Raw genomic sequence first — 61,457 nt, forward strand, 5'->3', positions numbered from 1 at the left:
ACTAGTTAAGAAAAAAATTCCAATGCAGTCCAGCTACTTTAATGAACAGTCAAGCGACATTTAATAAAAAACTCTATATTTTTATCAACTTTTGCTCCGCGACATTTAAATTGATAAAGTTCGAAATAAACTAATCCTTGACACATATTTTAAGGACCAAATTTTGCAGTCCCTAAAATAAAGTTGGCTCTTACATCATAATCATAATTGGTGCCTTTTAAATGTAACAAGAAAAACTTGATGTCAAGAAGGATCCCAGTAGATTCAACTTTTATTTAAAATAAAATACAATTAAACTTCCATAAATCCACATAACGAAAGCAGCAATTAAACTGCACAACTGTATGTTGTCCAGAAAATAGTGGTTACATCAAGCTACACATACATTTTCGTAGAAAACAGAGGAAACAGAATAACGAAATGAAAATGCAATTTTTTTTTTTTCATGAGAATCAATGAAACTGCAGTTATGTAGTACTATCAAGAGTTAACTTTCCTACAGTTCTTCCTAATCTCTCCCCTTGAACCTGTCAATGGAGAAATATTTCCCATCTTAACCATGGACTTGGCGAATTGCTCAAAGAAAAGTTCGCTGTTCTCTGCGTATTGCTTTACCAATTCCCTTGATCCTTCATTCTTGGTTAAAAGAACTTGATCAGAGTTCAGAAGGCCCTTTGAAGCCAATATGTTCTTGTAGTAGTAGTTATCAAACTTTGTTGGGCTGACATAGTCCAAGAAAAACAGGTTCTGAACACCACCAGATTTTGGGCATTGGGTTTTCAATTGGGCCGCATAAGATTGATCAAGCGTGTAGTCAGGCTGTCCATTTCCTGACTGGTTGTACAGTCTTTGCCTGAAGCTGGTGCACCGGGCATTTCCAATTGTATGGCTCCCTGCATGACAAAATAAAGTTCACACAAAAACATTAAGGTTATAATATTGGAGAATGTGTGAGTTTGAAGTAGTACACAATAAAGTAGTATGTATTAGACAAATATTAAAGTCAATAATAATTTGTCATCTTGGTACCTTAGTAGTTTATGAAAATATCATGTCGGTAACAATTTTTGTTCTAATTTTGTCCAATAAATGTTTAGAGCAATCTCATTTGATGACACAAAAGAGAGTGCCTTAAAATTTAGCTATTTGACACCATAAAAAGTTATTTTATTTATTTTAACTACTCACTTTATAAAACATCTAACATCAGTGAATCTATTTTAACTTTCAACACAATAAAATAATATAAACATCACAATAAAATAATATATCCATTACAATAAAATAATATATCTACTATAATAAACAACAATCACAATCACCATAACCGTTACTGCTACTGCTACCACCATCGACTCTTCCACCGCCCTCACCACTACAATGATATTTTTTTACCACTTCAATTTTTTTTTTTTTTGGTAGAGAAAATTAGCACTTCAATTAAATATCCCTTCTTTATTTTTTTCTTTATTATTTTTTATTCTCTCTTTCACTACTCTTCCTCTCTATCTCTTTCTCTTTCTCTGAACCAAGATGAACCATCAAACTTTCACTCTTTCTTCTCAACTCAGATACCCACTGCCCAGCCACCATGATCACAACCCATCATCGCAAGATCGGCTCACTGAAACTCACCAAACTCATAGCCCAGCCACTGTGATCACAACCCAAACCCCCACCACTGTTACCAAACCCATCAAGAAAAAACCCAACAACCCAAAATTGCAAACAAATCGGCAACCCACCACCACAACTCGATCAACAAACCATCAGAGGCTCTCGCCTTCCTCATCGACGCGGGTTTGTGGGTTGTGCCATGGGTTTGAGATCTTTCTCTCTACTCTAACCAATCTGCCATGGGTTTGTGATTTGTGATGTGGGTTTGTGTTTTATGGTGGTTGTTTGGAATTTGGGCCGGCGTTGCTTCGATCTTTCTCTCTACTCTATCTCTGTAGGTTTGTGTTCTGTGTTTTGTGGTGTTTTGTGATGTGGGTTTGGTGGATCAGCTTTGCTTCAGTGGCAGTGGTCTGATCCGGTGTTTTTTCTGGTGGCTGGGTTTCTAATTCGGTGGGTTTTATTTGGATTTTATAAGCACCACCACTGGCGAGCTGGCCGGCGAAGAAGAGAAGAGATGAGGGATGCCGGAGAGAAAGAAAGAAAGAAAAAGAAAAGGAAAAAATATTATTTTAATAAGAAAAGAAAGAGAAGCTTAATAAATTTCTTTTTTTTAGCTTCTTGTTAGAATGTACAGCCATAAAGAGCTGTGTACGGTAACAAAAAGCTAAAAAATTTTAACTGCATTTTTGTGTTTTGATGAAACTAAAATAAATATAGAGTTATTTATTTTCACTACTGCTGCTATAAAGGATGTAAAATTATATGTTGTATGTCTAGTCTCTCACACATAGACGGTCCCACACACTAGTGTGTGAGTAACCCGACATATATGCCAGGAACAGCATATACCTGCTCCTAAAGGACCTATCTGTGTGGCACAAGCAAGTGCATTAGATTCAGCAAAAAAAAAAAAAGCAAGTGCATTAGAGTCTTTACCAGATAGGGCAACAAGATCAACAATATCAAGCCCTTGTCGCTTGAACTTAGTGAGGATGGTCTGGAATGTGTTGTTTGGAGCAGGAATATTGTTGTTAGAACCACTCAAGCTTGCACTTCTGGAGTCTCTTCTGCCTAATGGTACCTCCCAGCTAGGCCCACCACTCTGTGTGCATCCAAAACATGATCAGAATTGAGTATTGCCCATGTAAGAATAATTTGGTCGTGCCCAATTAATACAATGTACTAAAAATGTTAGTAATACTTACCAGAACAGTGGATTCTCTTGCAGCTATGGCCAAAAGGTCAGCACAAGATACTGTACAAGGGCACTCTTTCTCCAGTGCAGATTTGATCTCATCGAGGACTTCAAAACCTCGAACTGAATTCCTGTTAGGATTTGACCCCTTCTCACTGACTACGCTTCCACTGCTGTCTAACAGTAATGAAGAGTCACAGCCCTGCAATATAGACAACTTGTGTCAACCACACTAATAGAGTTCTGCTTATGAAATTTACAAGCACGGGTAATAATATATAGTCCTTGTAATTAGCATGTTGCAATATGATTGAATTGAATTTATAAAGTTAATGAGAGCTAGTCATTGAAGTGACAAGTTATAGCAAGCTAGTAGCAAGACCTGGACAAAACAATCATGGAAATGGAGCCTGAGAATTGAAGCTGCCATACGGGCTTCTTTGGCCACAGCCTTCGCCAGTACGGACCTTACAATCTCTTGAGCTTTTGGGCAAGAGTGGTCATAAAACTGTGGGTAAAGGTAACCACCTTTGGTCTTGCTAGAGAAGCAAAGAGGAGAAAAAGCACAAAGAGAAAGAACCAAGAGAAAACTAGTGAGCTGAGACATTATTGTCTCTCTTTTTTGTCTCACACAAGATTCTAGACCAAGACTTCTATAAAACACTCGCAGAGAAATTTCAAAACTTGATATGATGAGAGGTGGATGGCTTTTTAGTATTTATATGGAAAACTCTGTACACAATATTAGACGAAGTCTTAAGAAGAGAGAGAAAAAAAAAATAGGGAAGGGAACAAAAAGGTTGGAGTTGGTAATAAGTGTGACTTTGGATAGCACGTTCTGCGCACTATCCATGCAACTACATTTTGTTGTGTGAGTCTTGTATACTGTTTATGAGACCTGTAAATACGAATTTCAGTATTTTTTTTTTAAACTAGGTCCTACGGCACTATTCACACATTTAAAAATTATTTTGTTACAATATTTTTAGTTTTCAATTTTCAGTAATAAGCGGTATCCAAACAGACCCTTAACTACGTAAAAAAAAAAACACTAGACCGCCTGGACACCAGAGTAGGTAGCTTTACATACTTTGGCTTATTAGGGTCTGTTTAGATACTGCTTATTTTGCTGAAACTAAAAATTTATTGCTGAAAATACTATAGATAAAGGTAAAAGTTAGTTGAAATAGTACAGTGGTACCTATAAATAGTATCAAAAAGTACAGTGAGGTCCATGAATAGTAGTAAAAATAAGCTGAATAGTAATATAATTTTAATTTTTCATTCTTATCCAAACACATGCTTACTAAAAGCTCTTAGCTAATTACAATGAAGCAACCTTTTGAATAATCATTGCAATAAATCTAGAATTACATCCAATTTCATGACGTACAAAAGTTTTAATTGGTTTTTTTTTTTTTTTATGAGGGTGGAAAGTGTTAATTGGTTGATTCTATGTGATCGACACTTTTCCCCACTATTTTATACGTAAATCTACTACTAACCATCCACTACTTCAACATACTGTGAAATTGTATGTGTCCGTTGTATTGTTATTAAGGGTTTGTTTGTTATCGTTGTTTAAACAACAGTTTTCAGTATTTAAACAACATTACACGTATTTTCATATACTTTTTTACCCACACGTATTTACAAAAAATACAAATAGCGTTACTAGAAATTTTTTACCAAACGGGCCCTAAGAGACTAAAGTTATAAAATGATTTGAAACTATTAAGCTCGGTTGATAACTAAATTGATAAAGAGCTTTTTAGATTTGTGAATTGAGAAATGATAAAGAAAAACGTTGCAAAAGTGTTGTTATTTTATCTTATAAATATTTAATTTCACACTTGAATTCAAATAATTCAAAACCGAGGCTAATATGATTAAAATAATGTTAGGGACATAACATCCTTAATAATTGCTAATATGACATGTTGTGATTCGAATAACAAATTATGTTAGCCCACTTGAAAAATATTATGCTCCAAAGGATATTGATAGGATTAATGCAACAGTCTCTGTTGCCAAGGCAAATGTAAGATGCCTTTTCCGGCGGTCTTCGGTGGATCTCTCTCTCAATTGCTTTAGTTATACTTTTGTATCAACATCTTTGGAGCAACTACTGCTCTTGTGTTGAAGATTCATTGATCAAGTTGTTTTATATCAGTAGAAGTGTAGAACCACGACACAAATAATCATATAGCTTTTCTTTCTTTCTTTTTTCCTTTTTTTGAAGCATGTTTAATCTTCAGTTAGAAATTCCTTCTGTTCAATATTTAAAGAAATTAAAGACTTAAATAATTGCAATGTGAAATTCCTTCTGTTAGATTCATTTGCATGAGAACCAGCTTTAGCCCATTTGGCCACAATTTTGCTCATACTCTCTCTATATGTATTTTGTTATATTTGTTTTTGCTCAATTCTAAGAGCTATTCACAGTTGAAAAAGAAAAGTCTCACTATGATGGATGAGTGTAAAATTAAGTTCTTTATTAACCATCTATATTAAGCATTTACGCAATGATGTCAGTATTTATATTTTATGGATAGTGAGCATGGAAGTTGACTGGCTCAATCATAGGTTACGATGTTTGAGGGAGCAGGTCATAAGGTAACCTTTTACGTTGAAGGAGGCCAATAATAAAATTGTTCAGGCCAACAAGGAGACAGAGGAAGAGTTGGAAGCTATGACACTGAGTTGGTGGCACTTGAAGAAATAAGTCTGTTTGATATAAGACAAGTTCAATTTTGACTTGGGACACTTGCTTAAAAATTTTGATCAGTTTGACTGAGGACACTTGCTTAAAAAATTAGATCAGCTTGACCCAGGATAAGGTGGCTGTAGCAAATGCTGAGGCTAATATGATTAAACTAATATTAGGGATATATATAACACCTTTCAAAATTGTTGGTATGATATATTGTGATTCAAGCAATATATCATGTTAATAGTGAAAAAAAATATTATGATCCTAAAGATATTGATAATTTGATAGGATTACTGCAACAGTCTCTGTTACTAAGGCCAAAATAAGATGCTCACTCTCTCTCTCTCTCTCTCTCTCTCTCTCTCATATTTTCTAAATTTCTTTAGTCATACTATTTTATTAACAATTTTGGGGCAACTAATGTTCTTGTCGTCTAGAAGATTCATTGATCAGGTTATTTTATTAATATCAATAGAAGTGTGGAACCACAGCACAAATAGTCATATAGTTTTTTTTTTTTTTTTTAATATGAAGCATATTTACGTTTAAAGAAATTAGAGACTTAATTTATGTTTGGTAATAGTTTTTATTTTTTATTTTCAAAAACTTGTTTTGGGGAATATAAGGGGCTGTTTGGTAAGAATATTTAAATATAGTATTTTGTTTTGCAATCCATAAAATGGTGGGTCACACACTTGAATTTATTATTTGGCTAATATTTTCTAAATAAAATTTTCAAAAAATTGTATTCTATTTTCCTGATTTAAAATAGGATTTTGAAAATGGCTTAAGGGGAATTTTTAGGATACATAAAATGTTTTTAATGACATAGTTGTAAATAAATTGAAAACAATGGATCCCACATATTTGTCTAAACTCTTTTATCTCTTAAATTTAGGAGTTTATTTTTATCACAAAAATAATTCTCACATTTCAAATTTGAAACTTATCATTACAAATAAAATAAAATAAAAAAACATGATGAGCTCTATTCCTTTATCATTATCCACAAAAAAAAAAAAAAAAAAAAAAAAGTAATCTATAGATTACACATTACTTTTCGTAAATATATACTGTATTTTTTAAATCTCAAAAATAGAAATAGTCTCCCAAACAATTATTTTTGTTTTTAGTATTTTGAAAATTATTCTTAAAAGTGGGAGCCAAACACGTAAAATATAAAAATTATTATTTGAAAACTAGTTTCAAGTTCAATTTTTTGAAAATTGTTTTTATACTGTTTTGAAAATAAAAACAAAAATCCTCCTACCAATCAGGCTCTAAAGAAAAAACAGTTTTCTTGTATTTTTGAAATCAAAAACATGTTTGGTTAATTGAAATTAAAAAAAAAAATAGTTTTTTGAAGAAAAAAATAGAAAATACTAAAATATGTTGTTACTAGGATTTAAACTCTAATACTAACTCATTAAATGAGACAGATTCATTAAATTAACTGTGTATTTTCAATGACTGAAAATTAGAAATTGAAAACCTTTTTTTGCATATTTTCAGTTTCCTTCACAAATTGAGTTTTGAGAACAGTTTTTGTTTTCTGTTTATTTTAGGTTGCCAAATAAGTTTTTTAGTCTAAAAAACAGAAAATTGTTTTTGGAAACAGAAAATAAAGGGAAAAAACAATTACCAAACATACCCTTAACTATCTGTAGTGTGATTTCGCTTTCTAGTTTTTTTTTTTTTTTTTTTTTTTTTTTTTTAGAATTTCGCTTTCTAGTTGATATATCATATTTGGCACTTTCAAAGTTTTCCACTAGAGACAACTTCAAAGTTACTCTGATAAAATATTTATATATTGGAGCCAATGGGCTAAGCATGATGTCGCGGAAGCTACAAGAAAATAAACACGTTGTTTTCTGAATAATAATAAAATAAAAATAAAAAAACCAAACACATTAATTTCTGAATGAAAGCCTCAAATCCACAAGGTGATAAGGTTATGGAATCTACCAAAGATAAATTGAAAAAGACTATATTTTTTTTATTATGAAAAATTGAACTGCCCTAGAGGTTACAATATATTTAAATAGTATAAAGAACCCTATGGCAGCTAAGAAAATGCTCAAAAACCCTAATTCGCGCTAATCACATAATTAGGTGGCAAAATAGTAATTTTTGCCTAAAATAGCAAAATTCATACTCTGATAAAATATTTATATATTGGAGCCAATGGGCTAAGCATGATGTCACAGAAGCTACAAGAAAATAAACATGTTGTTTTCTGAATAATAATAAAATAAAAATAAAAAAAGCCAAACACATTAATTTCTGAATGAAAACCTCAAATCCACAAGGTGATAAGGTTATGGAATCTACCAGAGATAAATTGAAAAAGTCTATATTTTTTTAATATGAAAAATTGAACTGCCCTAGAGGCTACAATATATTTAAATAGTATAAAGAACCCTATGGCGGCTAAGAAAATGCTCAAAAAACCCTAATTCGCGCTAATCACGTAATTAGGTGGCAAAATAGTAATTTTTGCCACAAATAGCAAAATTCTTTTTCTTTTTTCTTTTTTTTTTTTTGAGAAGCAAAATTCAAATAATTGAGGGAATTGAAATATTGTCTCTAAGAGATATCCCAAAACAAATGGGACCTTTTCTGACTTTTAAACTAAAAACTATTAAGGAAAAACAAATATTACTAAAAATAGCAAAAACACTGTTTTTGAAGCCTTAACAAAGGAATTTGCCTAAATTTGGGCAACGCTCGAGGCAAGCATCACAAGTCTGGATCAGAATGTTATTTCCCTTCAACCCGCCAAATTTCGTACAATTCTAAGATTATCGCCTCGATGGCCTCTACTGGCATCCCCCTAATCATATTGCATTGTGACTTTTGACGCCCTAACTTGCTGCTCCAAGAAGGCCTGTGCTGTCTGTTCTACATCAAAGTGGCACATCCAACCCCATTAGTATGGGATGGTGGGCAAGTATAGCATTCCAAAATTCTCTCAAGTCTCAACCTTGTAATTTGTAAAATCATTCTACATGAAATCCAAGGCTGGCAAAGCTAACCACAAAATGGCTTGAAAGGTAGGTGTATTAGCATCAAAATTTAAAATTCACTTTTTCAAAATACAAGTATATTTTAGCACATTTTCAACAAAATGTTTTCATTAAGAAGTTAAATAAGATATTCGCAAACAGACACTAATATTTTCTCTTGAATATTCATTGATCAAGCTATTATATTAATATCAATAAATGTGTGAAACCACAGCACAAATAATCATATAGTTTTTTTTTTTTTTTTCATTTTTTGAAGCATATTTAATCTTTTGATAGAAATACCCTCTACTAAATGTTTAAAGAAATTAGTGTTTGAACTTGGTAAGAAAGTGTAATTAAGGGTGTATATGTATGTTTAGCAATTAGTTTGTTTCTCCAAAAAAAAAAAAAAAAAAAAAAAAAAAAAAAAAAAGAAACTTAGATATGAGAAATGTGATTTCGCTTTCCAGTTGATATTCGGCACCATTACTGGAGTCAATGGCCCATGGGCCAAGTGGCACATCCAACCCCTTTAGTATGGGATTGGTGGGCAACTCCCATATAGGGTTCCAATTCTCTCTTAAGTCTCAAGCTTGTCATTTGTAAAATCACTCTACATGAAAGCCAAGGCTAGCAGAGCTAACCATAACATGGCTGGAAAGGTTGGCCCGTAAGCATCAAAATTTAAATCATGCACCTCTTCTATTCTTGACTTTTTATCCAAAAAAACAAAATGTCGCGTCGATTGGATTGCTGGCTTACACTGCTCTGAAGTGAAGTAAAAAGATCCATGGACCATTTCTCAATTACTTTGAAAATAGATATAACTGCCACCCAATAAATTGGGAATTCAGGGTTGTTGAGCCTCATTGAGTTTTCATCCATTCAGTTTCGTTGAGTTTCATTTAGTGTTAGACAATGACCGAGTTAGTGGGTCAAAAGTATAAACAAGAAATATAGGTTGATGATTGGTTGTCAATTATTTTATATTATTTTTTTAATAAGTCTTTGTTAATTTTTTTTTTTGGATTAGAATGATTTGTGGTCCGTAGTTGTTTAGGTTAATATACGGTTATTTTGGTTGATTTGTGATATTGTTTGAATTAAAATGTGAAAGAAGAAATGTTATATGCACAACATATTCACAACACTTTCATAATAAATCTTAAGTAGTAAGTTGTTACTAGTTGTTATTAATGAGTAAAAAAGTAATTTAAATCGTGAGTTCAAATTAAAATTAGTAACAATTTATCACTCATAATTTGCTGTAAAAGCATTATAAAAATGTTGTGTTCATGGCAAATAAAAGCTAAGATTTTGGACCACCAAGAGGGGTGACTTGGTGGTCAAGGTGTGTGATCACTGTCTTAAGGTCCCACGTTCGAACCCTAGAGAGGAGTGGGATTGCCTCTTGCAGTAAATTCCTAATTTACTAGCTTCCTCGTGGGGCTAGGATGAGCTCTATGGTCACCCCGACCACAATAATCATGACTCAATCCAACATTCTCTAACGGAGGTGCCGTATGATCATATCCAAGAGGTGAGTAACACTTGCCGCCTCCACCTCCCTTTTTATTCCCAAAAAATAAAAATAAAAACCATAGATTTTGGAGAGAGGTGGGCCAATTAAGGTTAGGCCCTAATAGGTATAGCTAGTGGTGACGGTGCAGGGGAAGCACCATTTTCCATGGTACAGCTAGTGGAGATAATAACTTCAGGAGAAGTTTTAGCCAACCATGGTGATAAGAATAAGATGTCTGGATTGGTGTAGAGTGGTTCTGGCCAAGTTGATATCATTCTAAAAGCAATAAGTCTAGCTCACAACAAAATTTCACCAACTGTGGAGGTTGCAAGTCGGCCGTTGTTATTGATAAAATATTGCAAGAATTTTCAGCGTGTAACATTACTTATCTAGAAAAATTCATGAAAGACACCATTTTTGACAAGTGGTGACAAGGAATTGTTAACCATGAACTAATTTTTGAAAGGGTCCGATTAGGGCATTTGTTAAGAAGAAAATTCCAATGCAGTCCAGCTACTTTAATGAACAGTCGAGCGACATTTAATCAAAAAATCTATATTTTCATCAACTTTTGCTCCGTGACACTAAATTGATGACGTTCGAAATAAACTAATCCTTGACACATATTTTATGGACCAAATAAACTAATCATAATTGGTGCCTTTTAAATGTAACAAGAAAAACTTGATGTCAAGAAGGATCCCAGTAGCTTCAACTTTTATTTAAAACAAAATACAATTAAACTTCCATAAATCCACATAACGAAAGCAGCAATTAAACTGCACAACTGTATGTTGTCCAGAAAATAGTGGCTACATCAAGCTACACATACATTTTCGTAGAAAACAGAGGAAACAGAACAACGAAATGGAAATGCAATTTTTCTTTTTCATGAGAATCAATGAAACTGCAGTTATGTAATACTATCAAGAGTTAACTCTCCTGCAGATCTTTCTAATCTCTCCCCTTGAACCTGTCAATGGAGAAATATTTCCCATCTTCACCATGGACTTGGGGAATTGTTCAAAGAAAAGTTGGCTGTTCTCTGCGTATTTCTTTACCAATTCCCTTGATCCTTCATTCTTGGTTAAAAGAACTTGATCAGAGTTCAGAAGGCCCTTTGAAGCCAATATGTTCTTGTAGTAGTAGTTATCAAACTTCGTTGGGCTGACATAGTCCAAGAAAAACAGGTTCTGATCACCACCGGATCTTGGGCATCGGGTTTTCAATTGGGCCGCATATGATTGATCAAGTGTGTAGTCGGGCTGTCCATTTCCTGACTGGTTGTACAGTCTTTGCCTGAAGCTGGTGCACCGGGAATTTCCAATTGTATGGCTCCCTGCATAACAAAATTAAGTTCACACACAGACATTCAAATTATGATATTAGAGAATGTACGAGTTTTAGTACTTAGTATGTCTTTCACTATTTCTCTTTACAAATAAAAATGGTACACAATAAAGTAGTATGTAGTAGACGTATATTAAAGTAAAAAATAATTTGTCAACTTCGTACCTCAGTTGATTATGAAAAATATCATGTCGGTAACATTATTGTTCTAATTTTGTCCAATCAATGTTTAGAGCAATCTCATTTGATGACAAAAAAGAGAGCCTGTCTTAAAGTTAAAGGACCCTAGCTGTATGGCATAAGCAAGTGCATTAGAGTCTTTACCGGATAGGGCAACAAGATCAACAATATCAAGCCCTTGTCGCTTGAACTTAGTGAGGATGGTCTGGAATGTGTTGTTTGGAGCAGGAATATTGTTGTTAGAACCACTCAAGCTTGCACTTCTGGAGTCTCTTCTGCCTAATAGTACCTCCCAGCTGGGCCCACCTCTCTGTGTGCATCCAAAACATGATCAGAATTGAGTAATGGCCATGTAAGAGTAATTTGGTTGTGCCCGATTAATACAATGCACTAAAAATGTTAGTAATACTTACCAGAACAGTGGCATCTCTTGCAGCTATGGCCAAAAGGTCAGCACAAGATACTGTACGAGGACACTCTTTCTCCAGTGCAGATTTAATCTCATCAAGGACTTCAAAACCTCGAGCTGAATTCCTGTTAGGATTTGACCTCTTCTCACTGACTATGGTTCCACTGCTGTCTAACAGTACTGAAGCATCACAGCCCTGCAATATAGACAACTTGTGTCAACCACACTAAGCCATCGTGATACATAATAGAGTTCTGCTTATGAAATTTACAAGCACGGGTAATAATATATAGTCCTTGTAATTAGCATGTTGCAATATGATTGAATTGAATTTATGAAGTTAATGAGAGCTAGTCATTGAAGTGACAAGTTATAGCAAGCTAGTAGCAAGACCTGGACAAAACAATCATGGAAATGGAGCCTGAGAATTGAAGCTGCCATACGGGCTTCTTTGGCCACAGCCTTCGCCAGTACGGACCTTACAATCTCTTGAGCTTTTGGGCAAGAGTGGTCATAAAACTGTGGGTAAAGGCAACCATCTTTGGTCTTGCTAGAGAAGCAAAGAGGAGCAAAAGCACAAAGAGAAAGAACCAAGAGAAAACTAATGAGCTGAGACATTATTGTCTCTTTTTTTTGTCTCAGACAAGGTTCTAGACCAAGACTTCTATAAAACACTTGCAGAGAATTTCAAAACTTGATATGATGAGAGGTGGATGGCTTTTGAGTATTTATAGGGAAAACTTTGTAGACAATATTAGACGAAGTCTTAAGAAGAGAGAAAAAAAAAATTAGGGAAGGGAATAAAAAAGTTGGAGTTGGTACTAACTAGGTAAGAAAAGAATCGCTGGACCGCCTGGACGCCAGAGTAGGTAGCTTTGCATACTTTGGCTTATTACTAGAAGCTCTTAGCTGATTACAGTGAAGCAACCTTTTGAATTATCATAGCAATAAATCTAGAATTACATCCAATTTTATGACATACTAAAGTTTTAATTGGTTGACTCACGACATACAAAAGTTTTATTTTTTTTTTTATTTTTTTTTTTATTTTTTTTTTTTTTAGGGGGAAAAGTTTTAATTAGTTTTTTTTTTTTTTTTTTGATTGTAAACATTCATCTAACTTCATTGAAACGGACTAAAGTCCAAATTGATTACATCTTGCAAGATCTGAAATTCAATAAGGGGAGGCGTATCCTCAACCCATATTACACAGTCTGTTACTTGTTTTGCATTCCTAGCTAGTAAGTGAGCAGCTGTATTTGCGTCTCTTCTAGTATGCAAAGCCTTCCAGCAGCTGAAATGGGCCAACATTCTCTTCACGCCTTCAACAATCTTCAGGATTGGGAGAGCAGGGGGGGAGGTACCATTTACTGCTTGTATGACTAATTGGGAGTCACTCTCCACCACTATATCTTTCAGCCCCAAATCCCAAGCCAAAAAGAGGCCGGCTTCTAACGCTTTTGCTTCTGCTTCTAAAGCTCTCAGTGGAAAGCCTACGCTTTTGCACATTGCACCCATCATTTGCCCTTTGTCATTCCTTATAACTACCCCGACACCACAGCAGCCCAAGTCTTGAAACACTGCAGCATCCGAATTGATCTTGTACTGCCCACGGGGAGGAGGGGTCCAATGCTTTATCCTAGGAGCAGAAGGTTTTCCATTTTTTTGAGCAGGCACTGAGGCACGCACTTCTTCCTCATATTTTTGAGCTTCCCTAGCTATGGTTTTCCCCTTTTTGCAAACTCCCCCATGCCGAGCTGAATTTCTGTTGTTCCACAAGCTCCATGCCGTGACTGCAAAGCCTTCCCAATTCTTCTCCCCCGATGCTTCCATCAGCATCCAAACCACATCCAGAAAGTCTTTTGGGGGCTGCCTAAGGTTGGGGAGCCTGAGTTTTGATTCCTTCCAGGTTTCCCTTGCAATCACACAGCCCCATAAAATATGCCCCGCTGATTCACTCTCTCCACAGAAGTCGCAACAATCTTCCAACACCACCTTTCGGTTTAGCAGACATTGTTTTGTGGGGAGCACATTCTTACACGCTCTCCACATGAAGTGCTTCACTTTGTTTGGGCATTGTAGCTTCCACACAACCTTCCATATTGCAGTCAATTTGGAGTTATCAGAGCAGCCTGGACCTTCCTCACCTCCCTTTGTGTCAGCGAGGTGTTTAACGGCCACTTTATAAGCACTCTTCACCGTAAACATACCATTTGGGGACTTTGCCCAGACCTGGGAGTCCAATAATTTCATGGGGCTGAGCGGGATACTTAGAATAGCCTCTGCTTCATGGGGGAGGAAGGTACTTCTTATCAAGTTGACATCCCATACAGCATGTTCCTGCATAATGAGGTTTGCTACACACATTCCCCTACCCATTGAGGTTCTTGGTGATATTATTTTGCTTGACCCCGCAGAAGGGAGCCAATGCTCATCCCAAACTTTTATGCTTCTCCCATCACCCACAACCCACTTTGCTCCCTCTTTCAGCACTGGTTTGGCCACATGAATTAGTTGATTCTATGTGATCGACACTTTTCCCCACTATTTTATACATAAATCTACTACTAACTATCCACTACTTCAACATATTGTAAAATTGTATATGTCAGTTGTGTTGTTATTAAAAGACTAAAGTTATAAAATGATTTGTAACTATTAAGCTTGGTTGATAACTAAATTGATAAAGAGCTTTTTAGATTTGTGAATTGAGAAATGATAAAGAAAGACATTGTAAAAGTGTTATTATTTTATCTTATAAATATTTAATTTCACACTTGAATTCAAATAATTCAATACTAATGATCAGCGACATTGATTTACTATTGTTATTATTATTGGCATCAACTTTGAATGTCTTTTTGATAATTAAAAAAAAAATGGGCATTTTCATGTTTTCACTTTTTTTGGGGGAAAAAATTGAATAGAATTTAAAAGAAATAAAATTTTCAAAAACTTATAGATTTCCAAAATCAACCATAGAGTGATTTCTAAAAACCCCAAGAATTTGGTCTGATAGTTCCTAAAGTTCATGAGATTCATGACATCTTAAATCCAAACTCTTAGCTAGTAAGGCCAACTAAGGGCAAAGCCAGAAATTTTTGTTTGAGAGGCCGAGTTACGACACTAATATATATATTAGTCAAGAACCCCCCCCCCCCCACCCACATATATATATATATATATATAGTTATACACACACACACTTTTTTTATATTATAAGTTATATATATACACACACCCCAAAAAAAAAAGTTTAGTATTTTTTATCAAAATTATGTTTGATGATGATCTTTCATAAAATAAAATTCATCTTTTATCATTTTCACTGTGAAATTCTTAAAAAGTTCCATTTTCAATTCAAATTATCAAATTGTATACCAAAGTGAGTAAAAAATATCTCAATTGAACTAATAAAATTTTCAAAAATATGAATAATCCAAAACTTGAAAGAACAAGTTTGGCTCCAAACATATTTGAAGGTATCTTGCTCTAACTCATTATGTGACAACTAAAGAGACATTTCATATATAGTTTTAGTCACAAATTTTTTTAATGAGTTAATGAATTGTTTAATTGCCACATAATATGGATTGAAAAAGATAGATCCAAACATATTTGATACCAAATTTTATAATAATAAAAAATTAACAAATATAAGAGCACATTTTACAATAAAAATAAAATGGAGAAAAATAAAGTATTGTCTTTAAAACTATTAGACTAATTATTTTTTAAGAGCATTATTAGACTAACTCAAATATTTTGGGGGGTGGGGGGCAACTCCTATCTTTATAGGCTAAACTTTCAAAATGTTAAAATAATTACCCATGTGTGTAGCTCTAACCCTAGGGCCAACCCTAAGGTTTCCTCTTTATAATTACTTGGCATGTATAAGACGGAAAGACTAAACACACATGGGGATAGTCAAATACTCAAAGAGTTTTAGTCACTCAAATTGAGAAAGAAACTCTCTATCAAGGTCTTTTCAAAATTTGCTAATCAAGGTTAAATAATAAAAAAATAAAAAATAAAAAATAAAAATAAAAACTTGAAAAACTTGCTTGAACTATTTAGCTACCTTAGGTCTTTTCAAAATTTGCTAATCAAGGTAAAAAAAAAAAAAAAAAAAAAAAAAAAAAAAAAAAAAAAAAAAAAATTGAAAAACTAGTTTGAACTATTTAGCTACCTTAGAGCTCTTATATAAGGCCTTCCTAACGCAATGTCAAACGAGCAAGATAAGAAAGAACAATTCCATGGGGTATCTTAGAAGAAAGTATAATTACACTGGATATCTTAGATTGTAGTCATAACATTTCGGTGGAAAGGAAGGTCTAATTAAGTCAGGGCCCTTGCTCCTTAGAACTACATTTTACGAAATTTCTTGCTTAAAACCATTATTGGATATCGACTTTAAATTCTTGTTATACAAATTACAGCATTGTAAATTAACCATGGCTATGAAACCACCTCATTGAAATCAAGTTCTAGGCTTCTAGCTTGTTCAATTGTGTTCATTTTTACTCATTGACATGATTATTATTATTATTTTTTTTTTTTTTTGAGAAATTTTTTGACATGATTATGAAGGAAGTGTACAGTGAATCCATGTGAGCTAGACAAGGTTCTCAGTTGATAATTTAATTGAACGTACAACTAGAATTGGTCAACATGATATTATTTTTTGTTGTTTTTTTAAGTTACATGGTGAACACATAAATGAGAGGAGGTCCCAAGGTGGAGGGAGACTCACCTGCTCTGTTGACCAAATGAACTCACTAGAATTATTGATCAAGGTTCTTTCTAAACACCTTCTCAAAAAAAAAGGTTCTCTCTAAACATGGTGCCCTTTTAATTTTTAAATTGTGACTATAATGACTAAAGGGAAAGTGAACCCGTGGCTAACTAACACTCATTAACACTCACTAACATGTTGACTCTTCTTTTGCTTTGGTTCCTTTATTTTATTTTTCTAGCGTTGCCAAAGTTTACTCTGTAGTATTACAATAGAGTAAGCAATAATTGACACAATTCTTCAACAAAATAAATGTAAAGGAACATTTTTTTGGCTGTTGTACAGTCTTATTTTTAATTTTACATTCCCACCCCCTCTTTCTTTTTTTTGGGGTACTTAGTTGTTTTCTTCTGCTAATGTGTTGACATTTGATACGACCCATATTAAAGAAAATTTGGCTTTACGCGTTCTTAAAGGGTACGGCCCTGAAATCAATCAAAATTAATAAATAGAAATAGTAGGTGATTGTATTCTTGTTATATATGTATTCAGAATAATGTAATAGTCTGAAACAAGATAAATAGGAATATTAGGTTAATCTGATCCATCCAGTAATGTGATAAAGAAAAACATATAGGTGGGGTAGGAAAACTACTACTACTTTTTAGCCTATTATTCTTCAATTGTAAGCGACTTTTTTTTTTATTAATTAAGTCCAATTTAATTAAAGCCATCAAAGAGCATATTATTAGCATATGCAGTACACATTCATCAAAAAGCATATGCAGTACACTGTACACTCCTATGATTTGATTCTAGAAAAAAATTTTAGAACAAATAAAATTATACAACTTGTACTACAACTGTTCATATAACAGATTGTGAATAGTAGAGAAAAAGTTGTAGATTTATGTAAATATGACAGCCAACTAATACTAGTATGATACCTAAGGTAATGTGACAAAAATTTAACTATTTATGTTGTAATAAAACTACTCTCCATTCTATCACCCTTTCCCAATTGATATGGCTGTGTGATGACTGATGACCACATGGCATGATCTAATCCATTGAACCATGCACCGTCCTTTCCAAACAGACAATGCAGGCCGTACACGTGGCAAATAATTACTTAATCAATCAGCATCTGCCTTTTTTTTTTCACGTCACGTCCATGCAAAAAAATTGTAAATTTTTTTTCTAAAATTTGAAAATGATGCATGAACTAATAGAAATTAATAAGACCCTGTTTCACTTTCTCGTGACATTATAACCTATCGGATCAGATTTACTTGCTTTAACGTCTTCCTTTACCCATTTTTATTAATTACTCGGGATTCCTTATTTTGATAGAGACCTTAGCACCACACACAGTGTGTAGAGTAATTCCATTGTACCTATGGCTATGGCTATGGCTATGGCAGTGACATTTGCTTGTGTGATTTCTACGACTCCTTACCTTATGTACACCCCCACAGGGACTTTCAGTACTACTTCAAGTAGTCTACTTGTACTGAAAGTGAAAGATAATTGAATGCTATTTCCAGGGTTTGAAAAAGGAACCACGCAATGATGGATTCCTACAAAAATAGCTTCTTCTTTTTTTTTTTCTTTTTTTTTTTTTTGCTCAGGAACAAGAGAATAATTAGGAGAGTATTATACCTAACTCAATCTATTTGTCTAATCTTGTGAAAAGCTTGTAACAAATAGTTATATTATTGGTCACATGGCAGATCCATAGGTAAGGTCATTTTCTGTCTCAGGAATCATTACATGCATGAACCACATTAACAGTTCTGTGATTCTCAACTTCCAGCATATAACTGTGTAGTTCTTTCTAAACTGCGATATTTCAGGGTTGCCACATCCTGACCATTATGATTATAGTTACCTATATTTAGGATTAGAGTCCCCGGTTTTTATTTATTTATTTTAAAAAAAAAAAAAATGGGGAGGGATCAAGACCAGAAATTGAAACTATCAGAAATCCTGCAACAACCTACTAAAATGGATGGTGTTATTTTCAATAACTCCCTAATCAAACAATTTCACAAAATATTTCCTAATTGTCGAAGTAATAGCTAATAAAGTAGTAGTGGATCGAGATAAAAATTAGTTAAAACTTATTAATTCAACTATTGTAAAAAAAAAAAAAAAAAAAACACTTATCATTATTGTACACATTGAGTTATACACTGTTGCATATATTTCAGTTGAAATCTGGCTTTCAGAAGTTGATTTTAAATACCATTTTAGTTACAATTGTATGTGATGATTTTACAAATATAACTTGTGGGGCCCAATAATTTACGGGCCAGGCCCATTTACCCATGGGGAGCCCGAAGGCCCAAGCCGAGGAGGGTTATGGCCCAAGCTCAATAAATATAAAGTACAAGATAGCCTTGGAATACAGCCGATGACAATTCAGTCCTCGGCATAACTAAGATCCCACCTGAAAGAGGGGCAAAAACGGTAGAGGACTGAGCTTGAAAGAAAATCTCAAAATATCCAGGGAAAGTTGCCCTCACTGCCATTCAATGCTCTGCACCTGACAGAGCTGTATTCTTCGGCTTTCACAACCACCCCCAACGACTTTGGGTATAGGTTGATGGGACAAGTATCAGTCTTGGAAAGGTTGACCCTACACGTGGACGAAGGACAACGAACGCAGGTTAGTATAAAGGGAAAAGTAAGTAATCTAGAGAAGGGGCTGGGAAAATGGCTAAAAACCAGAGCCTCCCAGCCCACCTCCAGGAGAAAGACTCCAAGGGGTGAAGGAAACTTAACCATGCATGAACATCACGAAAAACCCACCGCCTGGGGACCAAGGCCTAGCCTTTCAAACCCACGCTCTACAAATGATATTATTTGGGCATTTTTACGTGCGAACCCAGCACCGCTACGGTTCGTTACGAATCTTGCCCCTACAATTGGCGCCGTCTGTGGGAAGGCTTGTGTGTTGGTATAGGCGGTAGGTTGAGAGAGTTCCTTCGTCATTTCTAACAACTGGTTATAGAGTTTTAGTGTAAAGTTCCGCTAGGGGCTACGTTTCTTGACTAGGGGCTACGCCAGGTAGCGTTAGTCGCATGGATAACTCTAGGGGCTCGGTCGAGGAGCTAACTCCCCTAAAGCCAAGGTCCCACGCAATGAGAAAACTGAGTTTTAGACAGAACCAAGGCATTGCATGGTCCTCGGACTCAAGCCTATGGGGAAACCAACTACTTGGATGAGAAAACTAGGTTTGGACAGAACCAAGGCATTGCATGGTCCTCGGACTCAAGCCTATGGGGAAACCAACTACTTGGATGAGGAAAACTAGGTTTTGGACAGAATCAAGGCATTGCATGTTCCTCGGACTCAAGCCTATGGGGAAACCAACTACTTGGATGAGGAAAACTAGGTTTTAGACAGAACCAAGGCATTGCATGGTCCTCGGACTCAAGCCTATAGGGAAACCAACTACTTGGATGAGAAAACTAGGTTTTGGACAGAACCAAGGCATTGCATGGTCCTCGGACTCAAGCCTGTGGGGAAACCAACTACTTAAAGGAGAAAAAGATTGAGTTTCGTAAGGTTGGCTACTTAATAAAAATTCTGAGCTATTTCATCCTTGGCTCAAATACCGTAAAAGGTTAAGGCCAATAAAAGGGTTAGGAAGATGGTGAAACGACCCAATATTCTGTAGCCTAAGGGGACTGTTTATTTTGCGGGTGATATGTCTTCAGATGGTTACTTCCTACACGGCATCGAGCCTTCGGTTCTCACCTTGGCTAGTTTTGGGGTAAGTATCGTTTTTCACCGGCCGGCATTGTTATGCCAAACAACTCTATTAAAGTTATGGCGATATCTTTTTCTTAGTAACTATTTCGGCCATAGTTGTCCTTGATTCAAAGGCTATATTATTGTGCCGAACAGCACTTGCAAATTCGTAAAGGCGCCTTTTTCTTTGATAAGGGGTTAGGACCCCAAGTATTGTACTCTAAGGTCGGCGGTATTGTGCCCGGCCGACTCATTAAGCTTATTATAATGCCCTTTCTTTTCCTGCCTAAGGGGAGTTTCAGCCCTAAATATCATTTGTTCGTTTCAGTATTGTTAAGCCGGATTATTTTTATAAACACAAAGCAAGATATTATTTAAACTGGAACTTTGGTCCTAGGCGTCGATCATGGTTTAAATATAAGAGGAATTCACAGGATTGTGTGCCTATGCATTGCGTTATCATTTCGGAAATGAAGAGATAGAACATGCGAAGTAAAGTAATAACCATTTTCATTAATATAACGATGTATTACAACATACAAAGAGGGGCTCGAACAAGCCTATACAAAAGGTGAACTGTCGAGACAATAAAAAATAAATAAATAAATAAATAAAATAAATAAATAAATAAATAAATAAAAATAAAAATAAAAAAAAAAACCTCAACAATACAGATAAATAAACAACCAGGTGTCTTTTTAAACTCGTCTCCGAAGTCCTTCCAAACTTTGCCTCAGTATCGCCCATATTGAAAGAGGGACCTTCTTCAGAAGAAGATGGAAGAGATGGAGGAAAAAGATGGAGGAGATGAATGAAGAAGATGGAGGACATGAGTAAAGAAGATGGAGGAGATGAATGATAAGAAGGAGGAGAAGAAGAAAGAAGAGATGAAAAGGAAGAAAGAGGAGTAAAAGAGGGAGAAGGAAAAGCACCAGGATGAATCTGGTGGTGGAAAGAAGAAGAAAGAGAGGCAAAAGGAGGTACCAGTGAACAAAGAGAGGAAGAAGCAGGGGCATTTAGTCCCTGCCTCAGTCCTGACTCCTAACACACTGGTGCCATGTTAGATATGATCGTGAGAGGCCGGTTGGTACTGATAATGGGTGTCCTCGGCTCAATCACGCCGAAAGGTTGACGTGACAAGCCCCTGCTTCGGATTTTGGCTGAAAGAAAAGTGAGACAAATCTTGAGTCTCCGCCATCCTTGCCCTGACCGAGCCATTTCGAACTTTATTAAAGCATGGTGTTTTTGAGAGGGGTACGGTTCCTTCATTGCTTACTACTATGGTGAAGGTATTACAACTCAAGGAATAACCAAAGGGTAAAATTAAAATTCTGAGAAGAGTCTAAGGGTTTCAGATTTTGGGGAGACTAAGGTGGTTCGGGTATGAATGAAACAACTCTTGCCTCTTCTTTTTTATATGAGGGGCTAAACAGAGGGTACTTAATACGTTCAGATCTCCAAGGAAATCTGCAAACAATAATGCGCCCGTTCCGTTTCCCTACGCCATCAATAACCGTTAAAATCTGGAAGATCTCGTAAAGGGAAACTATTAAAGACACGCTTTGGATAGTCAAACGGCATGAGCGCGTCCTGAATGAATTAGGAGGAACGTCTCGTAGACCGGTTCGTCTCCTGGGTAGGTGGAGAACCGCCAACATCAATGAAAAGCAGAATTAATTGAGCCATAATAAAGGCTCGGTATTACCAAAACCCTCCTTTCCAACTAGGAGGTCAGATAGCAGGGTTTTGAGGGGTTATTGTGGGGCCCAATAATTTACGGGCCAGGCCCATTTACCCATGGGGAGCTCGAAGACCCAAGCCGAGGAGGGTTATGACCCAAACTCAATAAATATAAAGCACAAGATAGCCTTGGAATACAGCCGAGGACAGTTCAGTCCTCGGCATAACTAAGATCCCACCTGAAAGAGGGGCAAAAACGGTAGAGGACTGAGCTTGAAAGAAAATCTCAAAATATCCAGGGAAAGCTGCCCTCGCTGCTATTCAATGCTCTGCACCTGACAGAGCCGTATTTTTCGCTTTCACAACCACCCCCAACGACTTTGAGTATGGGTTAATGGGACAAGTATCAGTCTTGGAAAGGTTGACCCTACACGTGGACGAAGGACAACGAACGCAGGTTAGTATAAAGGGAAAAGTAAGTAATCTAGAGAAGGGGCTGGGGAAAATGGCCAAAAACCAGAGCCTCCCAGCCCACCTCCAGGAGAAAGACTCCAAGGGGTGAAGGAAACTTAACCATGCATGAACATCACGAAAAACCCACCGGTTGGGGACCAAGGCCTAACCTTTCAAACCCACGCTCTACAAATGATATTATTTGGGCCTTTTTACGTGCAAATCCAGCACCGCTACGGTTCGTTACGAATCTTGCCCCTACATAACTGAAATCATGTTTTTAAAACACGATTTTAACTATATGTCTCATGCATACATATAAGGTGTAACTATCACAATATCACCACCACTCAAAAAACAAATTTGTGAAAAAGTATTGCTGGTTATGTTTTTTTTTTTTTTTTTTTTTTTTTTACAAGATATAAATTTTACTTTAGCCTAATTTAATCTAAGTGTATATGTGTATAAAATTCCCTTTTGGAAACTTAAACCCCGACTTTTACCTCCACACCCTACAAACATTAAATACTTGTAAAATTACCATCATGCTAAGGGTGCGCAATGGTTGGTTACGTCATTTCTTATATTATGATTATGTTTTGTTTTTTTTTGAGAAAGATGATTATGTTTTGTTAGATGAGCAATAACGTTATTTCTTATATTATGATTATGTTTTGTTGGATGAGCAATAACTATCAGTCACCTCCAAGTCTCCAACGCAGATTTAGCAACTTCTACAATTTTTTATTTTACTAAAAAATAAGTTATAGTATTAACCACATGGCTTCAAAGGGCAAAGGCCGCCGGGACGAGAAGCGTGCGGTGATTTTGAAAGCCAAACTTCTTCTTACTATTGACTAGTGGCTTCACAGTTACTCCCACATCCTACAAATATTTAATACTTGTAAAGTTACCATCGTGCTAAGTGTGCGCAATGATTGATTACGTTATTTCTTATATTATGATTACGTTTTGTTGGATGAGCAATAACGTTATTTCTTATATTATGATTATGTTTTGTTGGATGAGCAATAACTATCAGTCACCTCCAAGTCTCCAACGCAGATTTAGCAACTTCTACAATTTTTTATTTTACTAAAAAATAAGTTATAGTATTAACCACATGGCTTCAAAGGACAAAGGCCGCTGGGACGAGAAGCGTGCGGTGATTTTGAAAGCCAAACTTCTTTTTCTTCTTACGTTACTATTGACCAGTGGCTTCACAGTTCACTCAAAGGATAGAAGCTGGGCACCATAAAAAAAATAAAATAAAAAAATAAAAAAGGATAGAAGCTGGACCCCATCTTTCAACTAACTAGTTTGTTTACATATATGCATTTGCATTGCAAGAGTACTTAAGAATTTTTATTATAAATTATGTAATATATATGGCTTAGATTAAATCATACATAATATAACTTTAAATAATAATCCATCACTAATAACTATATATTAATTTCATATTTTGAAAATTCTAATGTTGAATAATATTTTTTTATGTTATTAATACGCATGTTAAATTCATCTTTTATTTATAATTCTAAAAATTTAAACATGAAATTTAAACATTCTATAGATGAAATCGTTATATATCTCTTAATATCTTGAAATTTTGTAAGGATGGAGGGTTTAAAAGAAAATATAATCTAATGATGTATTTGTCAAAATTTGAACAAAAAAAAAAAAGGTTATTGAGTGGTGTAATATTACTATGTAACTTGAATCTAACTCGTTATATATATATATATATGTATATTAGACTCATTACACGCGTTTTGCAAGTGCAATTAGACTCCTTTTTATTTTTTATTTTGGATTTAGTGAAATAATGTTTAAAAGTAAGATAGAGATATTGTCCAAATTTTTAGGATCTTTCTCTAAGTGAGAATTGATAAAAGTTTGAAAGTCTAAAACTTAGGAAATTTTTTTAAAATATTAATCTTTTAACTAGTTTGTGTTTTTAAATTTGAAATTATTTAGGATAAATTACAAAGTACACCCCTGAAATTTGGGGTTACTTGGATTTTACACCATAAAGTTTGAGAAACTTGATTTTACGCCCCAAAGTATAGTTCCCTAAGTAAAATCACAGCTTCAGACCTTCAGTTAGTTTTGGCTGTTAAGTGAAAACCTCGTCATGCTGACCAGACATTTTTTTTTTTTTTTGGGCCAAATTAGCTCGGAGCCCTTTTGCCCAAAACTCACAACATAGCCCAAATTTTAATGATACTGTTTCACAGCTATTCCCAAACTCAAAACCCCACAAACACTTCATTCCCAAATTTGTTTTTTACAAATTTTGGCAATGCAGTATTTTTTTTCACCAAGCGCCCCTTTAAATCACAGATAAGTACTATGTTCTCAACTTTACTTATCTTTCCTCCGATTTTTGTTTTCATTCACAATATCATCTTTTTAATCTATAACCCCATCCCAATCTCCACATCTTACTTCTTCTTTTTTTCCCCTATATTCCTCCTATTCATGCTGTCCTTTTCTTCTTTCTTCCTAGTTCAATTTTTTTTTTTTTTTTTCCTTTGAATTCTATTGATTTATCGTTTGTTATTTTAATTTCCTTTTGATTATGGGGTTTTTTTTTTTTTTTAAATCCTAGGTATCTGCTGGTTGTGTTGAAGATCTTAACTTTTTGAGTTGATGAATGCTCCAAACTAGGCTGAGTGAGCCATGCCAACTATTTGGCTAATCTGCCTATCTTTTGTCTTTCTAAGAAAAGAATTTGTTTAATCTATTTTTATCTTGAAAATTTAAAGACAGTCACTTGATTAACAAAATTATTATTAAAAAAATAAAAAATAAATAAAAAGATTTGGGAATGAGGTGTTCATGGAGTTTGGAGTTTGGGAATTGCTGTAAAACGGTGTCATATAGACTCTGCAGTTAATTTGTGTTATGAGTTTTGGGCAAAATGACTCTATTTAAGGGCTGATTTAGCACCCAAGAAAATATATATATATATATATATATATATATATATATCAACATGATGAGAAGTCACTTAACAGCCAAAACTAACAGATTGTGTGATTTTGCTAACAAAACCAAACTTTAAAGTGCAAAATGAAGTTTCTCAAACTTTAGGGTTTAAAATCCAAGCAACCCCAAATTTCAAGAGTGTACTTTGTAATTTATCCAATTATTTAACTAAAAGATAGGGATATTTTAGGAAAAATTATAGAGTCTTCTGGTGGACCACGTCACTTGTCCACTAGGGATGGCAATTTTTCCCCGCCCCGCTTAACCCGCCCCTCCCCGCTTCACCCCGCGCGGGTTTTCCCCGCCCCGCAAAGGTGATGGGGCGGGGATGGGGCAAGATTTTAGCCCCGCACCACGGGGCGGGGCGGGGATGGGTTTAGACTTTTTAGACCCGCCTCGCCCCTCCCCGTCCCCGCCCCACCCGCCCCGCGTTACTAAAAGTTATAATTATAAAATTTTCATACTCTAAAACTCTACTATTTAAACAAACATATTAATATTAGCATATTTTATTCTATCTAATGTGATTTTCTGCCTTTATTTTGTTGTGTTATAGTATGAGATTTTTATTTATTTATTTATTTTAATGATTGTCTTGTTAAACACTTGGATATATTATTCAATTGTTTCTAAAAATTGATTTGATTTGATGGGATAAATTTAGTTGTAATTTCAAGTATATTTTTATTAATGAAATAGGTTTCATTAAAAAAATTGTACTAGTTGTAGGGCAAATTAACAAAAAGTTGAGTTTTACGGGGTGGGGCGGGGCTTCGTGGGGCCTCAAAGGGCGGGGATGGGGTGAGAAAGTATTCTCCGTCATGCGGAGCGGGTTGGGGATGGGGCAAGACAAAACCATACGGGGCGGAGACGAAGACCGCATCCTTCGGCCCCGCCCCGCCCCATTGCCATCCCTATTGTCCACCATTCTACCAAAAAACTTTCATTTATTTAAAATTGCTGAATCAGTAATTAATTTATGTTTAAAAAAAATTTCTAACTAACAATTTTAACAAATGGAAGTTTTTTAGTGAAATGGTGAACCACATCACTTATCCACCATGTGTATCTTATAATTTCTTGTATTTTAGAGAGTTTAAGAATTTATGTGAGGATATTTTAGTACGCAAAATGATGAAATTCAAATAGGAAATCATGTTATTAATAGTATAGATATATGAGATGGGTTACACTTGGCGTAATTTTCTAAATCATTGGATTCAAGTAATCCAATGGTCAAAAAAAGGCATTCATTAATGTCGATATTCTAATTGATCCCATTTATTATCCCTTATTTATGACATTACATACTTATCTCTTAACCCCAAAAAAAAAGGTATACATATCTCTCTCTCTCTCTCTCTCCATGGCCAAGTCGTAGGCAGCAAAAAAAAAAGACAAATTACACTTTACTACTCTAAACTATACACTAATTAAATTACACTTTGCACCATAAACTATTCGAATGCACATTTGGCACGTTAACTATTACACTTATTACATTTTGCACCCCGATATTAGTTTTACCATTAAGTTAGACAAAAATTAATAGTACATGACTTGAACATGATTTTTACTTAAGTGTCACACTACTTAAAGACAAAAACACCCTCTTCACAAACAATTAAAAGCTTATTTCATTACAGTACAGGTACAAATCCAATGATTTCCGCTGAACAAAATACCCATAGCAATAGCATATTTAGCATGTGATTTTTCATTTTAAAAGGAGCAAATGAGCAATAGCAGGATCTCATATGTATCTAGATTGGTTCATATTGTCCCTGATATCCAAATGCTCATGCAGGATCTGCAATGGAGGTCCTTGATTTCCATCAATGATGCGTGCGGGAGAGAGAACTGGAAAAAATAAGGAAAAGTTTTTGTTTTAATTGATTGTGAAGGTAGGTATTTTTGTCTTTTAAATTTGTTCTACCTAAGCAAAAATCACGTGCAAGTCATGTGCTATTAATTTTCGTCTAACTTAATAGAGAAATTAACGTCAGGGTGCCAAGTGTCATAAGTGTAATAGTTTAAGGTGTAAAGTATGCATTCGAATAACTTAAGGTACAAAGTATAATCTAGTATATAATTTAGAGTGGTAAAATGTAATTTTCCAAAAATAAAAAGTCACAATCGAACGATTTTTTTTTCAACAAAATAGCTGTTTCTTAATAAACTAGTCGCTAACCTGTGCAATGCACGGGATAGTTAAATAAAAAAATAATTAATCAACTTCACGGTAAAAGAAAAGGCTAAAGGAATTGATAAGAGGTTGATTTTTCCATCCAAAAAAAAAAAAACTATCTACAAAGAATTACAACTGTTTGTACGTTTACTTAGCTTGGCTCAAAGCCATAATCCAAATTTAATTTTACAACAATAAAAACATACAACTTCATATTAATTGTAAATCAACCTCATTACAGGAATCTAATTTTCGCTCTATTATATTTTTGGAGATCGTGCTCCTAAACATTCAATGTGTCAAGAATTTCAACACTATTGCCACATCTATCGTTTTTCTAGACATTTAATTTACACATAAGCCAATAGCAACTGCAATTAGACAATTTTGACCCAAGCTTTCTCCTTCTAAAATCTCATTTCTTTCCTTTAAACCTGCACATCAAAAGTGATTTCTAGCAAATATTACATTTACACAAAATCTAAGCAACCTAACTCACCTTACATCTTACAATTAAGCTGATAAAATCTTATAATTTCATTTTACAACTATAGCATCTTGCTCATTAAAATGCATATGAGTAGGTTTTGCCTTTTGTAGTTGTGTGCTCTTACTATGCAGAAAAAAGAAAAATAAAAATAAAAACACCTTAGACTTTCTTGGATTTTGACATCTTATAACATTGCACATCATCAAACAAAATCAGCATAAGATAATGGTATTTCTATGAAGTGAACAAATCTGAAATAAAATTAATGTGTAAAATTCTAAATAGAGTTACAATTCAACCGAGCATCAATAATTGCATGAATTAAAAAACTAAAAAAAAAAGATTCAAAAGCAGAACTCAAAGCTTTTTATCATATAAGCAAAATCACAAATTCTCTTTTTAAATGGCCCGCATTTCCTACATTTGTTTACAATAATTGAAAGAATAAAAAGAAAAAAAGCTCTAATTTATTTTGATTCAACTACATGCTAGGACGGTATTATTCTTAGTAATATCATGGTTTACAATTTTGTCAACATGATTCACACACACACATGCGAAAAGAAAGGAGTGAAAGGATGGTAGTCATATCCATAAAACATAATGTGATCACTTAATTTAGTGCCACTGAGCACCCATTCTCTTGCAATAAATTCATCAAAAAATTGATATGCATCTTTGACTAACATTGTTCTTTTCAAAGTAAGGAAAATAACCTCCAAAGACTTTATATGCTTTCTCACCAAAGCATCTCTAATGACGCTAACACAAAATGTGCAGAAAATTATGAAAGCATTAAATGATTAAGAATGATCCATGCATGCTAAGAACTACAATAATACAGAGATATGATCAATACTGGCTAAGAACTACAATAATTCTTTGCATCGGAGTGGTAAAGGTTGAGCATGAGAAAATCAATTCATAGGTATAAATAATTATAGATATAAACATGTTAGGAACTCTATTTTAAAAGAATTCAGCCACAAAAAATTACAAAAGGCTACAAATATAATTCCTATGTCAGTATTTGTTGTTGAAATTGTAACTTGGTCTAAAATATAAGTTATATAACTCAGTTATATATGATTATGCAAGATGGGCATGGTATTAGATATTATAAATTTGAGGAAGAGATTTAGAGAGAGGGTTGAGAGAGACTTAACAAATAGCAAGCTTTAATGAATGCCTCTATCATTATGCAAAATCAAATGGCATATTGCATATTTTTAAATGAATTTTAAGTTGGATGATACAAAAAATATTTATATATATATATATATATATATTTCAATACCAATGATGTAAACTTTTTTTTTCCTGCAAAAGAAACAAAAACGTTGAATTTATGGCTTGAGTGAAACTTACAAAATACAAATTGTGTTTGAACAAAGTAAATTAACCAAACAAACTCTTAGAATCATAAGGAAGAAAGGACAAACACAAGCATCAAATCATCAACAACAGGTTATTAGCTTCCAAAATTAAAACTTTAACTCCTAATCCTTTACAGCTAAGACATAGGCATAAGTCCACGCTAATCTCAAAAAAACCTAAGTACAAAAGCTGTTGCTCTTGGCCTAATATGCGGAGCACTTATCCTAAAATAAGTAAGATTGTTGAAAATAATAACATGTAGATAGTCTTTCAATTGAAATTCTTACCTCAGGTTTAGAATTTGCTCTTCAAAGAAGGCTGGCTTCAATCGCAGATTCTTTGATTTTAGCACTGGAATTCAGATTTTGCTCTCCAATCTCCAATCAATCTCTCAAGAGAATGAGTCGCATAATAGGTCAAGTCGGGGCCATGGGTATTAAATCTTCTTAGGTTTATTAGGTTTTATGTATTATCGGGTCTTAGAGAAAAAAAAAATTAGAATTTTTGGCTGGCTTCAATTGCAGATTTCTTTGATTTTAGCGCTGGGATTCAAATTTTGCTCTCCAATCTCCAATCAATCTCTCAAGAGAATGAGTCGCATAATGGTCAAGTTGGGGCCATGGGTATTAAATCTTCTTATGTTTATTAGGTTTTATGTATTATTGGGTTTTAGAGAAAAAAAAAATCAGAATTTTTGGTTTTTTTTTTTAAATGATGCTGACGTGGAAAATTGTGGTGCTAGCAAAAGTTTTGGTTTTATATATATATAAAGATTAGAATACAATTATCTATCAAAATGAAACTCAAAGCTCTTTTATATCTTGAGAATTATCTATAGTTATTTTTTACTAAAAGCTACCAAAATTCCCTCTTCAATGTATAAAATTAATTAGTCCCTCAAAAACCTTACATTTTGTTGTGAAATTTGGTTTTTTGACAACATGATGTTTAATGCATACAGATGCAAACCACAAACACTCACACACACACACACACACATATATATACATGTTTCATGTGACATGACTTTGGTCTATGTTAAAAATTTTAATAATTTTCTATATTGAAATTGTTTTTTTATAAACCCACTATTTAATTATATTCTCTTTTTATATCCATCATTCTTGTAAAATATTAAGATTATCAAAGATAAAAAACTATCTTATCAAAAAAAAGGTTTAAATTTTAAGCTTTTTATATTTTAAAATTGTGCACAAAATATGAATTTATATATTGCATAGTAATGTCACATTCGATAATAGGATTTTTAAAATATTAATCCAAAGCTATTTTAATAGTGTAAAATTAACAAAAAGCTATCCAAGATGCAATTACATATAACCTTATATGTAGACCAAAGTTAAATGAAGGTTATTTTACAAAGGTTATAGTTATAAATGAAGTAAATTAGGTGTTTGTGCAAAAGAAAAAGGTAATGGCTTTTAAGAGAAATAAATGGTACAAAAATACAAATTTATTCAAAATGGAAAATTGTAAAAGAAATGCATGGAGAGATTACTAATTAAACTACAAAACTCTTGGTAATACACGAGTTATTGTTTTAGAGAGATGGAGAAAGCTCTTGGCAATGCATAGGGTATAGTTTTAGAGAGATGGAGGGGAAAGGACACACTAACCCGATGCCTACAACAATCAAGGCCGGAGGCATACATTGACTACCCACAATTTAAATATATTTATATATAAATATATATATATATATATATATATATATATATTAGTGTTATATATGTGTGTACTAATTTTAGCAATTTTATTCTATAAAATTACATTTTGCCTCCCTTAACAAAATAATTGATTCTTTTCTTTTCTTTTTGAGAAAGAATAATTAATTCTTTTTTAGAGTAATGTTATAGCAACAAACTTATCTATAATATTTTTACAAACCATTGAGGTACAAATTCTTACTGATTTGCATTTAGACTCGCCACTTACATCATTTTTTTTTACTTACTAATAACCACTCTTCATATCAGCAATATGTAAAAAAATTTGTAACTAGCATTTTCTTCATGTTAAAGGCCGTTAAAAAATTTATAAGTTTAAAATCTAAAACAAAATATACAAGCCCAAAAGAATTAGCATAACAAAAAAAATTACCAATAAAAAAATTAAGTCCAATTAACCAATTTTACTCAAAACAAACAACCAACCCGTTAAAAATTTATAAAAAAAAAATAATAAAAAAATTAAAAAAAAAATTGTCTTTACCCAGTATCAGACACATGCAAAAATAGAATAAAAAAAATTTCTCAACAATTAAAATGCAGCAGAGCCAAAGATCAGAGCCACCCCCTAAACTCCGAGTTCTAGTTCTCGGAGTTTAACCGTATGACCTAATCAAACTTCTTAGACTACATGGTTTTGTTGTGACATTCAATCCAAATAAAATTTGTAGAACCATTTAACTTTTTTCATGTATTCCAATTTCCAATTTACATTTCTACTTAATTTATAAAAAAATTCCAGAGTCCTCTGAAGAATAAAATAATATTTGTATGGTTATTTTGAAGAAAAATAAAGGGAGAGATGAGTAAATATGGGGAGATTTTAAAAGGAAATTAAGAAAATGAGAAAACTTGTTAGTATTTTTTTAAAAAAAATATTAAGTATCCGTTTGGATACACGTCCATGTCCCAGCATTTGGCATTTTGGCCTTTTTTTAATCTTTTTTTTTTTTTTTTGAGAAGTCAATTTTCACGTGATTATGCATTGTTCAGTGGATCCCATGCACTGTTCATGGGACCTACAAACCTCTTTTTCAACAAAACTTTCATTAAAAATGGGTCTCATAACACTATTTACATATTTAAAAATTATTTTGCTATAGTGTTTTCAATTTTCAGCAAAATAAACAATATCCAAACGGACCCTAACCTGAAAGAAATTAATGGAAAAGATAGATCATAATGGAAATATGTAAAGAAATATATATATATATATATATATATATGTAGTGTCCATTTGGGAATAACTTATTTAACTGAAACTGAAAACTTTTTACTGAAAATATTATAAATAAAACTAAAAGATAGCTAAAAGTGTACAGTAGGACTCATAAATAGTATCAAAAAGTATAGTAGGACTTATAATTAGTAACAAAAATAAGCTGAATAGTAAAAAAAAACTAGCTTTTTAAGCCATGCCAAACACACACGTAATATAAATTTAATGCATGTTCCAATATAGGAAAATAAACCATGCGACACAAAACACAAACATTTGAGTTTCATTTTCTAATATTGTTGACATCCTCTGAGATGAAAAGGAACAAATACAAGAAGACAGAACACACCAAATAATTCAGAGAATATTCTCACATGGATGATTACAGACTTGCTATAAATTTTGTTCACAGTATGATACACCGCGTTGTGAAATTTCATAATCTAATTTCACAATCTCTCATATATTTGGTTCATGCATGTATAATCTGTAGTACAAAATTTGCTAAAAATTCCGTGTGGCAAGCTATGTTGAATCAAATGGAACCATATTTTCTTTCACTTGTTCTACCTTCTCCTTGAGCATGAACTGGTGGGCCTTCCCAATAGGCTTCACTGGCAAAGGCACTGTTACGATCTGCTGCTCGTGAGTAGCTTTGCCCAGCTCCACTCACCTATTTATAGGTCCATAAATTCAACTAACTGTTAGAAATTTGAACATGAAATGGCAGAATATACGCATACTAATCAAAGTCAGAACAGCAATAGACTATCAATTGATCGGAGTTGCCTTTGCTTTTTACAAGCCCGATACCATTTTAGACTAACATCACATAATAATGTCAAACACCTTTTTTCATAATGCAGCATCAATTTAAGATAGTCAGCAGCGGTACCATTACTAATTCAGGGTAGAGACAGAGCTCCCCTCAAGAAACTATTAATATTTCTATTTTAAACAATATTTAGTCAAATAATAAGAAATTTCCACGTGTAGCTATCCAAGCAGACCCTTATATTTAATGATTAATCAATATCAATTTAATAATTGACCACGGCTGAATCTAAGAGTTCCAGTTACATAATTGCCCTAGATATCGTAAACTTACAGTTTCCAAGCAGGCAGATAAAATTGCCATGCCAGGCAACGCATCAATTCCATGCTGCATGTAACCAAAAACATGAATAGATATTGTAGAAATCTATATTTGTAAAATAACAAAAATAGGAAACTAAAGGACCATTTAATACTTGTAAGTAAAAGCTAAACAGCTTACCAGGCGTTCCACTCGAGTATTGTAAATGAATCCTCCACAACAAAACAATGAGGATAAAACAATGAATCTGCTCCAAGCCAAATTCAAATGTGTCCAAACATCAATATTCAGATAGTAAAAAGATAGCCAAAAGGATTTATAACATGCAAGTAGGAAGACAGAGATCAATACTTGCTTCAAAAAAGTATTAAAAGGAGTGAAATTACTACTGCATCACATGCAACTTCAGGCCATACAAAGTCATGAACTAGCCAAAGGTATATTCTCATATTACAAGTTCTAAGCCTTTTTTTTCAGTGAATATGCATGCTCAAAGCATATCAAAATCAGTCTTTAGGTTGGGAAAATGTGCCTACATAACACCAACCGCATATTATGCAGATACCTGCATCACATGCTTTAGTTATTTTACTTCTCATAATTAAGCATATACTCTTTGCACTTGTCAAATGAAAAAAAATATATATATTTACAGTGGAGCAAGCCATACATGCAGGATGTCACTCCAAACAAAGCCCACCCTCTTGTCCCGTCTTCCCTTTGATCTTGCCTATATTCTGCAAATGAACAACAGGACTAGGTTTTTGAAGAACTGAGAGGTTGAACGTGAAAACAATCAAACAGAAACTGAAACTGAACCAAACACATCAGGGGCTTTCAGTCAATATTGTGTACAGCTGCTATTTAGCTCAATAACAAATTTTTACCCTCTGTCTCACCTTTACTTATTGCCATTTTAGAGACAAGTGGCATTGCATAACAAATTTGGAAAGGGTAAACTTGGGTACAATACCTAAAGTTCATTGCATTAACTTCCCCAATTAAATTTAAACACATAGTTTTATTGAATTTAATTGTCCTAGGAAAAAGACAACATTGTTTGTGTTTAATCTCCAGAACTCGTTAAATTGAAATAGGTTTTTCTAACTTGGATGTCTGTTACTTCTGATGTCTGCAAGTCTTCCTTTTTGGATTTCTTGGACAGGATTAGCTTTATTGAGCTTTTTATTATTCTTCCTTTTTTTCTCCCTTATCTTTACCTTGGGTGTAGGGTGGGGGATGTTAACCCCTTGTAGGCTTCCTGTGAATTGGGGTCTCCCATTTTTTTTCTTTTTTGACAAAATTACTATCAAGAAATTAATCAGTTGGTTCTTTTTCTTGAATTTTATAGTGATTATTAAAATGTTGATAAATCCAAGAGGGAGAGAGAGAGAGTGGTTCCCTTGATGAAAGAAATATGAGCTTACCACACATTTTTGTTAGAATGAACTGAATGGGCTCATAACCCTCTACTGGAATAGTGATATTAACTTCATAAGGAGTATCACGGGCCTTCTCACCTGAAGAGATAAAAAGGAATAATGTTGAACAATAAGATTAGAAGGCTATGCATTGTAAAGATAGTACTGCAGCAAGAATCCATACATCTCCAATCCACAATCAACACCGTGGGCGACAAAGTTGTAGGAGGTTTCCCTGTTGCCCCTGAGCCTGATAATGAAACCTCCAGGCCATTTTCTGGAAAAACCTGGAAGCAGTGAAATAAATATAGGATATTAGGCAGATATATTACTTAATAACAGGCTTCCCACCAACTGGAACAGCAAGAAGTAGAGTGCATTAATTTTTTTTTTGGATAAATTAAACATAAAATTGTTTTAAAAAGTAGAGTACCTTAATAATAGGCTTCCGCGCCAAATTCGAAAGAGAAGCAATCGCGGTCATATAAAGGGCTACATGAACCTGTTCAGTCCTAAAGCTGTAAAGGGCAATATATTATTCTTAAAATTATTAGGAGGGAAAAAACCCTTCTATGTATGAAGCACCAATTCAGTACAACCGATTACAGAAGTTAGAAAAAAAACAAAAACAAAAACAAAAACAAAAACAAAAAAAAAAAACAAAAAAAACAAACAAACAAACAAACAAAAAAAACAAAAAACAAAAAACAAAAAACAAAAACAAAACAAAAAAAACAAGGCAAAGCAGAACAACTCACAGAAAGATCACACACCTGAAATCATGGTGAGACTTTTCAAATCCCAGTTGAGTCATGCCATTGTAAACCTACAAGTTCATCAAATGTAATTGTTTTTCTTTTCTTTTTGCTGAGTACATCTTCCCTTTGACAATACCAAATAATATACATCACTCAACATAGCACAGTCTCTTACAATTTCCCATGATCGTGGATGAAAACCAACAGTGAAGCCCTCAAATACCCGTGGACCTGGTCTCTCACATGGAATGGCAAGTTCAACCAAAACTCTGACACAATCAGAAACAACCACAATTATCAAGAAGTTGAAACATCAGATAGGAAATGAGATATAAAATGGAAAGAATTATCCAATGTCTTAAAGCAATATAATAATGATTATTGAAGCAAATGAGTAACTAACACCAGCATTGTAATATCATTAATATCTCTTTTTGACTTATGATACTCATTAAATATTATAACTTGAGAAATTTCTCAATTTAACATATTGCTAAATGGTTATTAGTCATTACTTTAATTGGTTTATTTTAAAAAGAGAAACCCTATGGATTTATGTAACTTTTTTATCAAATTTAGGAGGGTGTGCAAACAGGGAATCAGCCTCCTTGTAAGGCTGTCTACCAATCATCTCTCCTAGACCTAGCAAAAGTGGAAGCTTTATGCACTGGGTACTACCTTTAAGGGTGTGCAAAATTTAACAGAGTGAAACTTGAGCTTGCATTTCTATAATTTGGATCTGTTACATCCTGCCCATGACAGGAATAGTTTAGAGGTTTCCCAGTTGGTTCTGAAATGCCACATCAGTTACAAGAATAATAAGGAGATGACTTCCTATTATAGTGTTAATCTCAGATTGATAAGAAAAGAAGTAGGGAGGAGTGTGATGGTCCCTATAAATAGAGTAGTAGTGTAGTTGTTGTGTGTGAGAATTAGAAGACAAAGCTTGTCTAGTGAGAGAGTTAGAATTCCAAGTTTTGTCTAGTATGTTAATCTGAGAGCACCTCTTGGTGTTTTGTGATTAAGGTTAGTTTATATTTGTGAGAGTTAGTGAGAATCTATGATTGTAATAATCCATATCATTGATAATGAATTTTTTGTTGGCTTTACTCATATATGTAGGCATAGAGTTTGTTGAACCACGTTAACTGGTGTGTTTTTTGTGGTGTTGGAATTGTACTTTTTTTTTCTTGTTGTTCTTAACAAATTGGTATCAGAACTATTGGTTTGTTCTCCTGGAGATGGCAAACACAAAGTTTGAGGTGAAGCCCTCCTATGGGAAAAATAATTTTAGTTTTGGCAAAGCACTATCAAAGATATCTTGATGCAATCAGGATTCATTAAGGCATTGTATGAGAAGTTGACAAAGCCAGCCACTATGTCCAATGATGAATGAGCAAAACTTGGATACTTTCCCTTGAGTCTTGTCCCAAAGGTAAAATTATAGCATGTGAAACTTCTCCCCAAGAACCACTTACAAATTGTTTGTACTTGATAAAAGAGTTTGTGTCATTTGCACATGGAGAGAGGAACTAAGATTAGAATCATCAGAATGCTTTTAATATATTGACTACTTAGTTGTCGGGCATGGAGGCTAAAATTGGGGAGGAGGATCAAGCCTTATTGCGTTTAACCTCATTCCACCTTTGTATGATAATCTAGTCATTACATTGTTTGTCGATAAGGAGGCACTCAAGTTAAAAAGAGGTGATATCAGTTCTCCTAGAGAAGTTCAAGAAGAATAATTCAGAAGTTGGGAAGTTCGAATCAAGTCATGGTAGGAATATGTCACGCGACTTGGGGAGAATTTTGACAGAAATAATTCGAGATCAAAATCTAGACCAAAGAAGGATATAAATGGCATGGAGTGCTATTATTATCATGAGATGGGACATTATCAATATCAATGCAAGAAATTGAGAGCTGAGTTAGGGAGATTCAAGTAAAGCTGTGATAGTCATAAGTTTGTAGATGCAATGATTAGTACAGAATATAGTGAAGATGAAGACAGTGGTGATGTTTTTATGGTTAATTAAGGTGGATTCAACATAAAAAGGGTTATATATTTTTCTTGTTGCTTTCATTGGAATAAAGTTTGGTTGGACATGAACAAGGCTTGTAATAAAGGTTTGTTACATTGACTAATAATATGGAACACAAAATTATAGGTACAAGTATGGTAAAAATTAGAATGTTTGATAGGAATGTGAAAACTTTGGGTTATGTCAGACATGTGCCCCAACTTCAAAGAAATTTAATTTCTTTAGTCTTGCTAGATTCTGCAAGAGGTGGAATTACAAAAGTTACTAAAAGTACTTTGGTGGTGACGAAGGGAGATAAGACTTTCAAGAATTTGTACAAGTTGATTAGCGATACAATTAAAGGTGTACCACATGGTTGAGTGCATAAAAGAGCAAAAGGTAGGAAAGAGCTTTTGGGCTGAAATAGGCACTAGTGCAAATATCTGAAGCTGAAGACTTGTCAAATCTTTTCCGCACAAAGTAGTTTATAGGTTTCGTGGTTGGTTTTTGAATCCCTTATCGGTTAGAAGAATAATAAAGAGATGAGTTCCTATTAAAGTGCTAATCCTTATTGATTAAAAAAATAATAAAATAATGGAATAGTTTAATAAAATTAGAGGGTGTGATAGTCACTGTAAATAGAGTGGTGGTGAAGTCTTTGTGTGTTTGAGAGTTGGAAGACAAAGTTTTGTTGTCTAGTATATTTGTGTGTGAGCACTTTAGAGTGTATTGGGAATTTGAGTTAATTTATGTTCGTGAGTGTTGTTGTAATCCTTATCATTGAATGAGGTTTTTTGGGCTGCCATTACTTGTGGATGTAGGCATACATTTTACCAAAGCATGTTCAATTCCATGTCTTGAGTTGCTTGCCTTTTATTGTTTTGCGTGCTTTTCACAACAGCAAACAAGTATACTTAACATGTCTTGATACTTTGTATTTTCCAATTCATTCGTTTTTGGTAAAGATGGAATCATAAAAGCTTTAGCAATCAAGAATATGTCTCCCCTAGTCAGAGTTACATACTTTCTGCAAATAGCACTCATTACTTTCAAATAAAGAGGCCTTTAAGATCCCCATAATCATGCATCTTCAGCATATCAAGTCCAAAGTGCAAGCATTTGTAACATAGAGGTAGCAGTTCACTGAATTATATATCAAGAATCAACGCTAAATAACAGGAAAAGAAGAAGAAAAAGATGATGAATACAACGAAACTCAAGGTACAGTGTAGAAGACCTGCAAGTCGACTCATAAGTAACATTGCATATGCATCCAAGCCCACCTGAGATGAGACAACAAAGATAAATGCATGGGCCTTAAGTTACTTATATGTATGAATCTTATATTTACAGAGGCAACATAAATTTAGAGGTACAGAAGCAATATAACATGTATAAAAAAATGAAAAATTGTATATTGTAGAAAGCAAAACAAAGATTGCACCAAAATGAAATGATCCAATAACTTAAAGCAACCTGTCCCCTATCTTTCAGGATCAGAAATTCATATATAATACATGTTGAACAAAAATATTAAGTGGTGATATATCATCGCATGACATGCAAAAGATTTCAAGGGGAAAATTCATCATAAAAGTATGGTTGCAACATGCCATTCAAGCTTATCAAATAGAATAATGAACCAGTCACAAATAGGGCCCATATCATCAATTTCACTCAAGAAGATGTGCTTTATAACCAACATCAAGTTCTTTCGCATATACAGCTAAAAGAAACAACCAATATAGGTTGATAAAAATACAGAAGCTAGCTAACTTGCTGTTGCCCAGGTGGTAAAATGTCTTTAGAAAAGACAAATAATACCTTACCAATAATGTGCCACATACAAAGCTTGTCTTACTATTCTAACTTTTTATAAGTCCTTCTATAGAATTTCTAATTTGATCAATTTAATTATTCTATTAGATATCATGAACTTGCAAATCAATTCTGCTACAAACAACTAGACATAGGGTTATCAACATTACAGAAATTCATGAATTATCACATATTAATGAGGTCACGTCTCCTTGTGTAAGAAGCAACTACACATTGAAACTTGGAAATGAAGAGCTCACAGACCTTTACATTCTCCATTTAAACAACTTCCACATATAATATTTACCTGAAATTACACAAAAGAATACACTGAGGGAGTGGGTAGAACAAGAGAGTTTGACCAAAAGAAATGGGAACTTACAGAATTCTATGAATTTACCAACATAAAAGAATAGTTTAAATAAAACCAACCTGAGCTGTACGTCCCATTTTGTCATAACTCTGCTCACAATTCATCAGGTCGCCATTGAAGAAGTCCTAGATATACAGAGAAATAATGATAAATAAGACGATCATGTTTACAAATTTGGCAACTTATCCATGAAGACATTAGGTCTAAATTTCTAACAAGAACAGTGTGAAAACTTCAACAAGAATAGTTTAATCTGGAAACCATTACAGAAATGTCTGACTTCCTTCTGCTTGTAAGCCAAGAGTGTGATGGCACAATATGCTAAAGAAAGAGAGAGTGGAGAAGCAGTGATAACAGTCTAAAAAACAAACCAAAAGTAGTCATTACCATTCAAATCATATAAAATATTTCTTATTGCAATTGGGTTCATGGAACTTTAGCTGCTATACTATTAGAATTCTGGAGCTCTGCTGTGCTCTATGAGCAGGAGCCAAGCAGGCTCCTATATCATAATATTGATAATTTTACTGAAAAAGTAAAGATATGCAGTCCTTTTTGCAGTTCTGCTTCTTCTGTTGTTGATTCTTTTACAGATTCAACATCAACTTGATAGTCATCTTAACCACCCTCCCCCACCACAGGAAATAAATAAATAAATACAGTGACAATCTGGTACAGCTCTTTCCCACAGTAGAAAACGAATTGCAATGCACAGAAAGTGCTACATACATTACTCATGCTTATAATTACAAGGTTTCTCAAAATGCTGTTCAGGTTGAAATACAGCTTACTTGAACAAAGTCAACTTTCCCCGAACTAGTAACGAAGTAGTTGAGCTTATCAAATCGGCCAAAATCTACATATCCCTGCATAAGTATAAGCACATTCACACCATGTGAATCATATTTGTTAAAGAGAAGAATATGCAGGAAGTTTTTATTTTTGTGTGTGTATAAGTAAAGAAAATGCAGGAAGCATACAGTGACAAAGAATTTCTTTTTCCTTTTTCACCATATAGCAATTCATAAGCGCACACAACTCTGATATTATCTAACATTACAATATATATGATCCTCATGAATGATTCTTAAAACTGTCAATGAGCTCTAGCTCAACTAGCACTTCCTCCTTCCATAAAAATGGGACGGAGTGTAAGATCATGAGTACATAACTCACAGCTTGTGTAATTTTCTAATACAGAAAAAATGAATGATATTTTAAACCAATCAATTTTACTTGAACAAAAGGCCATGACACAATGGAACAAGATGCAGTTGTTACAAGGATTTATGTGAATGGACCGAAAAGACTCATATTTATGCATCTTTATCAATGTCAAGTGTGCAGAAAAGCCAAGTCTCATGCATCACAGCTTATATTATTCCCCTTGTCACATTTAGACTAACAAAAATGGACTCTTTATGCAGGGGGCACCTGTCTTCTATATTTATCATCCATGCTTGAAATAAAGCTAATCCAATCAACCTAGAACCTGAATTTCCCTTTTCAATTATCTATTTGAATATATTCATGTGTGTATTTAAATCATGTAATTTCAGTTTAATTAAGAGTACTATGTCATGGCATTGATTTTCTTGTCATACTTAAGATTCGTCCTCATATGCATGAATTATGCATGCTCTTAAGTACTAAACACAACAAGACTGAATATAAAGTTTCTAATTATTCACCGATTAACTAGGGAATGAACAGAATCACGACTAAGTACAGTGCAAAAACTTAATCGCCACTCAATTGTAGAAGCAATTAATATCTTGTGAGTCAAGCAAAATTTGAAGAAATTGAACTGACCTAATAATGAAAATTTAATGTAATTCTTGTTTTGTTAGCTATCAGTTTCCTGAGTGTCAGTTGTAAACTTGGAATAAATGGGTTAGGCCAGGTGCCTTAAGTTCAAGAGGTAATCAACCACAACATGCTATGAAATTATTTCCAGACTGAAATCATAAGTATCTGCATTAAGTGAATAAAAACATATACTATAACATAAAAATAAAATATAAAAAATTTGACAAAATGGAAACATAAGGATAGAGTATTTCAGAACTCGGTAGTAAGGACTACCTTTTGTGATCTACTCTCCACATCTTTGCAAAATCGAACCACCAAGTCAGAGTCCTGCAGCAGGACAAACACAAAATGTAAAACCCTCCAGAATCGAAAATCTATGGACCATTCATTCAGATATGGTAACACATTACCTTCCCTTCATATTGAAAAACCTGCCCAACCCAGCCACTCTGATAATTAAAAGCTCAAGATAAAACAACTTTATCACACACTTTCATCTCTAGTGGACACATAGCATTAGCTAAAACCAGTTCATCAATAATAGCGGACCTAAACAAAGCTCGTCTTAAAACAATTCACATATAATTTTATTGATACTTAAAATGTATGCAGGATACGAAATCGAGAATGTGACTAGAGTTATCAAGAACGTAGCAATTGGAACTCGGTACCGCAACCGAGGCAGCCCCGAGTGCCTGTAAAAGAACAGCTGAAACCAAATGAAGATTTGCATATCAGACACAACAAAGAGAAGCATATCTCAATAATAATATTAATAATAAAAAAAAATAGCAAAGATTTCACGTACTTGTGCTGATTATGAGTAACCAAGATAGATAATGCATGTCTAGAAAATCCACTTGGTGAGCTGAGAAAAAAGAAGTATAGAATGAGAAAACCTAAATTGGCTTTAGAGAGATTGTCGCTACTGAAACTTCAATAGATTGCAGTTCTCTGAATCGTAACAAGAAGAATTGTGGATTATGAATTGAAACCCCAAATACCTGGAAAGTAGCGAGTGGCTTTTGTCCTTTTGCTTTTGGCTGAGATCAATCAGGAAACCAGCTCCGGTATTGAAAAATGTGTTGCGACTGCCCAGCTTTCTCTTAGCTTGACTGGGATCTTTAATGCCAAAAATACCCTTGCGATTACGCGATGCATTGTTCTGTTGGCTCCCGCCAGCACCCGCCAAGTAAACAGAATTAATTAATGCCAATTATGCGATGCATTTTTTTTTTTAAGCTGAAGGAACAGAATTAGGTAAAGTTCATCAAAAATAACAGAATTAGGTAAATTTATGTATTAAATTTCGGCAAAATTTGACAAAAAGCATGTTTTTAAGAAAAAACTTAGAAAAGTAGCTCAGAGGCAAAGTTAATTAGTTAAGTAAATTATTTTTGAAACTCGAGTTTGTTAAACTCAAGTTTCAATCAGTATTGGTGCATACGATTTGGAACTCAAGTTTGACAAACTTGAGTTCTAAAAATAGTCTAATTAACTAATTAACTTCAGCCGCATGTTATTTATCAAGAAAATTTCTAAAATGGTACTTGTGGGGATAAATGAGTCGAGTAGGAATATTGGGCAGTGGGCCATGCCCGAGGATGTAGGGTAGCTTGAGGAGGGTTGAACGGTAAGATAAGCTTATAGAGCAAAGGGACGAGGACAAGGACAAGTAGTGACGAACAAAAGTTGTCTCCCAAGGATCCTAACTTCCTCGAGAAACATTGTGGGGGGTGAAGCTCAGTTGCCTAGAGGATACTGTGCAAGAGGGAACTATGTTTCTAAGGATAAGTTTCAGATAAAAGAATTCACAGTGAACTAGGAAATATCGGAGAAAAAGGCTGCCACCATCACAATAAATACTCTGCATCTAACCAACTGGCCACATTTATGTGGAAATGATGCATGAATAGTGATATTGAGCCGTACAACTACACACAAAGGTCTTAGGAGGGCTCTAATGGGACAAGCATCTAGAAGATCACTTATACAATCAACAGATGGAAGGCTAGGATTGAAGATGAATCAAACTATATAAAGAAAAGACCCCTGTGAGAAATGAGCATGCAATAATTGGAAGAGAAAAAGAAAACAAAGAGAACATCTTGTACTTAAAGAAACTTAAGAGAATATAAGAACACTTCAACCTTGGACTTGACCGAGGAGTATTATTCATTTCAAACTGTATTTTCTTATCCGTCTAGTGCAAATCCACTCTCTTGTGGCCTGTACATAGTTTGCTAAGTCTTACCTGTAAAATCCACTTTCTAACAAATATATTGTTTTGGGTTTGTTGGGCCATCATCCCTCTCTAGTGGGCTGAGGGTATAGATCTTGTCCTTACAGTACTATTCAGCAAATTTTGCCATTAAATTTCTTTCTATCAAATATTTATATGAGTTTAAATTCAATTAATCCTCTTTAAAAAAAATCAATTAAGATCTTGTGAAAAATCGTGTTTTACACACTCTTATCTCAACCTTACATGCCAATATTTCATGAATTTATAATATAATACAGTGCCACATAAGTTTTAAGGCACTATTCTGATAAATATTTTTAATTAAATTAACATTTAAATTTTATATTTAAAATTTCCAATAAAATCTTGGCATGTCATGTTTATATTTAAATTCTCCATTTAATGTATAATATATAATTTCATAAGTAAATATATAATCATAATAAATATGCAATGCTATAATATATATAGACATATAGTTCTATTACTATATAAAAACACAACTATACAAAATAAATGTCTATTAGTAACTATCATAATTATAAAATTTGATATTTACAAAAAATTAAAATAATAAAAAAGGAGAGAAAAACCATATCATGTTACTTTCTAGTGCATTGCAAGACGTATCGGCTACAACTAGTTAATGAATAAAATGTATCACAACAAATTTATTCTCATTAATACCTATCTCTTGGATTAGACTAGCCACTATGACTTAAGCTCTGCCCATTACCAATTGCTGTCGTTGTCCCTAGCAATGACTCCCATACTTACCCACCCCTCTCTCTCTCTCTCTCTCTCTTGCTAACTTTCTCATTCTCTCTCTAGTTCTCACACACAAACTCTCTTTAATTAAGAGTCCGTTTGAATAGGCTGTTCACAAAACCTTAACGCACATTTTAGACAAAACGTGATTTGCCAAATCGTTTGGCTCCACAAAAATCTTGCTTTCTTTTCATTTCCTCATTGCTCAAGTTATCTTATGTGCTACTATGGTGTTGTCTTAATACTCTATTTGGTACAAAGGCCCCTCATTATTGGAAGTTTTTTATTCTTTTAAGCTTGTTTGCCATGATCTTCGATGTAGGTAAAATGTTATTGCAAGGTTAGCAATGGTTAGGGTGATGATCACAAGTTTTTATAATTGTTGGTTTAAAGTGCAGGTACCAAAAAATTACAAATTTTATATTGAATTTTTGCCACTTACTCTAAAATTAATAATAAGGAAGTAGTAATGGAAATCTAGTTTTGTTTTGTTATTTATTGGTTTTCTTCCTCGAATTAAAAAGTGTACTATGTCAGTTAAGTTAAGTAAGAGAATAGATTTTTAGTTTCTTTTAATAAAAAAAAAAAAACTATTTATTTTCTTAAAAAAAAAAGAGCCAACTTTTAGGTTATGTTTTCACATAATTAACAAAAAAGTTAATAAAAAAACTAGATTTGTTAATGTATAATATGTAAATAAGTTATCAAAAACTACATATTTCCAAACACACAAGTAAGCTTAAATCTGAGTATTCATAGCGACAGGCCCTCTCCTTTTTGTTGTTCCTCTACGTGGGCTGATCAATAAAAGTACTTAAAAAAAAAAAAAAAGTTATTTTATCAGCCAATTTTGCACTGAAAGTTGAAACATCAATCCCTTACAAGAAATTATATAAAAGATCACGTTACTTATTTGTCATTTCACTAAAAAAAAAAAAAAAAACTACTAATTAATAAGTCGTTTTATGATAAAAAAAAATTTAAATGGAAACCAAAATAGAAATCAATTTCTTTTTTAAGTTGACGGGATAATGGATAAATAACTGGACGGGTAAATTGTTGGATAATATTATTGCCCAAAACAATCTCGAGCCCATAATTTCGACGTAACAAATTGAAAAAGTCAGCCTTTTTTTTCGAGAAAATGAACAAACCTACAATATTCTGATTCTGAAACAGGAAACTTGAAAGAACGCTCTCCCCCTCTCAAAGAGTCAAACAGCGTTAATTCATTTCATACTTCACGCACAGTAGTGTTTTCATTCATTCCAATTCCATTTGCCTATTCTATTCCGAGTTCCAAAAAAAAACATCGAATAAAAACAACCACAGTCAAAAAACACATTCCAATTTCAAAACCCAAACCCCTCTTTACACTTTACAAGTGTCCAATCCACATAGCCAAATGTGCAAAGTCTCCCAATTCGAAACCCTAAAATGCCGAAGCTCCTCCTAACGAAGCTCGCGCGAAACCCTAGAAATGGCGAAGCAGCTGCAGCACTCGCACTCCAACGGTTCTGGTTGGGCGTCGTTGCACTTTCACAAGCGATGGCTCTTGCCTCTCCTTCTTATGCTCTCCATCTCCACCTTGATCGCCTTCTTCATCAGATCCGCCTTCGACTCCTCCTGCGATCGGAGCCACCTCTCTGTATTGGAGAAGCCGGGTAACGTTAAATCGGCCTCGCCGATCGGGAACACGCCGAGTCCACTCGCTTTCATGAAGTCCAAACTCGTCCTCCTTGTCTCCCACGAGCTCTCTCTTTCTGGTACTCTCTCATTCTCGTTCTTGTCTTTGTTTTAGCCAAATTCACTAATTTATCTTCTGCATAACTCAATTGCTTAACTTGTACTACCATTGACTTTGTTTAGAGACAGTGTCTTAGTGTTCAGAACGGTTTGGAATGACTGCAAACCATGTATGTGTGTGTGTGTGTGTGTGTGTGAGAGAGAGAGAGAGAGAGAGAGAGAGAGAGAGAGAGAGAGATTTTTTTTTCATTTTAGACTGTTATTTTATGAGGAAAGAAAAATTTATGTGTGGCAAGTCGCAATTGGTACATTATAAAGTGGAACACGGAAAATAGGACAAAGGATTTTTATTCATTTTTTTGGTAAATATTTCGAGGGGTAGTTGCATTTTTTTCATTGTTGTATATGTTTGTTCACAAACACATTATTACGTTTGAGCTCATCATGTTTGCCACATGGGTATCTTCTTTCACCTTATCTTGTGATTTTAACTATTCATTTCCTTTTTGTTAATTCTCTTTAAGGCGGACCATTGTTGTTGATGGAGCTGGCATTTTTGTTAAGAAGCGTTGGTACCGAAGTTTGTTGGATTACAATCCAAAAGACATCAGAAGCAGATGGGGTGATATATATTTTGGAGCATAAGATGTTGAACCGAGGAGTGCAGGTAATTCCTATAGTGGCTTATATACTTTATGTTTTTCTTTGCTTGTGACTGAAGAATTAAACCTAGGTATACTCCAATTCTTGACACCCATTACTATTTGAGCCAAATTCCAAGTGGCTATATGTTTTTATATTGTTTCTTTTATGATTGTAGAAGCAGTCTGCCTTTCTATTATTCGGCATACTGCTATTGGCCAAATGCTGTAGTTGTTATCTTAAGTAAACCAATCTTGTTATTTGAGTGTTAAAATTTTAATGGTACGGACTTGCAATGTATTAATTGGTGCTAATTTTGAAGGTTTGATTGACTTGTCTAATGTTTTTTGAGTTAGTTTCTAATTATGCCTTCACATAAACATTTTTTTAGGTCTTCTCTGCCAAGGGTCAGGAAGCTATAGACACCGCTCTTAAAGCTGATTTGGTTGTTTTGAACACAGCGGTTGCTGGAAAATGGCTAGATACCATTCTCAAGGAAAATGTTCCTCGTGTTCTCCCGAAGGTGTTGTGGTGGATCCATGAAATGCGAGGTCATTATTTCAAATTGAACTATGTCAAGCACCTTCCTTTGGTTGCTGGTGCTATGATTGATTCACATGTAACAGCAGAATACTGGAAGAATAGGACCCAAGAGCGCTTGAGGTAGGCTTTTAAATTGTTGATGTAAACTTTCTTAGTTTAGTTCTTATAAATGCTGTACTTAGTTGCTCTCTCGTACATATTCTATGTTGGAATATGTTGTTCTAGTTATACTTTTCAAATCTGATGGCTTAGGCACAAGTATGATAAAGCTATGGCATCATGAATGCATAGGTTCTTATCCTAGATGATGCCTAGGCAAGTCAGTATACTTGTATTTTTGGTTCTTATAAAGCCTTTACTTTCAGATATCAAGTTTGAAGAAACGACATTTGAATTATCTTTTTCATTTTATGAAGTGTATTGCTAATTCTTAAAGTCACTACCTCTAAATTTTCCTTTTGTACGGAAGTGTTTAGTATTTTTGGCGGGGTTTTGCATTTTGGCAAGTGATGTAGATAATTTATTACCTTATAAACATAAATATTTCAGGGAGGTTGTCGTCAAATTTGAAAAACAGGGGAAATTTTTCTTTTTTAATAGGTAAGATAAAATTTCATTAAAAAAAGACTACTACATGGAAAAAGAACATGAAAATTGGAAAAACTGGAAAATGGAGTAAGGATACCTAACATATTGATGTAACCCTTTAAGGGCATTTGTTATTATAGAAAGGAGGCAGATATATTCCCATCAACATGTTTCTGATGATAGTGATTCTATTGAGTGCCAATGCAAAAAAAAGAAAGGTGAAAGAGAAAAGTAATTTTTGTTGGAAAATAGTACTTCCTGCCTTCCTGGGACAATTGAAGCCACTAGGTCACTACCTAAATATAACTTTCTGCTTAGGACATGTTCTTTAAGTGAAAATTACCCACTATTGTGGAGCACCTGCTCTTATAATGGTGTCATGTTCAAAGGGAGAAAAAGTTCCTCATCTGATAAGAGTAGTTGATCCACAATAGTGGGTAATTTTCAATTGAAGAACATGTCCCAAGCAGAAAATTACCAACTAATAAAAAATTCCATATGACCCACAATAGTGAATATCATCACCTGCTCTTTGTTTAGGGGTGGCTGTTTCTCCTTTCAAATGATGATACTCGCTCTCTTTTAATTGGTTGCTACCTGTCTGTTTCCATCTAGCTTTGCCTTAATATGGTTATTGAGGTTAGACAATCATCACTTTTGCCAGTATGGTAGTATTCAATGCATATCCTGATGCTCATGACCTTTCAAAGGAAACTTGGTCCATATGGAAATAGAATTTTTTTATTAGAAACTGGCTAATGTTTGGAAAAGAAAAAATCATAACTTGTAGGCTTTGGTTAATAGGTGATGAAGGTCCAACTCAAATTCATTACTAGAACCCACACACACACAATCTCTGATTCAATACAGGTCTGGCAGGTTTGGTGGGTTGAATGGGTCATAAATATTCAAATGCAGCATTCATGTTCTTCTTCCCTCAATTTTTTATATTTTTTCTATAAAATATTAAGGATAACCTTAATATGGTTATTGAGGTTAGACAATCATCACTTTTGCCAGTATGGTAGTATTCAATGCATATCCTGATGCTCATGACCTTTCAAAGGAAACTTGGTCCGTATGGAAATAGAATTTTTTTATTAGAAACTGGCTGATGTTTAGAAAAGCAAAAATCATAACTTGAAGTCTTTGGTTAATAGGTGATGAAAGTCCAACCCAAATTCATTACTAGAACCCCCACACACACAATCTCTGATTCAATACAGGTCTGGCAGGATCTGTGGGTTGAATGGGTCATAAATTTTCAAATGCATCATTCATGTTCTTCTTCCCTCAATTTTTTATTTTTTTTTTATAGTTTTTCTATAAAATATTAAGGATAACCTTATCTAATTATTTTCTTTCTGCAGGATTAAAATGCCTGAGACCTATGTTGTTCACCTTGGAAATAGCAAGGAACTTATGGAAGTTGCTGAAGATGGTGTAGCTAAAAGGGTTTTGCGTGAACATGTCAGGGAGTCTCTTGGAGTGCGAAATGAAGATTTACTATTTGCCATCATAAACAGTAAGCATTCATCACTGATGAGATCACATGCAAGATTTTTGCTATTTCAACTGTTTCTGTACAGATCAAGGCACCTGTCTGTAATTAATGAATGATGTGGTCTCATGCTAGGCTATATTTGTTTACTCTGCCATGGCTTATTTGGTAAATGCTTGACCATAATTGCATGTTTGCTAGTGCTAATTTCTTTTTCATATGTGGTTGCTTCTATTGTGCATGAGAAATTTCTGTTACTTACCATCACATCCTTTACCCCACCTCCTTTACCCTCTTTCACAAAAAAAAAAAAAAAAAAGGAGGGAAAATTAATACCAAAAGAATGCTTCTTAGGTTTATGCTAGTTATTGGTATTTGCATAGCTCATTGAAACTAAATTACTCAATATAACTACAGGTGTATCACGTGGAAAAGGCCAGGATCTGTTTCTGCGTTCATTCTATGAAAGCTTGCAATTGATCCAAGAAAAGAAGTTGCAGGTGCCAACAATGCATGCAGTAATTGTTGGAAGTGACATGACTGCTCAGACTAAGTTTGAATCAGAATTACGTAATTTTGTAGTGCTGAAGAAAATTCAAGATCGAGTTCACTTTGTAAATAAAACTCTAACAGTAGCCCCTTATCTAGCTGCGATTGATGTTCTTGTGCAGAATTCCCAGGTAATCTTCCTATGCTCATAGCATTCTCTCTCTCACCTGCTGCTTTTTGTGGAAGGCACTTGCCATCACATCATTGCCTGACCCCTCGCTCTACATTAGTGGATTTGTTATGTATCTCATATTGCTTCTTTGTTTGTTGTTCTTTTTGCAATTATCATGTGTACATTGGTTATTTCTGTTTTGATGGTTGATTCTAAACAACAGCAACAGCATCATTATGAGGCTAATGGTGGATAAAGTTGCTGTCAATTAACATTACAATATTAGTCTATCCTCTTTTTTTCTTTTTCTTTTTTTCTTTTTTTTTTTTTATAATTTAAAATAGATTTTCCTTAGAACAAATAAGTGAGATTACATTTATGATTATTATGTGTTGATGCATCCTTGTTCCCTACTAGGAATTAGTCCTTTCTTTTCCTTTTTACCTTTTCTTTTTCAAAAAATTTGTTCTTATTCTATGTAGGCACGTGGAGAGTGCTTTGGTAGGATAACCATCGAAGCTATGGCATTTCAGCTGCCTGTACTGGTAATTAATTCCATTTTTTTACTTTTCAATATGCATCTCCTAAGGCTCTAGCTAGAATTCTTATCTGAATCTGAAGCACTAACGGAATATATTGTTGCTTTATTTTCAAAACCTTTGTCAGGGAACAGCGGCAGGTGGCACCACAGAGATTGTAGTGAATGGGACAACAGGTTTGTTGCATCCTATTGGGAAAGAAGGGATTACTCCACTTGCCAAAAATATTGTCAAACTCGCTACTCATGTTGAGAGGAGGCTCACGATGGGGAAGAGAGGCTACAAGAGGGTCAAAGAAATGTTTTTAGAGCACCACATGGCTCATCGAATTGCTGCAGTTCTGAAGGAAGTGTTGCATAAGTCAAAGACCAGCTCACATTCTTGATGCTTTGGAAGGCCCCTTAACTGTCAAGTAGAACCCTATGTGTTTAAGCTAAATTGAGAGATCAATATTCTTGTGGTAGTGGCCAAAACCTACCCCAGGTTGCCTTCTATACTCCGAATTTTGAAAGGGCTGTAGATTATGTATAGATAAGAAATTGAGCTAGTGGCCTGTTCATATAGTTTTTGTATAGCATGGGAAATTTTTATTCTTATAGTTTGTCATCTCATGGCAATAGGCCAATGATTTGAAACTGATTTCAAAATTACAAAATGCTTCTCCTTATTATTTTCTAATTGCTATGGTGTGCTTGATTAATGCATCAGTTCTGGCATTATGGACATGTTTCTTCTCTGGGATCTGCTTTACAAGCATTGTAATGCAAAATGTTGGCAGTTTAATTATGAAGAAACTCTTAGAAAGCCCCAACTTTCACCTAGATGGGCACTATCGTGGCCCCTGCTCGTAGGGTGTAGTTGGCCCTTAATCTCTTCTTTCTTAAATTACGGTAATGAAGAGAACTTTTTTGATGGAAATGATGGAGAACTTTTTGACTTGAAATGTATGCGGAATTTCTGCTTTTGGTTGTAATACAAGGAAGAAGATGCAATATTATAACCAGCGAGCTGTCCATTGTCGTCTAAATCAAATGGTTTTTTTACATTTTTTTGGATCATGTTTTGCATTCATCAACGATTTTATTTGGAGGGCATTTGCTTACCCTGCATTCGCCTGAGCCAACCTCCCATATCTCAACACTTCTTGAGTGAAATTGACCAATAAATTGGGGTCATTATTATCCCACAAATCATCCGTGATCCAATACCAAGTAGATGTTATCACGTTGCTCCAATTCTGGCGAAAATGGCCAAATATCATCTTTGGCCGAAATAAATAGTGTTCTACCATTGTTTGAGAAATAATTAGTGATTACCACCTTTTTAAAGCTCGAGTTTGTGAAACTTGAGTTTGACATGTAACTTAAGCATCAAAAATCGAGTTTCATAAAAAACTGTCACGGTGGCACCCTCTAACCTGAAATTTAGAATTAAATTTTATGGAACTTGAGTTTACAAAATTCGAGTTTTGTGCTTTTGTATAAATTTCAAGTTCGCTGACGATGAAATTTTCTAATTTTGGGACACCATTTTAAGCTTTTTTTTTGTCAATTTTTCGATCTAGGTCAGAACAAAGCTCCAGTCTCCCTCACTCCTAGACCCTTTCAAATCTCACTAATATATATATATATATATATATATATGTGTGTGTGTGTGTGTACACACAAATACATACATGTATGAAGCTATGAACAGAGAAGGTGAAAAAAAAAGGGCAAGATGAAGCAGTGGCGGTTTTACATGTGAAAGGAGGAGGGGGGGGGGGGGGGTGAGAGGAAGAAAATGAAGAAGAAAAGGAGGAAGAAGAGGACAAACCAGAGAGACCCACGGTATTGCAGCTATTGCTGAGGAACTGAGGAAGAAAGACTGGAAGTAAAAGGAAGACTAAAGGGAATTAATTAAAAGTAGCTGAGGATGTGAGTGCTTTCACATGGATACATATGGGAATTGGGGAAAAAGTAAATAGGTGGAACTTTCAAGTTACAAGAAGATTCATTCTTTAGAAATACCCAAAATGTTAGTGTTATTTAAAAAAGAACCAGTTAAATGTTTTTTCAATAACAATCTTTTTAAAGAACTCGAGCTTCAAGAGCTCAAGTTTTATATTACAGGCATGGTGTCACATATTTTTGGAACTCTATTTTCATAAACTCAAGTTTCAAGACAATGGTAAATTGCTAAATATTTCGTATATAATGGTATAACATTAATTATTTCGGCCAAATATAGTATTTGGCCATTTTGCCCTCCAACTCCAACCTATACGCTTCTAAGCAACTCCTCCTTTGAGATAGAACACGCCAAAATCCTTCAGAGATGGCCCTTGAATATATTTGGCCATTTTTGCCCTCCAACTCCAACCTATATGCTTCTAAGCAACTCCTCCTTTGAGATAGAACACGCCAAAATCCTTCAGAGATGGCCCTTGAACAAGTCATATTGTTCCTAGCTAATTATCTCCCTCACTGATACTGCTTGGCCGGAGTCCTTGAGTGCAATGGAAATATACTGAAAGTCGCCATGTTAAGCAACTCCACAATCAACGGTACAAATATGTTGGTTCCCTTATTCAATAGTACACACCCACACCTTGTTCGTGGATTTGAAGTACTTGAAAATGGCCTTAATAGAAGACACCTTGGGCATTCGCGTAAAGCAAATCCTCCCATAATAGTTAGTTGCACAAGGCCACAAGCATTTCACCATGCAACAAGGTATTTTTGGCGTTCAGAGGAAACATATCCTCTCCCCTCAGACACTTGCCTTTTGCCCATGAAACTATATATTCAGAATCATAGCAGCCTGAACAGCATAAACATAAACTGGATAAGAACTGACCAATCAACAAATATAACTCAAACAGCAACTATATGCACTGAAAAGAGTGAAATTACAATCAAGCACTTCTCTGTTGTGGCATTTAGCCTGTAGTTCTACATTTATGATTGTGCAAAGTAATTGTGGACTGGAAAAAAAGTAAAAATTCTTGAGCAAGCTGCTTATTAATAACACATCAATTTTAAGGGAATTTTGGTTGTGAGGGATTATTATCTGGTTTTGCCTGGTTGATGTTGGATTTTGTGAACCAAGTCGTATATAGAAATTGTTTGTGAGGCCCTTTATGGTTGCATATTAGCCTAAGCTTCTGCCTCTCTCTCATCCATCTCAACACTATTTTCATGTGCCTCTTGCTTGTCAATCCTCTCAAACCAACTTCCTGAAAATGATTTAACACGTGAATCAGTCAAAAGCATTTTGAAAATTTGCAGAAGATAAACTTTCGGTGTCAAGAAACTAAGACGGGGAATGCAGAAGGATAGTTAAGGCATGGACAGATCTTGAACGAAAAACATAAAAGAGAAATTCATTGCAAAAAGGAAGAGCAATACGAATAGCACTTCCCAACTTGAGCTAAGCGTTTCTGCCCAATAATCCATATGCATCCAATGCAACAAACCAAAAAGACTATCCTATTGTCATAGGTTCTACAAATGAGACCAAAAACATTCAAATCACAGACTTTCCAAGTTTGCACTATGCTTGATACTACCACACATTTATACAGGTAAACTAATAGCTCATCCTACATTAGAGAAACATAATACGACTTGTGCATAGCATAACCATTGCCATGGCATTCATTTGCTTGACACGGCCTAATCATTTACTTGTCTAATTCTCAACCTGGTGCATACTTGTGATATTGAACTGAATACCAATAACCGTTTACACAATCAACATTTTTCACATCAAGCAGTTTCAAATGGGAATGAACCAACATCTTTTATCCTTTAAATTTGTACAAATCAACTTGACCAAAAACCTCAGAAACTATATTTGAAGCAAAATTGAGAATAGGGTACAACTAATTTTCACAACCCTTGGGATTAAAATTACTGGACTGCCCAATCTCCTTCTCTACAGCCTTTTATGCAATCAAAAAGCCGTTTCTATTAATACTTTTCACAATAAGAACAAAAGATTCATATAAAAGAGAGAAAAAGGAGGAAGATGAAAGTACCTTAACCCGATCCCAGGTGTCGCCAATGGTGAGAGGACCATGCTCCTTGACGATGTCGAATATGACCCTTGTTATGGTCTGAGTTTGCTCCGGTGGAGTTTTCAGCTCTATAGGTTTCATCTTCGGCTTCGGTTTCGTCGCCATATATCTAATCGCCGTCCCAAACATAGTGCTCTCCCCAACCTCAAAGCTCACTATTTTTCAGTCAAACTAAAAGCACCGATCCCAGTATATGAAAATTTTAGTCAGGCACAATTATACAAAAGAAAAAATAAAATTTAGATTGGATAATAGGGACACCGGCTATCAGATTGGGGGAAATGAAGGGAAATGGCAGAAAACAAAAAAAGAGAAAAATAAATTGCATTATAAAAATTAAAATCCTCTTGAAACGCATAGTACAGGGTTTATTGACCTTAGGAATAAAAATGACAAATTAAGATGTCAATCTATGGACAATCTGGCAGAGCATGAACAAATACCAGTTTGAGGGCAAGTTTGCCTAATCTTACTGAAAGCACTAATGACTACTTGCCACGTACTATTTCACAAATTTTTGTCACAACTTTGACGCGGCATATTATGAGCAGTTACTTATTACTTACACATTAACCCACAATTTTTTCTTCATCCCTCATACTTGGCCACATCACAATTGCGGCAAAGAAGTTGGGAATTTTTATTTTTTTTTTCAAAATAACCAAATCCTTAAAACAATTTCATTAATTAGCAAGGTTTTGAAACTATTTAGAAATCTAACAAATCAAGTCCCTTACTGTCGATTTTGCTCTTTGAAATCGAGTCAATAAGAGTCGAGTTTCATACTCGAGAGTCAAACACTCGAGTTCCATATTGAAACAAGCGTGGCACTCACGCACAACAAAGATCCCACAAACCCAAAAACAATAAACCCAAATCTCTCTGTTTTTTGTAGATCCTGCAAACCCAAATTCCACACGATCTTCAGCAAACCCACGCCCTCTGATTTTCAGCAAAAACAACAAACCCAAATCTCTCTGTTTTTTGTCTTCATGGGTTTATGGGTTCCTCTTTCTTTGTTTTTTGTCTTCGTGTTTTGGGTTTTTGTTTGATCTCTTTGCTTTTTTGTCTTCGTTGGTTTCTGTTTTGGGTTCCTCTTTCTCTACTTTTTTTTCTTCGTTGATGTTTGTTTTCTGCTTGTTTGCTTGTGTACGGTGTTTTATGATTTTTGGGTTTTGTTGCAAAACTCGAGTCTCATAGACTCAATTTTCACGGAATTTTCATATAAATCGAGTATGTGATACTCGATTTGTTATATTGCTAAATAGTTTCAAAACCTTACTAACTAATGAAATTGTTTGAGGGATTTGGTTATTTTGAGAGCTAAGGAAATTTGCTATTTAACATTATTTTTGTAACAATTTAGTTAGTTGTCAAGTTTGTAAAACTATTTTACAAACTAGTATCTCAAGGTTTTGAAACTCAAGTTTAGTGAAGGGGTCAAGTTCCTCTCACATAACTCGAGTCTCAATATGTTAGTTTTCTAATATGTTTTTTTTTTTATTTATAGAATTCTAGTATGTTTTTTGAAATTGATCCGAAGTTCCAAACCAAGGGTCTTTTTGTATTTTTATTTCATTTTTTTCCTAGTTTAACTATTCCCTTTGGACGCACCGTTTTGGATGCTCACAAATTCACAAAATTTTCTATCGCGCATTGCTATGCCGCCATCGTTGAGTCTGCGAGCGCTGCACTATCATCAACAGGGAATTGGATTGTGTAATGGTCACTCTCTCCCGCAAATTCTCCATCACAGCTATTCCCAATCCCAGCAAGCTTTTGCAACGACACCCACAAAGTACTACTACTACTCATATCTTCATACCTTTCTCTCAGCTTCAGCAACGAAAGCTTTTCGAGTCACACCTCATCTCTGTTCTCCATGGCTGTACCCACCTCACTCAAATCAAACAAGTCCACGCCCATATCCTCCGTAAGGGTCTCGACCAATGCTGCTACGTTCTCACTAAGCTTATACGTATGCTTACTAAACTCGATGTCCCAGTTCACTCTTACCCTCGTCTTGTATTTCATCAGGTTAAGTACCCAAACCCATTTCTCTGGACTGCACTCATTCGTGGTTACGCTACTCAAGGACCCTTTTCGGAGTCAGTTGTGTTGTATAATCGTATGAGAAGTGAAGGTACTGGGCCAGTGTCTTTTACATTTTCAGCGCTTTTTAAAGCTTGTGGTGCTGTTCTGGATGTGGGTTTGGGGCGTCAGGTTCATGCCCAGACGATTTTGATTGGTGGGTTTGCTTCTGATTTGTATGTTGGTAATACTATGATTGATATGTATGTGAAATGCGGGTTTTTGGAGTGTGCACGCAAGGTGTTTGATGAAATGTCTGAGAGGGATGTGGTTTCTTGGACTGAGTTGATTGTTGCGTATGCTAAGAGTGGGGATATGGATTCTGCGAGGGAATTGTTTAGTGGATTGCCCGTGAAGGATATGGTGGCGTGGACTGCAATGGTCACAGGGTATGCTCAGAATGGTAGGCCGAGGGAGGCTTTGGATTGCTTTCAGAGAATGCAGGATTCGGGTGTGAAGACAGATGAGGTTACAATTGTTGGTGTCATTTCGGCTTGTGCACTACTGGGTGTGGCTAAGTATGCGAACTGGGTTCAGGATGTTGCTGCGAGATATGGATTTGGGCCGACTGAGAATGTTGTTGTGGGATCTGCGTTGATAGATATGTACTCAAAGTGTGGGAGTGTGGAGGAGGCTTATAATATTTTTGAAGGAATGAAGGAAAGGAATGTGTTTTCTTATAGTTCAATGATTGTGGGGTTTGCCATGCATGGTCGTGCGCATGCAGCAATGCAATTGTTTCATGAGATGTTGAAGACTGAGATAAGACCCAACAAGGTCACTTTTATTGGGGTGCTTACAGCATGCAGCCATGCGGGTTTGGTGGAACAAGGTCGGCAATTATTTGCAACCATGGAAAAATGTTTTGGTGTTGCTCCATCAGCAGATCACTATGCTTGCATGGTTGATCTCCTTGGTCGTGCTGGACGCTTGGAAGATGCACTTGAACTTATTGAAACAATGCCGATGGAGCCCCATGGAGGCGTGTGGGGAGCACTGCTTGGAGCTTGTCGCATTTATGGGAATCCTGACATTGCTCAGATTGCTGCTAACCATCTATTTGAACTAGAACCCAATGGTATTGGAAACTATATTTTGCTATCTAATATATATGCATCGGCAAGAAGGTGGGATGATGTTTCAAGGCTGAGAATCTTGATGAGAGAAAAGGGTTTTAAAAAGAATCCTGGATGTAGCTGGGTTGAATCAAAAGAAGGGGTAGTTCATGAGTTTTTTGCAGGTGATATGAACCATCCACAATCCAGTGAGATAAAGTGGGCATTGGCAGATCTTCTGGACAGATTGACGGCTAAAGGGTACCAGCCAAACCTAGGGTCTGTCACTTATGATCTAAGTGATGATGAAAAGAAGCGTATACTAATGAATCACAGTGAGAAGCTAGCTTTGGCATATGGGCTGCTCAGTTCAGATGCAGGTTGCACCATTAAGATCATGAAGAACCTAAGAATATGTGAAGATTGCCATGCATTCATGTGTAGTGCATCCCAAGTCATGGGGAGGGAGATTGTTGTCAGGGATAACATGAGATTTCACCACTTTAGTGATGGGGCATGCTCTTGTGGTAACTATTGGTGATTGATGCTGGAATTTAAATAATGAAGAGGGTGTGACACAAACTTACTAGAATCCTTTTTGTGGAAAACTGGCGGCCATGTGATTGCTTTGGTCATTAATACACAGGCTTCTGAGTTCATATGATATATGCAAGACCATTGCTAGAAGAGTACATTTTTTAATTTGCATTCACCACCTTCTTTTGTGTCTACTACAACCTTTGAGGAGTTTCGACACCTGAAAAAGTAGAGTGAAAACAGTTCAGATTATCTAGACAGTTGCACCTTTTGTGAGACAATGAACTTGCTGTTTTTCCAGGACACAGATCGCCTATCATAAACCTTATTTTGTCTTACTTCAACCCTTGAGGAATTTCTACGCATGACAAAGTAGAGTGACAAAAGTTCAGATCTTCCACACAGTCATTCCTTTGTAAGACAATGAAGTCACTATTTTTTGCAGGACATCGTTAACTTTCCACTGGTGAGTCGATATAATGATAGGCTTGATTGTTTGGAAAGTTATAGTGGTGTAGAATAAGTAATTGATTTTCATCTTGCTAGAAATTTTGAAAGGTGAATTCGTTAGTATTGGCAAAAACAAGAGACAAGTCTGGATCAACCAGTTGTCTAGTCGCTGCAATGTTTAAGCCATTAATATGTAATTAGTATAATTTGATCGATGCACTTAATAGGGGGACAGGTAGAGACTAATGAGTTCAGGAATCAGAGACATCAACTTGGAGGAAATTATTTGTTGGCCCCATACTGCCGATTTTAAAATACAGGTAGCAACAACACAGCAGAGTGGGATGAAGCAAATAATATACTCCACTGAAGTAGATAGAGGCTTTAAAGTTTAGAAGAGAATGAATATAACTCAAGCTATCTTCATTTTCGCATCAATTTTTGGTCCTTCCAATTTTAGTTTACTGATATATGCCAGATTGAATGTTATGTCAAAAGAATCTGATAACTGCATAAATAGAAGATTTTGAAGGAGTATGTGAGCTCAGCAAACATGATTCTTGTCCGCTGCTATATCATTCCCTGCCTATTTGTTTTGCTGGGTGGAAAGTGGAAACTACGCAGTATGCACCCTCAACAAAACAGATACGTCTTGAATTGGCTTTGATTGAAAATACGAGTTGTTAGTCAGTGTAGTGTCTCTCTCTTTCTCTCTCATAAAAAGTGGGAGAAAGGGTTTTAAATTTAAGAGTCTCTTCTATGGAAGAACCCGGCAGTATTACTGAGCTATAAGACTAGCAAATCAATCTATTATTTCGCCTTTGCATAACTTGCCAATGGAACTCAGCTTGTTTCCAAACACCTTATTTTGTAAGAGTTTTTTTTTTTTTTTAGGCAATTGTTGTATGTCAAATTTTTTTTTTTTTTTGGTTGAAATATACTATTGATTTCTGAAGTTTATCTACTAAAACATTTTTTTGTCTATGAGGTTTTAGGGAAGTGTGTAGGCTATTCTAATTTGGGTTTGGTTAGCAATATGAGTTTCTTACATATAAGAGCATCTCCAATAGCGTAGCTAAATGCATAAAAATCTCTATAATAGAGACTGACACCATAAAAATATTCTCCAATGGACTCTATATTCGAAATTTTTTTTTGCTCATGAACAGTAGCTCATCAAGTCTGATGGGCTACTGCTCATTCTTCAAATGTTTTTTTTTTATTATAACTCATCAAGTCTGATGGGCTACTGCTCATTCTTTAAATGTTTTTTTTTGTTATTATAACTCATCAAGTCTGATGGGCTACTGCTCATTCTTCAAATGTTTTTTTTTTATTATAATAATTAGATATTGAATAAAAAAATATTGGAAGATGTGTAGTTGTTAAAAAAAGAATAAATAATGAATGAAGAAATAATATTTAAATGAGATAAAGAATGGGATAGAGAATTTGTTGAAAAATATATTTGAGAAAGTGGATAGTTAAAAGATAAAAGTCACTGTTGTTTCTCCAAACAGTACAAAAATTTGTCTAATGTGCTGGAGATGCTCTAAATTGTAAAGCATAGATTCTTAAAAAAAAAAAAAAAAAAAAAAAAAAAAAATCAAAATCAAAATCGTAAAGCATACAATCCAAATTAACTAATCAATGATCATCCAAAACGGGATGCCTTGACATCACCAATTGTCTGGGACTCATGGGAAGCAAAAAGTATCACACTTCTCTTTCTCAGCATATTACTTAGGAAAAATATTTTTTCATACTCGTTCATGTCTACTATTTCACATATATATCCCCAAATTAATTGATGAAAAATATTTAAATTTAAATAAAGTCAACATTTTAACCCATAAAAGTGAATTAAAAAATAGTAAATGTGTGAGAATGAAAACTTGTTATCTATATAAAGTACACGCCCGAAATTTAGGGTTGTTTGAATTTTAAAATTTGGATTTTACATTAGGAAGTTTCCCTCCATTAGCAAAACTCACCCTTTCATTAGTTACTTGCCTACGTGGTCATTAAGTGACATGCTGGTGTTTAATGTGTCATTTTTTTATTATTTATTATCTTTATTTTTTATAGCTAAATG

At 34.5% G+C, this 61,457-nt stretch overlaps 6 protein-coding genes across 6 annotated transcripts; 2 read left to right on the top strand and 4 right to left on the bottom strand.

Annotated features, from left to right (window-relative positions):
* Positions 1–451: 451 nt before the first annotated feature.
* On the bottom strand, positions 452–3,517 carry LOC115995104 (peroxidase 72-like). The gene is made up of 4 exons (XM_031119538.1): positions 3,195–3,517; positions 2,823–3,014; positions 2,554–2,719; positions 452–893 (listed from the first exon to the last, which is right to left on the bottom strand). Exons 1-4 carry the CDS (start codon positions 3,417–3,419, stop codon positions 481–483), a joined length of 996 nt encoding a protein of 331 aa, XP_030975398.1. The 5' UTR covers positions 3,420–3,517; the 3' UTR covers positions 452–480.
* Positions 3,518–10,739: 7,222 nt separating this feature from the next.
* On the bottom strand, positions 10,740–12,774 carry LOC115950942 (peroxidase 72-like). Its single transcript, XM_031068226.1, has 4 exons — positions 12,388–12,774; positions 11,999–12,190; positions 11,730–11,895; positions 10,740–11,394 (listed from the first exon to the last, which is right to left on the bottom strand). The coding sequence occupies exons 1-4, from the start codon at positions 12,610–12,612 to the stop codon at positions 10,982–10,984; spliced, it is 996 nt and encodes a 331-aa protein (XP_030924086.1). The 5' UTR covers positions 12,613–12,774; the 3' UTR covers positions 10,740–10,981.
* Positions 12,775–32,899: 20,125 nt separating this feature from the next.
* On the bottom strand, positions 32,900–43,136 carry LOC115994901. Its single transcript, XM_031119240.1, has 18 exons — positions 42,941–43,136; positions 42,745–42,804; positions 42,554–42,645; positions 42,347–42,385; positions 42,210–42,263; positions 40,916–40,990; positions 40,184–40,249; positions 40,016–40,058; positions 39,171–39,216; positions 36,088–36,181; positions 35,928–35,980; positions 35,588–35,672; positions 35,339–35,441; positions 35,161–35,253; positions 34,404–34,470; positions 33,914–33,980; positions 33,746–33,799; positions 32,900–33,310 (listed from the first exon to the last, which is right to left on the bottom strand). The coding sequence occupies exons 2-18, from the start codon at positions 42,779–42,781 to the stop codon at positions 33,173–33,175; spliced, it is 1,206 nt and encodes a 401-aa protein (XP_030975100.1). The 5' UTR covers positions 42,782–42,804; positions 42,941–43,136; the 3' UTR covers positions 32,900–33,172.
* Positions 43,137–46,086: 2,950 nt separating this feature from the next.
* Positions 46,087–51,894, top strand: LOC115995410. The gene is made up of 7 exons (XM_031119963.1): positions 46,087–46,715; positions 47,220–47,362; positions 47,729–48,000; positions 49,839–49,993; positions 50,387–50,649; positions 51,113–51,175; positions 51,297–51,894. The coding sequence occupies exons 1-7, from the start codon at positions 46,430–46,432 to the stop codon at positions 51,552–51,554; spliced, it is 1,440 nt and encodes a 479-aa protein (XP_030975823.1). The 5' UTR covers positions 46,087–46,429; the 3' UTR covers positions 51,555–51,894.
* A 2,109-nt stretch (positions 51,895–54,003) lies between these two features.
* LOC115994066 lies at positions 54,004–55,655 on the bottom strand. The gene is made up of 2 exons (XM_031118089.1): positions 55,191–55,655; positions 54,004–54,386 (listed from the first exon to the last, which is right to left on the bottom strand). The coding sequence occupies exons 1-2, from the start codon at positions 55,356–55,358 to the stop codon at positions 54,189–54,191; spliced, it is 366 nt and encodes a 121-aa protein (XP_030973949.1). The 5' UTR covers positions 55,359–55,655; the 3' UTR covers positions 54,004–54,188.
* A 1,169-nt stretch (positions 55,656–56,824) lies between these two features.
* Positions 56,825–59,800, top strand: LOC115995414 (pentatricopeptide repeat-containing protein At5g44230). The gene has a single exon (XM_031119969.1). It carries the CDS (start codon positions 56,952–56,954, stop codon positions 58,914–58,916), a length of 1,965 nt encoding a protein of 654 aa, XP_030975829.1. The 5' UTR covers positions 56,825–56,951; the 3' UTR covers positions 58,917–59,800.
* Positions 59,801–61,457: the final 1,657 nt, after the last annotated feature.

This window comes from Quercus lobata, chromosome 6 (assembly GCF_001633185.2).
Source record: "Quercus lobata isolate SW786 chromosome 6, ValleyOak3.0 Primary Assembly, whole genome shotgun sequence".
Taxonomy (NCBI): Eukaryota; Viridiplantae; Streptophyta; class Magnoliopsida; order Fagales; family Fagaceae; genus Quercus; species Quercus lobata.

Coding starts and splice junctions, on each gene's coding strand:
- LOC115995414 (XM_031119969.1), top strand. CDS start 56,952: ATGGTCACTCTCTCCCGCAAATTCTCCATCACAGCTATTCCCAATCCC.
- LOC115995410 (XM_031119963.1), top strand. CDS start 46,430: ATGGCGAAGCAGCTGCAGCACTCGCACTCCAACGGTTCTGGTTGGGCG. Junction 47,363..47,728: donor TGTTGAACCGAGGAGTGCAG/GTAATTCCTATA, acceptor ACATTTTTTTAG/GTCTTCTCTGCCAAGGGTCA. Junction 51,176..51,296: donor CATTTCAGCTGCCTGTACTG/GTAATTAATTCC, acceptor AACCTTTGTCAG/GGAACAGCGGCAGGTGGCAC.
- LOC115995104 (XM_031119538.1), bottom strand. CDS start 3,419: ATGTCTCAGCTCACTAGTTTTCTCTTGGTTCTTTCTCTTTGTGCTTTT. Junction 3,015..3,194: donor TCCATGATTGTTTTGTCCAG/GTCTTGCTACTA, acceptor TCTATATTGCAG/GGCTGTGACTCTTCATTACT. Junction 894..2,553: donor TGATCTTGTTGCCCTATCTG/GTAAAGACTCTA, acceptor TTTGTCATGCAG/GGAGCCATACAATTGGAAAT.
- LOC115994066 (XM_031118089.1), bottom strand. CDS start 55,358: ATGTTTGGGACGGCGATTAGATATATGGCGACGAAACCGAAGCCGAAG. Junction 54,387..55,190: donor ACACCTGGGATCGGGTTAAG/GTACTTTCATCT, acceptor AATCATTTTCAG/GAAGTTGGTTTGAGAGGATT.
- LOC115994901 (XM_031119240.1), bottom strand. CDS start 42,781: ATGCATTATCTATCTTGGTTACTCATAATCAGCACAA. Junction 42,646..42,744: donor GTTACTCATAATCAGCACAA/GTACGTGAAATC, acceptor ATTTGGTTTCAG/CTGTTCTTTTACAGGCACTC. Junction 40,059..40,183: donor AAATGGGACGTACAGCTCAG/GTTGGTTTTATT, acceptor GTGTAATTTCAG/GTAAATATTATATGTGGAAG.
- LOC115950942 (XM_031068226.1), bottom strand. CDS start 12,612: ATGTCTCAGCTCATTAGTTTTCTCTTGGTTCTTTCTCTTTGTGCTTTT. Junction 11,896..11,998: donor CAAGAGATGCCACTGTTCTG/GTAAGTATTACT, acceptor GGATGCACACAG/AGAGGTGGGCCCAGCTGGGA. Junction 11,395..11,729: donor TGATCTTGTTGCCCTATCCG/GTAAAGACTCTA, acceptor TTTGTTATGCAG/GGAGCCATACAATTGGAAAT.